General features: G+C 37.4%; 2 protein-coding genes and 1 pseudogene across 3 annotated transcripts; 1 reads left to right on the top strand and 2 right to left on the bottom strand.

The window, feature by feature from the left end:
• Positions 1 to 22276: 22276 nt before the first annotated feature.
• Positions 22277 to 41115, bottom strand: TERB2 (telomere repeat binding bouquet formation protein 2). The gene is made up of 7 exons (XM_037054428.1): positions 41052 to 41115; positions 40857 to 40938; positions 40007 to 40146; positions 37896 to 37957; positions 32553 to 32629; positions 25572 to 25660; positions 22277 to 22419 (listed from the first exon to the last, which is right to left on the bottom strand). Exons 1-7 carry the CDS (start codon positions 41113 to 41115, stop codon positions 22277 to 22279), a joined length of 657 nt encoding a protein of 218 aa, XP_036910323.1.
• Positions 41116 to 49910: 8795 nt separating this feature from the next.
• TRIM69 (tripartite motif containing 69) lies at positions 49911 to 64025 on the bottom strand. Of its 2 annotated transcripts, XM_037054444.1 has the most exons (5): positions 63971 to 64025; positions 63662 to 63939; positions 62883 to 62905; positions 62674 to 62798; positions 49911 to 50452 (listed from the first exon to the last, which is right to left on the bottom strand). In XM_037054444.1, the coding sequence occupies exons 1-5, from the start codon at positions 64023 to 64025 to the stop codon at positions 49911 to 49913; spliced, it is 1023 nt and encodes a 340-aa protein (XP_036910339.1). The 2 variants fall into 2 exon arrangements, with proteins under 2 accessions (XP_036910339.1, XP_036910340.1); XM_037054445.1 differs by having other exon boundaries at positions 63662 to 63980.
• A 6651-nt stretch (positions 64026 to 70676) lies between these two features.
• On the top strand, positions 70677 to 71452 carry LOC118992512 (DNA damage-regulated autophagy modulator protein 2-like; annotated as a pseudogene).
• Positions 71453 to 72089: the final 637 nt, after the last annotated feature.

Below are 72089 nucleotides of genomic sequence, written 5' to 3'. Positions count from 1 at the left end.
AAATAAAAGTCATCTAAAATAGTTTCCTGACCCAATTCCAACCAGTGGGTAAGAGGTGCTCCCCACAAACTAACAAACAATTCTCAAACACAGTAAGGTGTTCAAGTCAATTCTGACACTATCTACCCAGAGATAGCAGCAGATTACACAGATTAAGAGTTCATTCCTAGCCCTGGCTGGTGTAGCTCAGTGGATTGAGCGCGGGCCTTCGAACCACACGATCGCGGTTCGATTCCCATTCAGGGCACACAAGCCTGGGTTGCCGGCCGGTTCCTTGCAGGCTAACTACCAGCAGGGGATGCACAAAAGGCAACCATACATTGATGTTTCTCTCCCTCTCTCCTTCCCCTCTAAAGATAAATAAATAAATAAAATGTTAAAAAAAAAAAAAAAGAGTTCATTCCTATAGCCCTGGACGGTGACGGTGTAGCTCAGTTGATTGAGCGCAGGCCTGTGAAACCAGACCATTGTGGTTCGATTCCCAGTCAGGCACATGCCTGGATTGCAGGCCAGTTCCCAGCAGGGGATTCACAAGAGGCAACCATACATTGATATTTCTCTCCCTCTCTCCTTCCCTTCCCCTCTAAAGATAAATAAATAAAATCTTTAAAAAAAGTTCATTCCTATAAAACCGCACCCCCCCTTCCCACCAGGCACACTTCCTATAAAACCACACCCCCCCTTCCCACCACGCACACTTCCAGATGCTGGTCAGAAGCACAGGTAATAGCCTGGGCTTGTACCTGTGCTTCTGACCAACTGGCTATAGTTCGAAAGTTCCAACAACTCTCTACAACTCAGAATGCCAATCACAAATCATGGTTGTTACTTGTACTTTTGACCTTCAGGCTGTAAATCAGAGATTCCCACAACCCCTGTCTTGGGTTCAATTAATTTGCTAGAATGGCTCACAGAACTCAGAGAAACATGTTACTTACTGGATCACCAATTTATTGTAAAAGGATTAAACTGAGGAACACCCAGATGGAAGAAATGTACAGGGCAAGGCATGTGGAACTTCCATGCCCTGTCTGGGCACCCCACTTACCCAGCTCCTACATGTGTTCACCAATCCAAAAGCTCTTTGAACCATCATTCTGGGTTTTTAATGAAGGCTTCATTACATAGGCATGATCGATTAACTCACTGAGTATTGGCAATTTATTCACCCTCTGGGTACTCTACCCGTCCAGAGATCGTGGGTGAGGAAGTAGAGGAGTGGAACCAAAAAAATTCCAACCCTGTAATCACCTGGTTAGTTTTAGCAACCAACCCTCATCCGTAGGTGCTTTCTAAATGTCACCTTGTTAACCTAACAAAAGACATCTTTTCACGCTTGACATGACATTAGGAACTTCCAAGGGTTTTGTTGATGGAAAACCAAATATATACTTTTTATAAGTCACAGTACTGCAGCATCATAAAAAATCATCTAAGAGAACTAAGACCAAATATATGTCAATTAGATAAATGTAAATGGACAGAACTAATCTATTAAAAAATTCAAATTGAATTATAAAGTAAAATTCAACCAGATGCTGTATACAAGGGGCCCAAAGCAAAATAATTCAGAAATCTTCACAATTGCAAACAAGAAGAAATCAGGGGGTATAATTTTAATATTAGACAAAGTTAACACCAGGACAAGCAAGTGCTGACGGTGACAAAGAATACTCATTTGTAGTGACAAAGAATGCAGTTTACAACGAATTTACCAAGTTATGAATATCTATGCACCACACAGCATAATATCAACATGAATATTTATTAAAACATAAAACCACAGTATATACAAAAAAAAAGAAACACAGTACAGTAGTCCCTCCTAATGCATGGGGAATATGTTCCAATTACCCCTAGTGAATGCCTGAAACCACAGATAGTACCAAACCCCATATATACGTTTTTCCTACACATCTGAACTATTAACTTGGGGAAGAAGGTATCTTGTGTTTACTCTCCAGAAGGAACTTGGGAGCTGCCCGCGAAGAGGGTGAAGCCGTATCACGGCTATCTCGCCTTCGTCCCACCTCCGCTCCATTGGACTCTCCAGATCCAGAGTTCTCTAAGCTGTGTGTCACCCCCCTGGAGTGGGATTCTAGTCAACATTCCTGGGCAGGTATTCATCATCACCTGCAGGGCGTGTTCTCTACCAATCTCAGAGGACAGATTGATCGGCTCCAGCTGGAGCTCCACCAGCAGCTCAGTGACATCAAGTACCTCACTGAACAGAAATTGTTCCAGACACTCCACAATAATCTACAGTGCCTGAACTCTAAGAACTGGTCTGATGGACTGAATTTACGGGTTTGGGTCCTAGCAGCCTTTGGGTGCCTGCTGGTCTTTCTTCTTATTTGTGCTTTACAATGTATATGAAAATTGTTTTCTCAAGATCATATCTGGGAAAAGCAAATAGTAGTTTTCATAGGCTTAACAACTACAGTCATGTTAACAAACAAAAAAGGGGGAGATGTTGGAAACCGCCCTGCCTGGTTTCAGAAATCGTAACCCCCTGCAGCTAAGGCTGAGTAAAAAGACCTTGGGACCATAAGCTACTAAGGATACAAAGCTTATCTTCTGAGATGGGGTGCCACCTCTGCCCCCTTTTACTTCAGTCTGCTTGGCCCCAGACAGATGACTGGTTAGCCAATGATGGGTAAGATTCCTCAAAGGAAGGATGACCTAAGACAGGCAGTTATGAAGGAGCCCTCAGGGAAGAACTTGGGGGGCTATAGAAAAAGGCGGTGGTGGACCCTCACCCCTCGGCTTTGACACAGCCTGAGTCCTCATTCCATCTGCAAGAAGTCTCCTAATCTCTTGGCTGCCTTACTTCCCCTGCCTGAAGTAAGCCTGAAACAATGCTACAGGGAAGTGCAGCTCTGGGCAGGAATAGGTGATTCCCAGGGGCAATTAGACCTAAGAAAGAATGCATAAAATCCTATGAAACCTGCTTTGCTAAGAATGTCCTCAATTTTCTGATAAGCGTCCAAACATAAGATGAGTTTGTTTCCCAAAGTTTTATGGCCCTTTAGCTATCTGACCCTGACTCAGAATAAGCCCTCATAGTTCTTTGAATGTTATCTATTGTTTGATCATTACTGCCTGACAATGATGAATGAAGACCTTCCTTGAGGTAATGCTCCCAGAAAGCAATAAAAGCTTGTCCAGGCAAGGGTCGGGGTGCTCTCTCACTCAGTAGCCACACTGTCCCCTTTTCTCCACAGAACTTCTGCAGTCCATGTGAATTTGTTTGTCAAATCCACAATACCATGGACACTGCTGGTTGGAGTTGACATCACACACCTATGATAAAGTTTAATTTAGGTACACACCTGTAATAAAGTTTCATTTATAAATTAGGCTCAGTAAGAGATTAACAATAATAACTAATAATAAAATAGAACAATTATAACAATATACTGTAATGAAAGCTATAGGAATGTGGTTTCTCTCTCTCTCAAAGTATTGTACTCTACCGGTCCTTGTTCTTGTGCTGATATGAGATGATACAGTGCCTATGTGATGGAATGAAGTGAGGTGAATGACATTAGCATTGTGACATAGTGTTAGACTACCCTAAGGGTTAGTTTAACACAAGTACTGCATACTGGGACAGACAATGTGATAACTGACACAGCTACTACCTAATGGGCAGGTATCATATACAGCATGGATATGCTGTGCAAAATAATGCTGTCCTAGGTGGGACAGTGAGAGATTTTATCATGCTACTTAGAATGGTGAAAAATGTTAAACTTATGAATTGTTCATTTCTGGAGTTTTTATTTTAATATTTTTGGACCACGGTTGATTATGAGTAACTAAAACCTCAGAAGGTGAAACTGCAGATAAGGAGAGACTACTGTAGCAGGAGCCTTAACAACACAGAAGTTCTAAATTGCATAATTAACAACATAGATAAAACTTGGCATTCAAAAAAGAGAATAAAATTTAAGTATCCATGAATATTCACAAAAAATGACCATATATCAGGCCAAAAAGAAAACCTCTGTGGAGAACAAATGGCACAGATAGTACAGATATCTTCTAAGCACAAAACAATAAAAAAAGGGAACACTTGCTAACCTGTTTTATGAGGTCAGCATAACCATAATACCCAAAGCAGACAAGGATGTCACAAGAAAGGATAATCATGGAAAAAAGAAAATTTCAAGCTAATCTCTTTCATCAGTATAAATGCAAAAATCCTAAACAAAATGTTAGCAAATCTAATTGTAGTACTACATTAAAAGCATGTGTGTTCTTAAAAGGTCAACAATGTGATTTGTTATATAGTCAGGGTTGAGCCTCTGTTATACATGACATAAGATGTCGTTACCAGGAATCATAATAGTAATTTCCCAATTGAAATGTCAATTTGAAAGCTTCATTTTTCATAGTATCATGTAGGAAGAGGAGGAACTTAGAAATTACTAAATCACAATTCAATAATTTACCAGCTATATGACTGGGGAGAAGTCCAGACAAGCATTAGTGTCAACTTTTCAGCTTTACCATGAGAATACCACTAGCTACCCTTTCATGTTCATTTGTGGAATTAATGAGACAGTATTTATACAGGCAATATTTTAGGTTGACACCCCAAAGTATTCTCACAGTTAGAATAAAATCAGTAAGACCCCAATAAAAGGGATGATATGAGACACACCAGTAGAAATGACACGGCCAAAGGGATTATTGTCCACATGAAATAGATGCATCTCAGGAACATCCAGATCACATTAAAGTGGCATGGGTATATCTCAAGAAAATACAGACTGGACAGGACTAAATTAGATTAGGTTTAACCCAAATCAGTTGCATAATAGTGTAGAAATTAAAAATGTGCTAGCAGAAAGGGTATTTGGTCTCCAAAATCATCCTAGGAAGACAGTTCTTTGATCTAAGGACATGAAGAGCTAGTCCCCACAATGAGGACATCCCCATAACAAATGTGGAGGCACCAGGCCATCGAAGCAGGTTGTCATCAGCTGTTGTAACCATCCTGAACTCCCTTCCCCTACCCTCTGGTTTTCTGTTCACTGGGCAACCTTCTAGTAACATTTTGGCTTCCACGCAGATTTGCTCACAGAAAGGGGAGGCAAAGATGAACTAATAGTGGGTTCATTCCATTCCCTTAGTGCAGTATGGGTGAAAATCTAAAAGCCCTCAGCCCAGGACATTGGCCATCTCACTTCTCCTAGTGCTTTGGAGATGCTAGTGAGGATACTTGGTTACTTACTGTAGTTTCCATCTTTTCCTCCCATCCCAATGTAGTCAGGTTATGTGGCAATAAGGAGGGAAAGTGAAGCTTTGGTGATTCACAATTTTGGAGTAGATGCTACATAACTCAACAAAGACAAGGATGTGATGATGATTTATTTCTCAGACTTATCAAATACTAGCACTTACCCATTCTGAAGAAAATCAGGCTCATTAGGCGATGGGCTAATATTTATATGGCCACTTCTTGTTCTCTCTCAGATTTTAAAGAAAATTTTATATTAATCAAACTCCTCACCCTTGCCTGGTTTTAAGCTTTCTTTCTCTCTTTCTCTCTTTTTCTTTCTTTCTTCCTTTCCTTTCCTTTCCTTTCCTTTCTTTTCTTTTCTTTTCTTTTCTTTCTTCTCTTTTATCATGTTTCATTATTTCCCAGTAAGGCAGTACCAAGATTGCTCACTTTCATCACCTTTATTTTTCTTCACTCAATCCACCTCTCTCACTATGTCAGCCTTTAAGCATTGGCAAAATAAAGGAGTCAATTTTGTTCTGTTTTATCGATGTTGTCTGCACTTAATTATCTTTATGGTTTATAGCTTTGACAGTTAAATCAACAACAGTGATTTGTTGTCAGGGTGTACAGAGCACCAAATTCTAAGGGAAAAGGCATGACATACTCCCTGTCCTGAAAGAGACGACACTCTGTGGAGAAGGACCTCCTCTCCCCAAGAAAACATGCATCAACTCAAATGACTCAAACAGAAAAGTAAAATGGAGCTTCCTGTTACTGCAAGGAGAATAATGGGTGTGCTCCCCAAAGCCAGCCTGTGATAGAGGCTAAGAGCGTGGGCTCTGGAGTTAGTGTATCAGGATGGACTTCTATTTACCATCTGATTTTAGATAACTACTTAAGCTCTCAAACCTCTTCTCTGTAAGATAGGGACAAATTCACTTTCTACCTCATAGAGTTATAGTGAGATTACATGAGATAATACATATGAAGTGCTATGCATAGTAATAATAATAATTAATGTTTCTTAAGCATTTACTTTAGCCAATGTGGCAGCCTAAATAATGGCCCCAAAGGTATCCAGGTGCTAATCCCTGCAACCTATGGATTTTGCCAAAGGGACTTTGCACATGTAATTAAATTAAGGATGTTGAGATGGGGAAATTATTCTAGAATAATTTGGTGGATCCTAAATGTGATCATAAGTGTCCTTATAAGCAGGAGGCAGGTAGAAATGTTACTACAGAGCAAGGCAATGTGATGACTGAAGCAAGATGCTACACTGCTGGCTTTCAAGATAGAAAAAGGTGCCACTGAAGAATGCAGGTCCAGATGCTAAAAAATGCAAGGAAGCATATTCTTCTCTATATGCTTGGGAGGGAACATGGCCTTGCAGACACCTTAATTTTAGCCACTGCAACAGATTTCAGATATCTGACCTCCACAACCATAAGAGAATAAATGTGCATTGTTGTTTCTAGCTTCATTGAGATATAATTGACACATAACACTGTGTATGTTTAAGGTATACAATGTGATTATTTGATACATCTGTATAGTGTAAGATGTTTACCACAATAAGGTTAGTTAACACATCTCTCAGCTCACATAATTATCATTTTGTGTTTTTTATGGGAGAATATTAAAACTATACTCTCACTGCAATTTTCAAATATACAATACAGTACTATTATTTATAGTCAACATGTTGTACATTAGATTCCTCAGCACTTACTCATTTTATAACTGAAAGTTTGCACCCTTTGCTGTTATCTTCCCATTTCTCCCATCCCTCAGCTCCTGGCAACCACTCTGTTCTATGACCTCAGCGTTTTTAGATTTCACATATAAATGAAGTTATACAGTATTTGTCTTTTTCTGTTTTACTTATTTCACTCATAATAATGCCCTCAAGGTCCAAGTTGTTGTGAATGACAGGATTTTCTTTTTTCTTGTGGCCTAGTAACAAACATGTCTTCTATACCTGGTTTATTGAGTATTTTTATCATAAAAGAATGTTGAATTTTGTCAAATGCTTTTTCTTATCTATTAATGGGGTGTAACACATTTATTGACTTGCATATGTTGAACCATTCTTGCAGCCAGTGATAAATCCTCCTTGATCGTGGGATCATTAAAAGAAGAAAGGATCCATGGGGTGGTTTTGTTTCATTTTTAAATGAATCATGAAACAGTGGAGCATAAGGGATGCAGGAGAATACTCTTGGCAAAGGGAATATCAGGAGTCAAGGCCTGGAGGTGAATGTTAAAGGTGTTGATGAATGGGCAGATTCTGAGAGCATTAGACAGAGTGTTGTGAGAGATTATAGCCAAAGGGTATGGGCAGTGGGTAGAGTAGGGTAGTTAGGAACCCAACACCCAAAATGGACAGCTATACTGTGTTATCATGGGATGAAGCTTTGTTATTCTCACACCCTCCAGGTTTTATTTTATAAATACACATCATCTTTAACAGTTTTAAAGATCAGTCAAAAGTTGAATATAATAAGTCCTCCCCTCACCCCAAACAGTGTACAGATTAATGATCAAAAGCCTGGTTATTACTATGGAAGACTCAACCAGCCCCTCTTCACCGTTTAGCCAGATCAAAAAAGTGAAAAGAAACAAGTGAGATTAATTTTAATAAGACATTTTCTTCAACCCAATATATCCAAAATAATATTTTTAACCTCAAGTATCTATATAAAAACAATTTTGTGTACTGTCTTCAAGGTCCAGTACAAATTTTATCGTTATGTACATCTCAGTTCAGACTAGCCATATTTCAAGCACCCATAGCTAAATGTGACTGGTGGTTAGATTAGACAGCACAGGTCTGGAGCATCTTGACTTGCCTCCTCATTCTCACTCTACCTCCCACTTCTACCAGGTGCAGGGACTTGAGTGGTGGGCCAGAAAAGTTCAGGGCCTTGTTGTCACGCTGATGTATGAGTCCACTGGAAAAAAACAAAGTTTCTCTTCTTCTGAACCCTCCTCATCTATTCTAATATCCCTCTTCTTTCCCCTTCTGAGATTAAGGACTAGTGCTTTCAGAGAATTTGGTCTGTACTGAATTATAGCATCTACTTCTCTTTGCTATACAGTCAGTTGTTTGTGTTTCAAACTCCCAAACTAGATTACTAATGCCCTAATGGTTTTTGTCCACTCCCTGTCATCTCTCTTTGCAGTAGGTTTAGCACTTAGTCATCAAAAATGTTTGTTGACCTGGCTGGTGGATTGAGCCAGTGGATTATCTCAGTGGATTGAGCGCGGGCCTGCGAACCAGACGATCTCGGTTCGATTCCCAGTCAGGGCACATGCCTGGGTTGCAGGCTGGTTCCTTGCAGGCCAACTACCAGCAGGGGACGCACAAAAGGCAACCATACATTGATGTTTCTCTCCCTCTCTCCTTCACCTCTAAAGATAAATAAATAAATAAAATCTTAAAAAAAAGGTTGTTGAATGAATAAATGAATGAATGGAGACAACACTTACAGGATTGATGGACATGTATTATGGAAACCTTTGTTTCATCTGGCACCTCCAGGTCCATCATCTCATTTCCTGATAAACAGTGGAGCCAATCAGGACACCGTTGGTCCCTGCCTAGAAACTGAGGGAAATACTTGCTTTTATCCACTGGAATCTCATGCTCATGACTTCAATAGTTCTGAACAACTGCCATGTTTCAGGTGCTGTGCTAGGTGCTGTGGGAGCTGCAAAGATGAGTAAGAAATATCCTTGCCTTCAAGTCCCTACATATCTAGTAGGGGCCTTTGATAAGTATACACAAGTAATTATATTCTAAAAAAACCTTTAATCCTCATCTGAGGATATGTTTTTTATTGATTTTAGAGAGAATGGAAGGTGGGGGTAAGAGAGAGAGAGAGAGAAACATCAGTGTGAGAGAGAAACATCAATCAATCGCCTCCTGTATAAATCTGACTGGGGATCGAACCTACATCCCAGGTATGTGCCCTGAGGGGAATCAAACCCACCAGTTTTTGGTGTACAGGATGACACTCCAACTGAGCCATCTGGCCAGGGCACAAGTAAGTATAATTTTAAGTTGAGTGCTATTAATGGAATAAAGAGTCCTGTGGGAAGAGGAGTATGAAGGGGGGCTTGCAAAAGAAGCTTCATTCCGACTTATTCTTTGATATAATGCTTGAAGGTGGTACAGGTGGGAATGGAGGGAGGGAAAGAAATAGTCTTAAAAATATGACAAATGAGGAAGAAACACAATACAGGTTGGTACAAGAGACCAACTAGGGCAAGAAAATGAAACTGACTCCAAAGATAAGAGCAGGATGGAAGAAATCACAAGGTAGAAGAGAAGCAAAACCCATTAAAGGGGTGAGGGCTCCACAGCTGGCAGGTACACTTGTTTAAGAAGGCAATGCCACAAAGAAGAGCTCGCCAGAGCAAAGTTGGGAATCCCAGGACAGGGTGAGGTAGGTCTGTGTCATATTCACAGCAGCAGAGTCAGGGACTAGAGGAATGAAAAACCCTTGGGTGGAGGAAGAAGAAATCTCCTAAAGAATGTTATGCAACCAAATTTGAGCAAAGCCCCAGAGTGAGAGAGAAAGGACAATAAGAGATTAGGTAAGCCAGAAAGAACACTACATTTCACAGGAGGGGTGGGTGATACTGTGCCAGGCCTGTACTGCATGCCCCAGAGATCACAGGAGCAGTTACAACAGGGAATCAGACACCAGTCTGGGAAATTAACCCTGGGTGGGGAGGTGGAAGGAGAATGGAAACAGTAATTGACTGGGTTGGAGTCTACCTTACAAGTCCTGATAGTCTTTTCCAAGCCACTAAAATCAGGATTCATGCCTGGAGGTGGGTAGGTAGTTTTGTACACATACAATGGTTGTACCCATAGCAGTGGGGAAAATTCCAAAATGCACCGGGGCAGGTATACAAAAGGAAAGCATAGAGAATCTGATTTAAAGACAAGAGTAATTTACTTTCCAATTTATTTTTAAATTTTAGAGTACTTTTACTTTAGAAAAAAGACAGACCAGGCCCTTTTGTAACTGGGCAGCCTGGGGTATGACTGCATTCTACCACATAAAAGAATAACACAAAGATTTGTGGTGAAGAGGAGAGGTTTTTATTAACAGGGTACACAATTTGAGGAGGGGGGTGGAAGCATCCCTGTTACAAGTTAACCTCTGCTGCAAAGCACAGAAATTCTCTTGTTTCCAGAATGACTGAAGTCTAAATCCATGCCCAGAAGTTCCCCATTATTGCTTATCTATAACCCAAGATTGTTACCTGAATGGATCTCTATCTCTCCCAATCCAGGCTCTCTCCCTCTCACCTGGCACAGCTGTCTCTCTCTCCTGGGATCTAGGGTGTGCTGCTAGATCACTTCAGAAGGTCATGGAGGGAAAGCTCCATCCATAAAGCCAGGAAGCCCAAAGCTACCCATTCCCTTGGAGCCAAGGAACTTTCCCAGCTCAGCCTCTGTGTGCTGCTCCCAGCCTCCATGCACTGCTCTCAGTCCAGGACCTGTATGGAGTGTTGCACAGTGTCCCAAGGGCTGGCACCTGTCGAGGCACATCCCAGCATGAGACTCTTCTGCGGGGATCTGGCTCCTGACAGTGTGAGGCCTAAGCCCCAAGCGCTCCCCAACCTGGGACGCAAGGCAAGAGAGAGGCTTCTGCCCATGTTATGTTTTAAATCCCCTCCCAGAATCCCATGTACTGTGAGAGTGTCCAGTTTTTCAATCAATGTGCGCTAATGTTGGCCATGTCTGTCTTTGCCCCTCTTCCAGCTGCTACATTGCACAGGGGGCAGAGTTCCTAGCCATGCACAAGGGCGCACAAACGTTTCGGCCTGGGACGGGACACCTGAACTCTGCTGAGGCTTGCTGACCTCCGCCATACACGTTTTGAGCTTTTCAGTACCACACAGTCGCAATGCAAGTTCCCTCCCACTGGGTTACAAGCTGCGGTAATTGTTCGCTTTCCCTTTTAAAGCGAATATGAAAGCGTGCCCCAGCTCCGTTTTTGATCCCAGGCTGCCTTCCACGCTTCCCCACCCCTCTGGAGAATGCGGCTCTGCTTCTCTGCCCCTCCTCCTGCTGGCTGTGCTCTCAGTTGCAGGAGCAATGCATGCTGTCTTGTTTACAGTTGCCTCTGTTCACAGTGATCTCAGGCTTCTTCCTTCGGAGAAGGCAGGCTCCCGCTGCTCCTTTTCAATCTGTCGCCTTAGCGTTTCTCCCTGCCCTTCTGTGGTGAGGTGCTGGTTCCGTGTTGCTTCTGGAATCACCCCTCTGTTCCCCAGCAATTTGGCCTGACCACCCTGTTACACTTTACCTTTCAGAGCGTGCATACAAGAACACCCGAAGAACACGTGATTTTGCACTCAATGACACACACCCAAGTCTGTAAAGGAGACGTTTATGGCCAGACACTTAGCATGTGACAACTGCTAGGCCCTGTGCAAAGTGCTTTTACAGACATTAACTTAAGCCTCACAGTGTTATGTATGACACTACCTTTCATACTATCTTTATCGTTTAGATGGGGAACAGGTTACAAGATATATCATAATGATATTGAAAGTTTTTTATATCATAAATTCATTATTTTTATCATAAAATTATTTGGATTTCTTCTTATTTGTATCAGTTTCGGTAAAATATATTTCCTAGAAATTTAGATAGTTCACTTGGATCTTCAAAATTATTAGCATCAATTTGGTCAAATTTTCTCTTATAATTTTATTAATTAATGTCTATAGGATCTGAGACGTATTCCTCTTTTCATTTCTGATAATGGTTATATATACTTTTCTATTTTTCTTGATGGTCTGGCCAAAGATGTATCAACTTTATTAGTCTTTTCAAAGAAACAATTTCTTGATTTGTTGTTCCTACCTGAGTTTGTTTCCTGTTTCATTAATTTCTCCTTGAATGTATATTATTTCCTCCCTTCTATTCTCTATGGGAGTATTTTTGGTGTTTTTTTCTAATTTCTTGAGATGGATGTTTAGCTTTTTCTTGTCTAAAGCAAGTGTGTAAGACTACACAGTTTCCTAAAGCATGGCATTAGCTGCATCCCACAATGTTTGTGTTTTATTACCATTTAGTTTAAAATATTTTGTAAAATCCATTGTGATTTATTTTTATACATGGGTTATTTGTAAGTATACATTTTCAATACGCAGATATAAGAATTGTTCTAGTTATTATTTTCTACTGATTTCTTGCTTAATTGCACTTTGGTAAGAGAACATGTTTTAAATATTTCAACTCTTTGAATTGTTGAGACTTGCTTTATGGTGCAATGTATGGTTTACAGCAGATTATGTTACATTTTCCAAAATGGCCACAACAATATTTACAATGCCACATGATCTTTTCCTAGGTGATCTTGCCACTTGCCCATCAAGGAAGAGAGGTGGGGAAAGTCTATGTTTCCATCCCCTTGAATGTAGGCAGCCCTGTAACTAACCAAGAGAAAATAGCTGGCCCGATAGCTTTTCCTTCTAGCTTCTTAGGAGATGGCTACCATGTAAGAAGTGTGATTGCTCTGAGACCACCATGCCGTGAAAGATGTAAGCCACGTGGAAAGACTCAGAGGATGAAATATCTTGAGAAAAGGGGCCAAGAAGCACCAAGGAGCCAGGACATGTGACTAATGTTGCCATCTTGTATATCTAGTCTAGTGGAGACTGCAGTCACATAGGAGAGCTCTGGTGAAAAGTGCCCATCTGAGCTACCAACCACAGAACCCTCAGAGATAATAAACTGCGACTTTGAGTTCTATATCTAAGGTTAATTTGTAATGTAGCAATAATAATCTAGAACACTGGTTTTTTAAAAATGTTCTATTAACAACTGTAATTGTCGGGTGGGATGTTCCATATATGTCAACTATGTCAAGTTCATTAGTTTGTATCAATATGTCCAAATCCATATCAATGATTTGTTTTGTTTTCTATAAATTACTGAGATAGGTATATTGGCAATTTCTTGGTATGATTTTATAATTGCCTAGTTCTCCTTTTAATTCTGTAAATTTTCAATTTACCTATTTTGAGGCTAATTTATTCAGTGAGTGTAAATTTAGAGTTGTATTATGTATCTTCCTGGGGGAGACAACCTTTTATCATTGCCAAGTATTCCTCCTTACTTCTAGTAACGCTTCTGCTTTAAAGTTTACTTTGTCTTATATTATAAAATTATATAATATTATATCATTACACCAGATTGCTTTTGGTTAGTGTTTGCATGTCATAGACTTTTCCATTCTTTTACTTTCAACATTTCAAGATCCTCATATTCTATACTATATACATATGTGTATATATGTATACAAAATGTACATATATTGACATTTCAACACTCTTACATTTAAATATCTTTTATAAGCAGCACATAATTATTTTTAAGACCAGAACTGCCAATAGTAGTCTTTTAATTGAAGCACTTAGTCTCCTTACCTTTAAGGCACATATTGATATACAAGGCCTGACACAAATAACACCCTTTTTATTACAAAATCTTTTATTACCAAATCATGACCATGTAATTCTGTAACATAACAATATCATACTCAAGCACACCATATAACATTCTAGGTGAAACGTTCGAATTGCTCTACATCTTGTATGAGACATTCACATAACCTACCAACTACACTCAAGCAGGCATTAGTTACTTCTGCTGGACCCTCTATTTAAGTAAATAATGAACATTCCTACTTTATATCTTTCTCTAAAAAGAGAAAATTTTTTCTCAGAAAAAAATGAAGGTTATTACATTGATGCTGTTCACTTAAAAACTACTCCAGCCCCAATTAGTGTGGCTCAGTTGGTTGGGCATTAATTCTCAAGACGAAAAGTCACCGGTTTGATTCCTGGTCAGAGCACATGCATGAGTTGTGGGTTTGGTCCCTGAGTGGACTGCACATGAAAGACAACAGACTGATGTTTCTTTCTCACATAGATATTTCTCTCCCTCTCTTTCACCCTCCCTTTCCCCTCTCTAAAGATAGATAAATTTTTTTAAAAAACCTACTCCAAATACATCATCTCTGTCAATTAAGATTTTTTTACAAGCTTTTGTTCCAGGTCTAAACTATGTAAATGTCCTGGATAAATATATTTTTTACCTTCAGTTATGCTTGTGTCTTCCAATCCTTTAGAAAAAAAATGGAGCTACGATGAACTCTTGGTGTCTTACAGGAGACCTAATGCTTCCATACACAATAATCCAAAATTGAGTTCAGAAAGTATTAATCTGATTATCATGCAGCATGTATTTTGTGACAGAAACCACAATATGCTAGTAATAATAATAATGACACTATGCAGCTTTATTATTAAGCACTTACTAAGCACTAGGTGTTGTCCTAAGCACCTTACATGTATTACTTCCTTAATCTGCACAATTTGCTTGTAATTTTGGCATTAAGATCCCCATTTACCACAGACAGGTTAAGTAACTATTCCAACATCATACCACTATAGTTGAAATTTAAAACAAGACAGTCTGATTCTGTGCTCTTAGCCATTCCTTTATATCACTACTGACATGTTCTGCCCTTTTCCGTGCAGAGGGTATGAGTCCAAGTAGCATTTATGATAACATTTGCTTTGTAATAATGTAGAATGCAAAGTAAGCAGAAAAAACAAATAGGTACTCCAGGAACAGTCAGTATATCTAATAAAATATAAAAAGCTTCAGTGGGTTCTCCTGGTATGCAGTAGTAACAGGATGACAGATATATCACTGGCCACTAGGCCTTTCATTTGAGTACTTCAGGGAATCACTCATGTTAAATAGAAATTTATGCTAAACAGTATTTCTGGGAGTAATTTGTACCTAGTAAAAATTTATATACTCATAGGTCTGGAAGGTCCCTTAGAAAACAATGATTCCAGACCACTCGATTATAGTATTAGTAGTTATTGTCTCTCAGAGGCGGCATTTTATATTATTCATTTATATGCTGTTTAAGTTTTTATAAAAACACATCACACATAATCACAGAAATAAGGTGGTTATTTCTGCTGAGATGATTTAGTGGAAGAAAGAATAGTCTTTTCAACAAATGGTGCTGGAACAACTGGATAGCCACACGCAAAAGAATGAATTTGTACTCCTGCATCACATCTTATACAAAAATTAACTCAAAATAAATCACAGACCTAAATGTAAAAATTAAAACCACAAAGATCTTAAAGAAAACAGCATTAAATCTTTATGATCTTGGTTTAGTTAAAGACTTCTTAGATACAAAACCAAAAGCACAACCAACAAATGAAAAATAGGAAACTGGAACTTCATCAAAATTAAAAATTTCTGTGCTATAAACAATGCCATCAAGAAAGTGAAAGACAACTCAGAGACTGGGAGGAAACATCAAATTTACAAATCAAGTATATGACTGGTATATGTACCCAGAATATATAAGAACTCTTAAAACTCATTAATAAGATGACAACCCAAATTTAACATGGGCAAATGACTTGAAAACATGTTGGTTTGCAAACTCAGGAACTTCCCAGTGAGATCTGTAACTGGTCTCCATACGTGAAGGGCACAGAGAGACTGAAGAAAGAGGGAGACCATTCCAAATTGGTAGGTGGCAGGCTTAATAAGCAAGGAAACTAACTACATTATGAGCCTTGTCTTGGGCAGCCACAAGACAAGTAGATCTTCACAGCTGTCTACCAGAATCTTAATAGTTTATATAGAGGCCTTAACTTGGTTCAGTCCCATATACCATCCATATATCACCCATAGTCTCAAAAACACATTGTCCTCAAGCTGCATCCTTGAAAGTGGCTCCTACCCTGGGAACCATGAACACAATGTACATTCCATGGATGGGAAGGGGTAAACAACCTTGGACTGCCCAGGTCCAGCTCATGGGTCAACCAGTGTCACATCTTCTTGATGAACTCCTCCAACAATAGATATTTCTCCAAAGAAGATATAAAAAAATGGCCAATAAGCATGTGAAAAATGTTCAATATCATTCTCCATATGGGAAATACAAACCAAAACCTCAGTGAGGTACCACTTTGCACCCACTAGGCTGGCTATATTAAAAAAGACAGATAATAACAAGTATTGATGAGGATGTAGAAAAATCGAAACTCTTATACATGGCTGATAGATTTGCAAAATGATGCAGTTACTTTTGAAAACAACTTGGCAGTTCCTCAAAATATTAAAACATAGTTACCATGTGATTCAGCAATTCCACTCTTAGATATAGATCCAAGACAAATCAAAATATTCATCTACACAAATTGTACACATAATGATCACAGCAGCATCAGTATTCATAATGGCCAAAAAGTGAAAACAACCCAAGTGTCCATCAGTTGATGAAGAAATAAAATGTGTATATAGATGATGTAATATAGAGTTATACACTTAAACTTATATAATCTTACTAAATTATGCTACTCCAATAAATTTAATTTAAAAAATGTTTGAATGTGACTTATCATACAGTGGAATACCATTGTACTTAGTGATAAAAGGAAATGAAATACTAAAACAATCTATAACATGTATAAACTCTGAATATATTATGGTAAGTAAAATAGACTGTCACAAAGAGCACATTTTATATTATTCCATTCATATAAAATGTCCAGAATGGGCCAACCTATAGACACAGAAAAGAGATCAGAAGCTGCCTAGGGCTGGGGGAGTGGACGTGGGAGAGGGACATGGGCAATGACCGCTAATGTACAAAGGATATGTTTTTAGGGTAATGAAAATATTCTAAATCAGATTATGATGATAGTTGCACAACCCTGTCATTACACTAAAAATCACTGGACCACACCCATTAAATGAGTAAATTGTATGGTATGGTTATATCTTAATAACGCTGTCAAGAAGAAAAAATGGCAATTTCATGATTGATGCAATATGATTTAAGATGCCATTCATTATTATTAAAGGTTATTTTCAGTCAATACTTTACAGACAAAAAGACAAATACTTTATAGATATAAAGAACTAGTACCTTCCATGCAATTCTCTCTCACAGAGTGAAGGCAGCATCAAGGCCTCACTTATGATTAGTTTGGATGTAAGAGACACAAAATATAGTGCCTTAAACAAAAAAGTCTATTTCTGTCACATAAAAGTCTAGGGGTAGGTGATCCAGGACTGAGATGGCAACTATTTCCACAATGCCCTCAGGACCCAAGGATTTTTTTGGTTTCCTGCTTTGCCAACCCTAGGGTATGCTCTGATGGTTCAAATAATAGCTATCAAATTCTCATTCCAAACCACAAGATGAAAGAAGAAGCCGAAAAAATGGGAGTGAAAGGAAAGGGAGACAAAGGGTACCTGTCAGATGTCTTTAAGAAAGGTTCCCAGATGCCATTTCTGCTGTGCATAATTGACCAAAACATTGTGAGATAGTCATACTTAATTTTAAGTGAGACTGAGAATATGGTCTTTATTCCAGGTACGCGTGCCCAGATAGAAATTAGGAGTTCTATCAGCATGGCAGAAAGGGAAATAGACATTCAGAAATAATTAGCAGACTGCCAATAACCCATAGCTTATCTAATGACACAAAGCCCTACCAAAAGCTAGAAAGAAAAATAATCTGGTCACAAAGGATGAAAGAAATAAGATGAGATACCACTTTACACCAGTTAGAATAGCCATCATAAACAAAGCAACAAACAACAAGTGCTGGAGAAGTTGTGGGGAAAAGGGGACCCTAGTTCACTGTTGGTGGGATTGCAGACTGGTACAACCACTATGGAAAACAGTATGGAATTTTCTAAGAAAACTAAAAATGAACATGCCTTTTGACCCAGCAATTCCACTGTTAGGAGTATATCCTAAGAACCCTGAAACACCAATCCAGAAGAACCTATGCACCCCAATGTTCATAGCAGCACAATTTACAATGGCCAAGAGTTGGAAGCAACCTAGATGCCCATCAGTAAATGAATGGATCAAAAAACTATGGTACATTTACACAATGGAATTCTATGCAGCAGAAAGAAAGAAGGAGCTCCTACCCTTTGCAACATCATGGATGGAACTGGAAAGCATAATGCTGAGTGAAATAAGCCAGGCAGTGAAAGACAAATACCATATGATCTCACCTTTAACAGGAATCTAAACAATAAAACAAACAAGCAAGCAAAATATGACCAAAGACACTGAAATATGGAACAGGCTGACAGGGACCAGAGGGGAGAGTGGAGAGAATCACTGGGAAAAGGGGAAGGACTCACATGAACAAGTATAAAGGACACATGGACAATAACTAACGGGGGGGGTGGAAATGGGAGGGAGGTGGGGAGCACTGTAGGGAGGCAGGGCTGGGAATATAAGATAGAAAACTGTACTTGAACAAGAATTCAATAAAAATAAATAAATAAATAAATAATAAGATGATAAAATTGTACACTTGAAACTTATATAATCTTATTAATCAATGTCACACCAATCAATTTATTTTTTAAAAAAGATAAAATGAACTACTAACTAAGAACTACACACTAAATTAAACAATAGTGAAAAACATCAGAGGAGACATGTTCATAAAAGGGTACAGAAATACCAAAATTGGAGGGAGCATTTTTATTTTTAATTTTTTATTCCCACCTGAGGACATTTTTTTCATTGCTTTTAGAGAGAGAGGAAGGGGGGGAAGAGGAGGAGGAAGTGGAAAAGAGAGAGATGTGACAGAAACATTGATTGGTTGCCTCTCATACTTACCCTAAGACTCAACCCACAACCTAGGTATGTGCCCTGACCAGAGATCGAACCAGCAACCTGTTGGGTTATGAGACGATGCTCCAATCAACTGAGCCATGCCAGACAGGGCAAGGGGGGGAGCATTTTTAAAAGATGGGAGCAAGGGGCAATATCCATCAGATATGCTGTGGCAAATAAACAGTTTAAGTCAGCAGTAGGTAATATCATACTGCCTTTTACTTCCCGTTAAGACAGTAAAATTTTAACAAAACAGTTTATCTTTAACTATTTTATTCACATGCTTTGAATTCCTGAAAGGCTTATCAATTGATTTTTATTGCTTCTGGTAGTATTTCAAGGATATATATATATATATATATATATATATATATATATATATACAGCTTCTGACCTTTTCTATATACACCTAGTGATACAATCATTTTGGGAATCACTTTTGTTTTGCTGTAGTTTTTAAAAAGATTTTGTTCATTTATTTTTGACAGAGGGGAAGGGAGGGAGAGAAGAGAGGGAGAGAAACATCAATGTGTGGTTGCCTCTCGTGCACCCCCAAATGGGGACCTGGCGTGCAACCCAGGCATGTGCTCTGAATGGGAATTGAACCAGCGACCCTTTGGTTTGCAGGCCAGTGCACAATCCACTGAGCCACACCAGCCAGGAAATATTTTGCTATAGTTTTTATTTACTATTTAAATACATGAATACTACAGAGGTCAAAAATACTTGAACACTCCCAATGTACACAGCTTGTTGTAAATTTATTTAATCCTTTTAATAATTAAAGCTCCACATACATGCTTGGTTTCTATATAAGAAGCATAATCAACTGGATGTGACTAAGAAAAAGTGTTCAAGAAAGACAATATGTATTATGTTTCAGGAAAAGATCATTATTTAGGGTTCTTTAAAGTTTTTAAATTCAGAAGAGTTAAATCAAAATCATGAATATAAACAAGGAAAAGTTACTCTACAGGAAAAATACAACTTTCAAAGGCTGATAGCAAGACTATTGTTAAACTTTTGTATTATAAAATCTGATTCATGAGAAAAAAGGCCAGAGCTTACAACATTCATATAACCCAAATACTAAAAAAGGGACATTTTCTTTAGAAAATGCTATGGCTGGTATGTACTTCCTAGGAGAGAGTATAGTTTTAAGAATAGCATCACAAATAATGTCATTTATAAATCTCCAAAATGTAATAAATCCACCAGATTCTATAAAACATGACCATATGAATAAAGAAGTTGCCTTCCCTAAATCACTACATCTCAGGGCACAGTATGTCTGACACAGGCTACAGCAAATACCATGTGGGAGAGTAAGAAAGCACTGGCCTGGAAAATCAAGAGCATTGTGTTCCAGTCTCGTTCAGCCCCCAATTAGTCATGTAGGCAAGACACCCATTCAAGGCGCTCACTTCCTCATTAAAAATAATAAATGGGCCCTGGCTGTGGGGCTCAGTTGGTTGGAGCATTGTCCCATACACCAAAAGGTTGCAGGTTCAATTCCTAGTTGGGGCAAATACAGGAGGCAACCCATCCATATTTCTCTCTCTATCTCTATGTCTCTCTTTCTCTCTCCCATCCCTCTCACTCCCTCTCATCAATAAAAACAATTCCTGCCCTGGCTGACGTGGCTCAGTGGATTGAGTGCGGGCCTGTGAACCACACGATCACGGTTCGATTCCCAGTCAGGGCACATGCCTGGGTTGCAGGCCAGTTCCCAGCAGGGGACGCACAAGTGGCAACCATACATTGATGTTTCTCTCCTTCTCTCCTTCCCTTCTCCTCTAAATATAAATAAATAAAAATCTTTAAAAAAACTATTAAAAAAAAGAACAATTCCTAAGGTGAGGATTAAAAATAAATAAATGCGTTAGACTTCACATTCTCTGACTCTATTTTCTCTCAGATCCTTTCTAGTACTATGATTCTAAGACACAATGAGGGTTCATTTCAGATGACATAACACCTTTTGTATTAAATCACTGTTGGGGGGGCTCCATCCTCCACAGATGAGAATAAGTCTACCTAGACAAGATCTGCTTGGGGAGGAAAGGTGGCCAATCTCTCAAAGGAGAAGGGACTTGAGCCTGTTCCTCAATGGGTTTTTATTGGGTTTAATTTGCATAGGAATACAGGTAAAGTTCATCAATCATTGTCAGACAGTAATGATCAAACAATAGATAACATTCAAAGAACTATGGGGGCTTATTCTGAGTCAGATAGCTAAATGGCCAGGAAACTTTGGGGAAATGAACTCATTCTATGCTTGGACCATTGTCAGTTAAATTGAGAGTATTCTTAGCAAAGCATGTTTCACAGGATTTTATGAATTCTTTCTTAGGCCTAATCACCCCAGGGTACCCGCCCTTTCCAGCAAAGGCCCACCTCCAACATTGTTTTGGGCTTAAGTCAGGCAGGGGAATTAAGGTAGCCAAGAGATTAGGAGACTTCTCGTAGACAGAATGAGCACTTAGGCTATGTTAAAGTTGAGGGGTGAGGATCCAATACCCTCTTTTTCTATAGCCCCCCAAGTCCTTTGCTGAGGGCCCCTTCACAACCATTCCTGCCTTAGGTTGTCCCTCCCTTGAGGAATCTTACCCATCATTGGATAACCAGTCATCCATCTGGGACCAAACAGGGTGAAGTCAAAGGGGGCAGAGGCAGGCCCCTGCCAGGGAGATAAGCTTTGTATCCTTAGTGGCTTATGGTCCCAAGGTCTTTTACTCAGCCTTAGCCATGGGGGATAACAGCTTCTGAAACCAGGCAGGGTGGTTCCCAACAAATCACTTCTGCTACATCATCATAAATCGTCCACACATGAAGTCTGAGTTATTAAAATGTTTTACTTCATATTTTCAAATCAGAAACAGTAATTCAGAATTCAACTATAGCATTCTAAGTTTTAATCAAAATAAGATAACCAGAATCATACATTATCATACATTTTACATTCACATCATTGAACCTAGAAAAAATATATATAATAGAATATTAAAGCCAAAAGTGCGTGAGAGAAAGAGAGAGACAGAGAGAGTTTGAGACTTCATGCTTCAATGACAATTACTCTGTAACAATTGTACACTCAGAATTTGTGGACATGTGTTACAAGCTGGGGAAAAAGTCCAGCCCAAATGTCAAAATACAGAGACAAAATGATTCTGAATTTCCTAAAGACATATTTTTGAGGAAGAACAAGAAATCATCCCCACTTTCCCACAACTGTGACCCAGTGGGAGAATTAAAAATTATGTACATCTTTGATAATATTTTATAAAAAATAAATGCCCAAACATAAGGATAATTTAATATTTCCTCTTCAACTTATTTTTTATAGAAGATAAATTAATTTCATTTTGAACATGGTATGCCAAATATCCTGAACTTCCAGGAATAAAGTCATGTAGCTCCCCAAGGAATTTCTTCATGGCATCAATAGATATATAGTCTATAAAAAAAAAGTATGTACTTGAAATTACATCATACTATCTGATTTTCAGTGTATTTGGTTCTTTAGAGCTAAGATTTCTTAAGTTTTTTATAAAAGAAGAAATAATACCAGTGAGAAGATTCTTCATGACACTTGATAATTGTCAAGGAACACCCTTCTTAACCCCTTACCTGCTTCCCCCAACCTTCTAACACCTTTTAAAATATAGGTACTTAATTACCATTTTGATTTTTAAGACTGTAATGATGTCAAGGTTAGGATGGAACATTAAAGTAGCTAGACAAAAAAAAAAAAGGAAAGTGTGCATCTGGCTTATAGTATAATCACCTAAAACTATACAACTAACTACTAATGGCACAAACACTTCATCTTTCCTAGTAGAGCAAGAAACATTTTCCCACACTGCTGATAGGGCACTTAAGAGTTGGAAAGTTTTAGTTTAAGGTAAATAGTTATAAGCTTAGCAAGTAATGTAAATGTTAAAGCTTTTGTTTCAGAAACTACAGATAAGGCCCATCCTGGCTCCTGGAAAAACAGCAGACCTCCTGGGGCACTGCTAGAGATTACCACCTGGGGAAAAGTGGAGGCATGCAGGCCATTGTGTTTCAGGGAGGGGCAAACAACCACCTGCCCCTGGGAACTGCTAATGCCCCAGGACAAGAACATTGCAGTTTCTTCTACCTGACCCTCCTTCTTTATTCCCTACTATAAAAACCTTGGCCTGGAAAGAAAAAGGAAGATGGTCTGTTAGGGTATGAACCCATCTTCTCAGATTGTCAGCCATCTGAATAAAGCACCCTTATTCAATCACTGTCATTGCTTATTGGGTTTGGTAGTGACAGGCAGCCCAAATGGCCAGTGTCTTTTCCAGTTTCACGAACATCGAGATAATATATATATATTTTTTTAAATTTTGAGAGTACATTTATTAAAGGTGGGGAAAGGCTTAGGAAAGGCTTAGAAAAGAAAAAGCAACAGGAGAACATGGGCTGGGCTGCTTTGGCTCCCTAGAAAGTCAGAGAAAACAAGATCTCAGAGACAGGTTCAGGACAAGCTGCCACTGCCCATCACTCTCCTTGTTGCAAGTCTCAGGGGCACCCTAGAGTTTAGGAGATGCATGCCTGTGGAGGAAGAAGAGGGGGCAGGGAAAGGCACTGGTGTGCTCCTAAGAGGGAGAGTGGCTGAGATAATATTCTTTTAATAAAAAAATTAATGGGAAAGTTGATATTATTGCTTAGTCAACAAAGGTTATTGGTATGAGTAATTTGATGTCATAAATAATCTGAAATAGATATGAGTAGCAGAAAGAACACCTAGAATAGGGAGAACTTACTTAAGGACTCAATCATTTTAAGCAATATTACTTCATAGCAATTTTTTATCTGAATGATAATATTTATTGTTTTTAAAGATTTTATTTTATTTTTAGAGAGAGAAGAAGGGAAGGGAGAAAGAGAAAGACACATCAATGTATGTTGTTTCTCATGAGCCCCCTACAGGGGACCTGGCCCACAACCCAGATATGTGCCTGGACTGGTAATGCAACCAGCAACCTTTTGGTTTGTAGGCTGGCACTCAATCCACTGAGCCACACTAACCAGAGCTCAATGATTACATTTAATATGCAACATAAGTATTTGTTGTTTATATTTAAAGTGAAACTTAATTTAAAAGGAAATCCTGTATGAAAAGAACAATTAAATTTAGTATTTTCCATTTATTTATTTATTTATTTATTTATTTATAGAGAGAGGTGGGAGGGAGAAAGAAAAGGAGAGAAACACTGTGCACGTCAATAAGTTGCCTCTTGCATGCCCCCAACTGGTGACCTTGCTTGCGATCCAAGCATATGCTCTGACTGGGTATCAAACTGGTAACCTTTTGGTATGCAAGTCAGCACTCCATCCACTGAGCCACACCACCCAGGGTGAACTATTGAATTTAGGACACCACCACCATCAACAGGTTAGCTATGAATATAGTTTGGTTGTTTCTAATAATAGGTAATAAATTCACAGTGAATTCAATCATATAAAATTGGTTAGTACTATTTTTAAAGATATTTTCATCATAGTCATTTACCTTAGAAAATGACTGGAAGTACTATTACTACATTAGTGATATCACCTATTACCTTATGGTTCATGATATTTGCCTAATGGCTATTTCCTGTGTAAAATAAAATAGTGCAGAAAATATTAATGTCTAGTTAATTGCATATATATACTGTATGAAGTTTCTAAAGATGTGAGGATAGAAATATTAAAAATAATGGCTATAGTAATAACAACTATGGTAATAAAAATATTCCTGTAAGTATAAGAAGGCTAGAACATTTGTGGATGAGAAATGGTTTACTGGAGCAGTTTTAAAGAATATTGTGGAGATAGTTTTGACACTGCTAAATAAAGGGAAAAATAAATATATAAATGTTTTAAGTAAAATTTCAAAAACCCATACTTTAAAAATTGCTGTTTTGAAAACACTTTTTTAAAACCTCTATTTTTAAAATTACCAATGGCCCACTGAATACTACTCAGATCAAGTATACAAATATCCACCTCATTTGGCACTATTCAAATCCCAGTGGCCATTATTCAGCTGCTTCTCTGGTTCCATTTTCTCGATGTCAGCTTCAGTTAGCTGTCTTTTCTGTCTGGCACTAGGAAACCAAAATATGGAGTCTGTGGACACCTGAGTGATCCATGAATGATCATCTAGGTGAATATGAGCCTCTTTAAATTATACGTAAAGTTGGTAAGTGTGTGTGTGTATACAAGGGAAAGGGACCTATGTTTCACCAGATTCTCAGAGGAAACTGTGATGAGGGCTGTCCATACAATTTTTTTCTAAACTGGGACACTTGAGAGTAAACACTAATACTAGGACAATAGGCATAAACAGGTATGTCTGTGTAAACTGAGACATGTCTTCACCTTACCTATAGACTAGCACTTTAACACAGAAAATATGGGGCTTTCTTTTGGTCAGTTCTGCAAATTAATGTATTTAATGTGCAAATCTCCTCTATTAGCATGTATAATAGAGGAGGTTCTACTGCTAGGCTGGTACAATAACAGCTTTATTGTATAAAATATTCCCTTGTTTCTTCCCTACCTGAGTTTACTCTAAATTTTATTTTAAATTACCTGTTACCATGTTGTTCACTGGGTAATTCTGAAGAGGGAAGTACATCTGCTTTTCTACAATTGGAGTCCTTATAAAATCCTTTTTTGTGCTGTAAATTGAAACATACAGAAAATCACATCTATATTTATTTCTGGACTTGTTTTACAAATGAGAAATTGTTCCAGGCAATATACACAGAAATCTAATTGCTCTTTGATCAGATTTGAGCCTTAATTGAGTAAAAATGTTAAGTGTTAACAACTTCTTTTGTGTGTCTAGGTAATACAAGAGCCCATGTAGATAGTTTTTATTCTCTTAGCCACTTCACAAAACAAATATTTATTGAGTTATATAGATGTTTGCTTACTATATTTAGATTACATGTAAAAATAAACAATTGTATGAGAATTAAAAAATTTCACAATAAAAACTGGATCATCCTTAAATTTATTATTTTCCTAAAAAACTAAAATTATACTGAGTGATAATACCAGCTTTACTTTAAATTTGTTTAAAATAAGATTTCCTTTAACCTCTTCTAAAAGAAACTAACTATAGCTCAGTTAAAATGAGATCCTACAAATAAAGCAAAATAATGGCTCCCCAGAACATTGGGGATTAAACAAGGATAACATTATGATTTTTATTATTTATCATGGCTCTAAAATTTCTGCCCAACCAAAAAAGGTGGGAAAAGGGAGAAAAAGAAACAGAAGAGCTATTTAGTGAGAAGGAAGAAACAATACTTTCATTGTTAACAAATGATGTGATTGGTGACCCTAAAAAACTAAGAGAATCAGTTTATTGCCATGTATAATTTAATTTTCCTGCATAATAGCAATAACTAATACAAAATAAAGTGGAAGAAATCTACAATAGCAATGAAATATATTAAAATTCAGGAACAACCATAATAAGAAATTTATGATCTCATATGTAGAAAAATAAAAAACTTTACTGAGATATAGAAGACAGAATAAAGGAAAACCAAAAGCATTATCCTAGATAAGATTATTAAAAATTATAAAGACAGCAATTCTTCTGAAATTGAAGTCTAACACAATTCTCAATAGTCTCAAAGGGATTTTAGAGCTTAAGATAAAAAATAATTCTAAAATTCACCTGAACAACATGTTAGAAGATCTAATAGGAGGCAAGACTAAATTCGCAATAGAATGAAAAACATACCTAGGAATAATCTTAAAAGAAGTACAAGACTTATTTATATACAGAACATATGACAATGTTCCTTAGGAGACACAAAAGAAAATATGAATAAATGGAAGAAAAGAGCACGACTTTTCTCAGATAGAAAGATTTGGCCTCAAAGATATTGTCCCTAAATTAATCTATAAAATTTTGTTAATGTCGATTAAACAACTGGCCAAGATGGAGGCATAGGTGGAAACACTGTACCTCCTTGCACAACCAAATTTAAGGACAGCAAAGATTTAGAAACAAAAACACAACCAAAACAGATAGAAAATTGAACTGTACCAAAGTCCGACAACAACGAACCATTCATCCAGACGGGTAAGAGGGGCAGAGTCAGTGGCCGGCAGAGGGGGATCTTGGCAAGAAAAAAGGGTGATTGACGGAACTGGGAGCAGGAAGGAAACGAGCAAACCCAGTGAGGTGCGCAAGGCAGTTAGCTGACTGTGGACACACATTCATGCACAGATAAACCATGCAAAAAAAAGGGTGCAGTGAAACAGACCTCCCAATCCAGGGCCCCAGCGACAGGAAATAAAGCTTAAAAGCACCCATTGAAAACACTTTGGGGGGTTGAGGTGCCGGGAGAGGCTCCCAGCCTCACAGGAGAGTTCGTTGGAGAGACCCACAGGGTCCTAGAATGTACACAAGCCCACAGCACCAAAAGGGCCCAATTGCTTGTGGGAAGCAGCAGAGGGGACCAAAGTCTGAAAGAGATCGAAACAAGTGCCATTGCTCCCTCCCTGACCCCGCCCTCACATACAGTATCACATCTCAGTGATGTGGGTTGACTTCCCCTGGTGAACACGTGAGGTTCCATCCCTCATACGTAACAGGCACAAACAGACCAAAACATTTTGGCTCAAACAGAAGAACAGCTCAAAGCCCCAGAGCCAACACTTCTAAGTGACCGAGAGATAGCCAATCTGTCAGATGCACAGTTCAAAATACTGGTGATCAGGATGCTCACAGCATTGGTTGACTTTGGTCACAAATTAGATGAAAAAATGAAGACTACATTAAGTGAAATGAAGGAAAATGAACAGGGAACCAATAGTGATAGAAAGAAAACTGGAACTCAAATCAATGGAGTGGACCAGAAGGAAGAAACAAACAAACAAACAGAAAAGAATGAAGAAACAAGAATTCAAAAAAGTGGGGAGAGGCTTAGGAACCTCCAGGACATCTTTAAACATTCCAACATCCGAATTATAGGAGTACCAGACGGGGAAGAGGAAGAGCAACAAGTGGAAAACGTATTTGAACAAATAATAAACGAGAACTTCCCCAGTCTGGCAAAGGAAATAGACTTCCAGGAAGTCCAGGAAGCTCAGAGAGTCCCAAAGAAGTTGAATTCAAGGAGGAACACATTAAGGCATATCGTAATTACATTATCCAAGATTAAAATGAAGGAGAGAATTCTAGAAGCAGCAAGAGATAAGGGGACAGTCACCTACAAAGGACTTCCCATCAGACTCTCAGCTGATTTCTCAAAAGAGACCTTACAGGCAAGAAGGAACTGGAAAGAAGTATTCCAGGTCATGAAAGGCAAGGACCTACATCCAAGATTGCTCTATCCAGCAAAGCTTTCATTTAGAATGGAAGGGCAGATAAAGTGCTTCTCAGATAAGGTCAAGTTCAAAGAGTTCATCATCACCAAGCCCTTATCATATGAAATGTTAACGAAACTTATCTTAAAAAAAGGAGTTAAAAAATATGAACAGTGAAAGAACAGCAAACTCACAGTTATTAACAACCACACCTAAAACAAAAACAATCTAAGAGGACAGCTAAATCAGGAGCAGAGCCACAGAAATGGAGATCACATGGAGGGTTAGCAACAGGTGAGTGGGAGGAAGAGAAAGAGGGAGAAGGTACAGAGAATAAGTAGCATAGATGGTAGGCAGAAAATAGACAGGGGGAGGGCAAGAATAGTGTGGGAAATGTAAAAGCTAAAGAACCGATGACACATGGACATGAACTAAAGGGGGGGAATGTGGGAGGGGGGATGTGCAGGGTGGAGGGGAATGAAGTGGGGGAAATGGGACAACTGTAATGGCATAATCAATAAAATATATTAAAAAAGAATCATTAAAAATTTTTTGTTAATGTCACTAAAAATTAACAACAGGTATTTTTTACTTTTTTAAAGGTTTTATTTATTTATTTTTAGAGAGAGGGGAAGGGAGGGAGGAAGAGAGGGAGGGAAACAATGTGTGGTTGCCTCTCACATGGCCTGCTCTGGGGACCTGGCCTGCAACCCAGGCATGTGCCCTGACTGGCAATTGAACCAGCGACCCTTTGGTTAGCATTCTGCGCTCAATCCACTCAGCTACACCAGCCAGGGCACAACAGGTATTTTTTAAAAATATGGACAAAGTGGTTGTAAAAATCAGATGGACAAATTCAGAAAAAATAGTTAAGAAAACTTGAAAAAGTGTAAGGAGGAGGAACTAGTTCTAGATATTAAATCATATAAGCAATTAAAACACAGTGGCACTGTTGCATCACAACTGAATGAAATATAGTGTATTACTTTTGTGCAAAGAAGGAGAAATTAAAGAATATTTATACAAATTTGCTAGTATATGCATATAAGAAACTAATAATATAGATTGCCTCCGGGAGGAAACTGGCTTGCTAGAGGCCAGTATACTTTCGTAGTATCCTCCATCATATACCTTGAATTTTGAACCACATGCATGTTACCTAATAAAAGTAATTAAAATTTGAAAATAGAAAAATATCAAGTAGGTATGAAGAGCTAAGGAAGGGGAGCTTGGGACTTATCTTTAATGTATTAAAATACTGAAATTTATCTAACTTAAAAGAATATTGTATTGATATAAAAATAGATTCACAGATTAGTGGAATGAAACTGTCTTTTAGGTATATAGATCTCCATACACATAAAAACAACATATGAGAAAGGGAAATCACACATCAGTTGAAATAGATTTATTTTTCAAAAAACTGGTGGAAATTTCTTATTTGCAAAACAAAAATAAATTTCGATCTTCACCTATTATCTTATACAAAAATAAATATCTACATAGTTAAAAACCTATTTGATCTCTGAATGGGAAAGGACTTTTCTTAAGGTAAAGGCAATAACAGGAATTATAAAGGAGAAGTGATTAATATAATGATGTAAAAATTTAAAACTTGTATTTCTGAAGAAGTACAAACCAGACAACAAACTGAGGATATAATGTGACAAACTGACAAAAGTATAATATAGTTATTATACAAAGATGTCAGATAAGTTGATAAGAAAAAACAGTTAAGAGCCCCCAATAGAAAATGGAGAAAGAACAGGAATCAAAATTGCCACAAAAAAAGACATATAAAATTCTAATAAATTCAAAAAAGTTCAAACCTATTAGTAATCAAAGTAAAATGCAAATTAAAACAAGATGTTATTTCATCTATTAAATTAGCACAAGGTTTATTAAGACAATACAATGATGAGGATGTAGTGAGATCAACACCGGTAGTAATTTAAATTTGTACTTTTGTAGAAAGCAACTAACAGGCATCATGGCCTTTAAAAATATTCATACCTTATTATACTGTGAATTATATTATAAAAATTATCTTTAAAAGTAGAGATTTGTTTTTTAAAATATTTTGATGGCCCTGGCTAGTGTAGCTCAGTGGATTGAGTGTGGGCCTGCATTCCCAGTCAGGGCATATGCCTGGGTTGCAGGCCAGTTCCCGGCAGGGGACACACCAGAGGCAACCATACATTGATATTTCTCTCCCTCTCTCCTTCCCTTCCCCTCTAAAGATAAATAAATAAAATCTTTTTAAAAATGTAAAAAAAATGAGTAGTATATTAAAAAATATTTTGATGAAGGTGCCATAAGAGCAAAAACTTGTAAATAATTTAAAACTTTTTTTAATTATTGACACTATTACAGATGTCTCCCATATCCACTCACCCTTTGCCCACCTCGACCCAGACCCCACCCACCCAAGCCTTCACCACACTATTGTCTGTACCTTCATATACATTCCTTGGCTAATCTCTTCTCCTTCTATCCAGCCCCACCGCCCACTTCCCTCCCCTCTGAGGTCTGTCAATCTGTCCATGTATCCATGCCTCTGGTTCTATTTTGTCATCAGGTTATTTTGCTCATTAGAATCCATGTATAAGTAAGATCACATAGTATTTGTCTTTCTCTGACTGGTTTATTTCTTTTAGCATAATAATCTCTAAAATACCATATACAACCATTACAAATCATGATACCAATAAGGCTTTTCAAAATGAGGAACTGCCCATAAAACACTAAATGGAAAATCAAGAGACAGACTATATATGCAGTCAATATCAACTCTATTTAATACGTGTATTTGTATAAAACTAGCAAGAAATATACTCATGTTGATGGTAATTATCTCTGAATGGTGGGGTTGTTTACAGTAATTTAAATTTTCTTTATCCCTTTTTGCATTTTCTATTTTGACAAATTGTATACATTATATTTATAGTAATAAAATTACTGTAATTAAAAACAAGAAAAATAAACAAAAATCCATACAACTTTCTGTAGATTTTGGGAACATATTGGGAAGGGAAACAGCATAGTGATTAAGAGTTTGAACTCTGAATCAGCTAGCTAGCCTTGGTTTTAAGTTCATCTTCACTACTTAAAAAACACTGGGTGAATTATTTAGTTCTCTAACTTGTTTCCTCAATTGGAAAATGGGGCTAACAGTATTTATCTATCTTATAAAGTAGATAACATTTATCCATCTTATAAGGTTGTGAGAATTAAATGAATTATTGTGAACTGCTGAGCTCCCAAGCCTTCTATTTAACAAGTACTCAATAACTAGTTCACCACCTAGTGTTCAATACCAGTAGTAGGCCAACAAAATTAAATGCCTCAAAAGTTCAAAGCGCATTTTATCTGTGTTTGTACTTCACCCTCTGGTGGTTTCACAAAGAAAAGGCTCTAGGCAGACACCTACTGAAGGTATCTATTAATATCCTTTGTCTATTTGTTATTATTGGATTGGACAGATTTCCCTAGATTTGTAAACCCTCTTTGTATATTAAAGAAAGTAGCCTTTTTCAAATGTTTTTCCCAGTGTATATTTTTCTTTTGACTTGGTTTATAGTACTTTTATTGCCATGTACAACTTTAAAATACTTTTTGTAGTCATATTTACCAATCTTTTCTTTTATGGCTTCTGTGCTTTGCAGGACAACCGTTTCTTAAAGAAAGAATATATCTTATATCTTTCCTAGTCAAGTGAGTCACTGGGAGTCATTTTTTTATTTCTATTTCCTACCTGTCTCTTACAAGGTCACTTAGGATAACTGTTCTCTCTTCTATCCATCCCTTAAGAATATCTTCATGGTCTCATCTTTTATATTCTCATTTTTCTTCCTCTCCTTACCAGTTCCTTATCTCAAAATGCATAACAAGTAAATTAATAAGAATGTTACACATAGAGACTCAAAAGATCTAAAATATGGAATCTCAAACTTAAGTGGTAGAATATCTAGAAGTCACAGCACCGTGAATTAGTGGTTTACTAAACTTAATATAATTGAATACAGAACTTCAGAGTTCTGAAGACTCTTGAGATTAAGAATTTTTCTATGAGATTAAGAGATCTATGTAATCCTAGATCTCTTCTTCTGTAAAATGGCAATGTGATCATGATAATACAGTCTCATAAAAAGACTGAAAATTAAATGAGATAAGTACATAATCAGTGCTCAGAGGTGTCTACATTGAATTGAATATCACTGAAGTATATAAATTCAATACCTTTTGGATAATTCCCTTCTGTGATCTGTGGCTAGTTCACTGCTTTCCTTAATTTCATTTGGTGTTACTTCATCATGCTGTGGATAGCAAGAGAAATCACATTTTAAAAAATCAGCACAATGCCAGCTGGTGTGGCTAAGTGGCTTGAGCACCCACCTTCGAACTGAAAGGCTGTGAGTTCAGTTCCCGGTGAGGGCACATGCTTGGGTTGCCCCAGTTGGGGGTGTGTGAGAGGGAACTGATCGATGTTTCTCTCCCTCTCTTTATCTCTGCCTCCCCCTCTCTCTGAAAATAAATAAAACATTTCTTTAAAAAAAAAGCACACCAATGATCCAATCAATAATGTCCTAATAAAAGAATATGTTGGCAATATATACTAACAGTCATAAACATATTTATATACTTATATATATATTCAATCTAGTTTGGTAGAAAAAACTTAACATTTTGTACATACACACATAATTAAATTCTATTTTTAGAAATGCATAAATAAAAAAGAATTTTTAAAATATCAGCTGTGGTTGTAATAAATAGTAAAACTTTTGACCAATTTTATTCTTTTTCAAATTTTTAAATTTTCTATAATGTCATCATATGACTTTTTAGTTCTTTAAAAATAAGAAAACTAAAAAGTTATTAGTCTCTTAAAAATTTGAATTGAAGATTCCTAGGCTGCCTGTGAGCTACAAATCAAAAATATGAAGTAAGCTGAACAAATTTCCCCTTTCAAAATCAAAGTGAAGTATTTAGCTATGAAGTTACAAAAGGACTAAATGTATATGAAGTTTTTCCAAAAGATTATGTGAAAGTAACTCACATAGTGGTAGCTATCAGATACTACATTTATTTAGTATGCCATTAGGAAATTTCTGTATTTAGGTCACAACTCCACTCTGAATAATAATAATGTTCCTCCAAATTACTTTCCAGATTTACCCTTGTTGCCATTCAGTGAAGTACCTTCTAGTTATATATACTATAATTACATTATAATTGGCTGATATTCAATATCAATCAATATTTTGAGAGAACTAACAAAATCCTTTATTATATAATCAGATAATTTCTAGTGCCAATATTCTTCAGTCAATAGCACAGCAGGCATGTTCTACTAAATTTTAGCAGAAAAAACACTGAACTGGGTTGGAGATGAGAAAATTTTGTTTCATTATGCTAATAATATCTGACTATGTGAAACTAGAGAAATTTTTACTTCTCTTTACCTCAATTTTCTCATTTCTAAAACAGAATGATTAAATTAACAATCTTTAAGGAATTTTTAGCTCTAGAGTTCTGATATACTCAATAATTACTGCCAAATAATAACCATTCTATCACCCTTCATGTCCCTGGAAGCACTGTGACAAGTCAAGGATTAAATATTTTGGTCCTTTGTACAACATAGACAAAAAAACACAAGAACTAGTATTTTCAGATGGTGACATTTTGAAAAGAAAATATAAATAAAAGGAGTACAAAATTGGATTTATATACATTATATTATAAAGATTTTCTCTCTTTTTATTTTGAAAATATTTAAATTTACCAAAAGTTAAAAACAATACTATAAGTACTATATATATTTCACTTAGATTAATAAAATGTTAACATTTTTATCCTGCATTCCTTCTATCAATTTTTATTGATATCCTGCATTCCTTCTATCAATTTTTATTTTTGCTAGACCATTTGAAAATATTTGCAATAAAAAATAAATAAGTAAAAATTTCCTATTTTACTAAACAGTCAAATTAATTGTATTAAAAAAAGAAAGTATTTTAAGATATTATGACAGTTTACTCCTTAATCTTTAGCATGCATGTTCTTAAAATATTTTTAAAATATATTTTATTGATTATACTATTATAGTTGTCCCATTTTCTTCCCTTCACTCACTTCAGCCCTGCACACCCCGACCCACCCACATTCCCCCACTTTAGTTCATGTCCGTGGGTCATACATATAAGTTCTTTGGCTTCTACATTTCCTATACTATTCTTACCCTCCCCCTGTCTATTTTCTACCTACCATCTATGCTACTTATTCTCTGTACCTTCTCTCCCCTCCCCTCTGTTGATAACCCTCCATGTGATCTCCATTTCTGTGATTCTATTCCTGTTATAGTTGTTCCCTTAGTTTGCTTTTGTTTTTGTTTTAGGCATGATTGTTAATAATTGTGAGTTTGCTGTCATTTTACTGTACGTGTTTTTTATCTTCTTTTTCTTAGATAAATCCCTTTAATATTTCATAAAATAAGGGCTTGGTGATGATGAACTCCTTGAATTTGACCTTGAATTTGAGAAGCACTTTATCTGCCCTTCCATTCTAAATGAAAGCTTTGCTGGGTAGAGCAATTTTGGATGTAGGTCCTTGCCTTTCATGACTTGGAATACTTCTTTCCAGCTCCTTCTTGCCTGTAAGGTATTTTGAGAAATCAGCTGACGGTTTGGTGGGAACTCATTTGTAGGTAACTGTCTCATTTTCTCTTGCTGCTTCTAGGATTCTCTCCTTCATTTTCATCTTGGCTAATGTAATGATGATATGCTTTGGTGTATTTCTCTTTGGGCCCAACTTCTTTGGGACCCTCTGAGTTTCCTGGACTTCCTGGAAGTCTATTTCCTTTGCCAGAATGGGGAAGTACTCCTTTATTGTTTGTTCAAATACGTTTTCCACTTGTTGCTCTTCCTCTTCTCCTCCTGGTACTCCTATAATTTGGATTTTGGAACGTTTAAAGATGTCCTGGAGGTTCCTAAGCCTCTCCTCATTTTTTAAAATTCTTGTTTCTTCATTTTTTTCTGGTTGGATGTTTCTTCCTTCTGGTCCACACTGTTGATTTGAGTCCTAGTTTCCTTCTAATAACTATTGGTTCCCTGTACATTTGCCTTTATTTCACATAGCATAGCCTTCATTTTTTTTCATCCGATTTGCGACCAAATTCAACCAATTCTGTGAGCATCCTGATTACCAATGTTTTGAACTGTGCATCTGATAAGTTGACTACCTTTTCATCACTTAGTTGTATTTTTTCTGGAGCTTTGATCTGTTCTTTCATTTGGGCCATTTTTTTTTGTCTTGATGCTCCTGTTACATAGTGAGGGGCAGAGCCTTAGGTGTTCACCAGGGTGGGGTAACCCACGTTGCTGTGTTGTGATGCTGTATGTGGGGCAGGGGTCCGAGAGGGAACTATGGCTCTTGCTCCACTCTCTGCTGGATTTCAGTCACTTCCCCCACTTCCCATCAGCAAATTAGGCCCTTCTGGTGCTGATTCCTGTGTAGGTGAGTTTGTGTACATTCTAGGACCCTGTGGGTCTCTCCAATGAACTCTCCTATGAGGCTGAGAGTTTCTCCAGCTGCCTCAACCTGGTTTGAGGCTTTGTTTCCCCACACTGGGGCCTTGGGCTGCATGATCTGTCTCGCTCCCCAATTGTCCCTTCCAGTTCATATATGCACAGGTGTGGGACAGTCCAGTCTGCAATTCACTACCTTGCCAGTCTGTACGCTGCTGCCTTGCTGGCTGGCTGCAGCCTTGTGCCCCACACTCCATAATCTGCCGCCTCACTGGGTCTGCCAGCTACCACCTTGCCGGGAGTCCTCAGAGTCCTCACTGCCCATCTATGCCCCTCCTACCAGTTTGCATGAATGTATCTTCTTTAACTCCTCAGTTGTCAGACTTCCATACAGTTCAATTTTCTGTCAGTTCTGGTTGTTTCTTTTTGTTTTTAAATTGCTGTTGTCTTTCTTTTGGTTATGTGAGGAGGCACAGTGTGTCTACCTACACCTCCATCTTGGCCGGAAGTTCTGTTCTTAAAAATATTTTCATCTTTATAATACTACTGTCACAATTAAGAAAATTAACATTAACTCAATATCACCTAGTATACAGTCCATATTTAAAATTTCCCAATTGTTCTCAAAATATCTTTTTTTTTATCCTCACCCAAGGACATTTTTTCACTCCTTCTCAAGAGAGGGGAAGGGAAATATCCATGTGAGAGAGAAGTGTCGATTGCTTGCTTCCCACATGGTCTGGACCTGGTATCATAAATTCCCAGGCCAGGTATCAAACCAGCAACCTAGGTATGTGCCCTGACCAGGAATCAAACCCTCAACTTTTTGATTATGGGATGACGCTCAAACCAACTGAGCCACACCAGCCAGGGCTTTTTAATCCTTTAAAGAAAAATCCAGAATCCAATCAAAGTTTATACACCACATTTAGTTATGCCTCTTAATCTAAGAGTCTTCCTGCCTTTAAAAAAATGACATTATTTTAAAGAGCCTAAGCCAGCTAGTTGTTTTGTGATATTTCCAATATTCTAGAAGCACCTGAGTGTTTATTCATAATTAGATACAGGTTAAGTGTTTTAAACAAGAACATTACATACATAATATTCTGAACTTTTCATTATATTACAACAAGCTGAACATAATGAGAGGTTGTTTCAATATTGGTGATACTAAATTTGATTAGTTGGTTAAGGAAGTGTCTGATAGACCCCACCAGTTTAAAGATATATTGCTTATCTTTATAATAAGATATCTATGGTGTGATCAAGTGAGATCATAGTTTTAAGATCCATTAATGACACTTGCCTAAATCAATTATTTTATCAGGAGTGGTAAAATGAAGATTTTTCTATTCTATTATTCTTTGTGTATTTACTAGCTGCTATTCTGTAAGGAAAATTTCTCTTACCCCACCTCTTCCTTCCTTCCATTACTCCTTCCTGTCTTCCTTCCTCTCTTCCTTTCCTCTGTTCTTCCTTTTTTTTTTTCTTTAGGCTTTAAAGTATCACTATAGAATCATGGATGTTTTATAATCCATTACTGTCATTGTTATTTTTGATGTTCAAAGTATCCCAAATTTGGCTACTGCATAAAGACTATGAAGTCAAAAAGCACAGGCAAATTTGAGGTAGGATGGAGAAATCCAAAAAGTCAATTTTTAGTATTATACACATTTTATTAAGGGGTGTTACTCAAAACATTTAACAAATGGCTCAACACAGTAATTAATCATTCAGAATCTATGCTGGCAGTAAAGAACTAATATATACTGTACAACTATTACTCCCTTAGTATTACTGAGAGAAGCAAATTTTCAAGTTATGTGAATAATTTTATTCATACAAAGTATTTTAATATTACTAATGTACTAGCATAAAAACAATGTTAAATCAGATATTGTACAATAAAAGCAGGCCTTTAAATTCCTTAACCTGGATCATTAAGATCCAGGTTAACATGCTAATGTGTCACAGGTAAACATTCTTAAATTACATTGCTTTCAAAAATTTTTGAAAATGTAGATTCTTATTAAGTATCTTATTTTACTCTTACCTTTTCTGTCAGAAAATATTGGTCTTGTTCCCAAATAAAGCTTCCAATTTTTCTTCTTATTTCTATGGTAGGGAAAACAAATCCAATATTATTTTTAGAAAAGTAAATGTAAAATTTTCTAAATTTTACTAGGAGTTTGAAATTTCTAAGCCAGCATTATTCCACTTGTATCAAAAGCACCAAAGATACTTGTTTAAAACGTAGATTCCTATTGAATGAGCCTGGGAATTTGCTCATTTCTAACAAAATTTCTAACAAATTTTTCAGATGATTCCAACGCACTGTGAGAATCATTGTCATAAACTTTTCCTGCTGGAATATACATCCTCATTACATATCAGTGTCTTTAGGCCAAGCATTAATAAAGAAGGCAATTGTCCAATCAAAATAAGAGCTATAAAATTCCTGAATTTGTAGAATATAGGTCCTCAAGAATTCAGTAATTTACTCTGCTAAAAAGAGAGTAGAAAGAAACACGTCTACTGGGCATGGTAGTGCAGAGATTCTACAGTGCTCAGTATGTCAAAGGACTATGTAATCATCTTAACTCAAAGATCTCAAAAGTTTTCACAGTCGCCCATTCAAGCAAAAAAAGATAACATTCCTTCAGGGGTGTCCAACTTGTGGCCTGTACATCACATGCAGCCCAGAATGGCTATGAATGTGGCCCAACACAAAATTGTAAACTCACTTAAAACCTTTGTTTTGCTCACCAGTTTTCATTAGTGTTTATGTATTTAATGTGTGGCCCAAGACAACTCTTCTTCCAGCGTGGCCCAGGGATGCCAAAAGGTTGGATGCCCCAGTTAGTAGTAGCCACTAGACTAGCTACATGTGGGTACCTATTGACATGTGCCACTAGTTCAAATTAAGATGTGCCATAAGCATAAAATAAATACTGAATTTCAAAGAATTAGTATATAATAAAACAATGTAAATATCAATAATTTTATATGTATTTCATATCAAAATGATACTTTAGATGTGTTAGGTTAAATAAAATATATTCTTAAAATTAATTTTACTTTGTATTCTTTTTAATATGGCTACCAGAAAATTTAAAATTAATATGTAGCTACATTTGCATCTTCATACTTCTACTAGACAATACTGGTCTAGATGGATAACAATGTATAGTTTTCACTTTTTAAAAGGAGCATGTTTTCATTTCTGACAATTTTTAAAAATTTAAATACATTTTAATATAAGATGCTAAACCCAAAGACAGGAGTCATTAATTTATTTACTTATATAACCACTTAGAGCAATTTATTGTTATAACTAGGTCCTGTCAGGACATTAACTATGAAAGGAACCCAATCTTTGGGGTTTCTGAAACTCTTCTATAAAAATCTTTTTTAAACACTTTGCTCACAGAGAATTTGTACTAGCTTCCATCTGTCTTGCTATGGATGGACACATACATACACATCAAGAATTGGGTAATAATGCATGACCTACAAAAATGGGATATTTAGAGTTAGCCCACATAAGGTAGGTAGGATTTGAACAGAACAGGATAAGAAAGTATGTTCCAATCAGGGAAAACTAAAACTATAAATTTCAAAAGCAGTTTATCTTCTTGCCCTTTAGTTCACAGCATTGCTGAAATAATTAATGTGAAAGTACTTTCAAAAATATAAAGAACAATAGTAATATGTGGATTTATTATCATCATAAATCTTTAAATATCTGAGAATAGAAAAAAATGTTCTGAAATATAATGAAAAGATTCAAATCTAGCAAAGAACATCTTATTGAAGGCTCACATATCAGACTGCTTAGATTATCTCATTTTACCCTCAAAACAACTAGAAAAAAGTTGCTAAAGGTCACAGAAATAGGAAGTGTTGGCTCCCAGCCAGGGAACACTATGAGGACAAGATCTACATGTGTGTTATTCACCATGGAATCCCCAGGAGCTAGGTTGAAACCTGGCACACAGTAGGATTTCAGTGAGTGAATGCGTGAATGAAGGATAAATAAAACTAGAATATAGACCCTAGACAAGCTGATGCAAAGACCATGCTTTTCCACTTAAATCAGTACAGTTAGGTGACTTAGCTGGATTTGGCTGTCTAACAGGGACTGGGTGAACAATCTTTGCTAACCTTCTTGCAGGCATGCAGGAGGAAGAAGAAAATGACCTAAAACCACCGAATTTTTAACTTCAGCATTAGCTACTGCAGAGAGATAGTAGGCATGAAAAACTGTAGCATTATCGTCTGTGTAATCAAGGCTCTGATATATCCTAGGAGAAAGAAAGGAAATATTTTAGATTATGAAATAAACACTAATATGTTCAATCTTTCAAAAATAAATGAATGGAAGTAGGGAGAATTATCTGTAGGTAACCAGGAGACTGGGGACACGGGGTGGAGAAGCAGGACAACCAGGACAGTGATTAGCCTTCTGCTTCGCAAACATAATCAGACAGCAATATGAAGGAGGATCCCAGATGGACAGATCGAAGGCTGAGCTCCCTCTCAGAAAAATACCGTAATAATCTGGGCAAGAGGTGATTAGGCTGAGTACTAGGGTAATGACAGTGAGTGCTAAGAACATTTACAGGGGTACAATCCATGGCGTTCGGTCACTGACTGATTAATGGAGGTAGGGGTTGTCATTCAAAAGAAACTACGAAGGTTTTAAACTTGAGACAGGACCTGGTGCCGGTCTGAGAGGCGACCAGGAGTTCGGTTTAAACGTATTGAATAGGAGGGGTCTTCGAGACAGCTGAAAACATTGGAACTGGAGACCTGACTCGGGGACCAGGTAGGAGGCCTCGCTAGTGTGGCAGAAAGGAGAGAAGAAAGGTTATCTGTTTCCATCCCCACATCTAACACTGAAAACTTGCTCGTTTCCAGTCTACTCTGATCATCCCTATTTATGACTGGACTTCAGTTTCCAGCTCCTGGCTCTTCGTGACGCGAGCGGCACTGCCAGGTGGCCTTCAGGTACCTCAGCGTGTCTGGGTGGGAAGCATCAGAGCTGAACAGGAAGTCAGCGGCCCTCACGTCACTGATCGTCCCCCCTTCGGCCACTGTGGAGGCAAGAGCGGAGAGTAAGCTAGCAAGAACCTTCGGGCCAAAGCACAAGAGCGGGGAGGGATGCTACCCTCACCACCTCACCCACCCCTTCCACCCAGCTTCCTACCCCAGAATTGCCGCAGGTCCCGGCTGACGCTGCGGCAGAACCAACCCCGCTGTCCTTGAAACATGGCGCCGCTGCCTGGCAGACTCAGACTGCGCGAAGGGGCTAGAGCAGAGATTGCTGATTGGTCTCAGGTCTGAAGCCAAGTTCGATGATTGGCTGTCAGGGTAATGGGCGGGAAAAACCTGAGGCGAGAGGAAGAAGGGTCCAAGCACTACCGGACTGAGTTGACCAACTGGTAAAATTGTGGAGAGGACTCTCGGCTTCCTGCCCAATGGTGAGGAGGGGTCAGTAGCCATGCTTGTGAGTTTTAAACCCTACATAATTAACAAGGTTATTTTGCTATGTTGTACAGGCATGGGCACAGGTTCTATAACATCAAATATTTTTAAATGAAGTAAAATTGACTTATGATATTATATTAGTTTCATATAATGATTTGATATTTATGTACATTACAGTGTGACTACCCCGCAGGTCTAGTTATCTTCTGTCGCCATATGAAGTTATTATAGAACTATTGACTATTCTTGTTGAGGGCAAAGGGGAACTAGCCAGAACATAGCTGTAAGGAAGCAAAAGGTGTTTTACTAACTAACGCAAAGAGGCTCCGGGACACGCCCGAAGAGCAGGGTGTGTTCCAGGATGTGGTTTAAGAGCAAAGGTTAGTCAGGCAGATAGCCATCTGGACAGTCACTAGGGAGGGAAATTTTGCCCCTGTGCACGAGCTCGACTGACCAATCAGGTAAAGGAGCACGAGCCAGTGCACGAGTTAACTCACCAATGATCAGTAACCCTATTGTGCCCCTGAGCCAACCGCTAACCGCCACATCTGCTTCTGTATCCAGCTTGCTTGCGCGCCTCCTTAAAACCCTAAGCCTGTAAGCCTTTGGCGCGACTCTCATTTGCAGACTTTGCGGGCACCGTGTCTCCGGACACTTTGGAGAGTTTGCCCCTGCGCAGGTTAAACTTGGCCAATAAAGTAACATCTTTGGAACCCCGAAAGTCTCCGACATTTGTTCTCACGGTTGGTGAATGCAACAATTCTCTATGCTGTTTGTAATCTCTGTGTTTTATTTATTTTTTAACTGGAAATTGGTACTTCTTAATTTTCTTTGCTTGTGCTCCCCCCACCCCAATCCTCTGCCTCTCCATCCTCTGTCTTCCTCTGGCAACCACCAGTTTGCTCTCTGTATCTATAAGCCTATTTGTTTTATTCTATTTGTTCATTTGTTTTGTAGATTCCAGGTATAAGTAAAGTCATACAATATTTGTCTTCTCTGTCCGATTTACATAGCATAATGCCCTCCAGGACCATGCATGTTGTTTTAAATGACAAGATTTCAGTATTTTTTATGACTAATAAAATTCTGTCTCATGTATACCCCCATCTTTATCCATTCATAATTTCCACAAACACTTATCTTGGCCACTGGAGATAATGCTGCAATGAGCATAGAGATGCATATGTCTTTTTGAGTTGCTTAAATACCCTGAAGTGGAACTGTAGCATCAAGTACTATTTTGAAGCAAAACTCATTTTATCATTTCGCCTATAAATGTTTTAATCAGACTTTTTCAAATTGATTTTAGAAAGAGAAGAAAGGACAGAAGCATTGATTTGTTGTTCCTCTTATATGTTCATTGGTTGATTCACTTCTTTAAAATATTTTATTTATTTATTTTTAGAGACAGGAGAAGGGAGGAGGGAAGGAAGGGAGAAAAAACATCAATATGTAGTTGCCTCTCATATACCCTCTGCTGGGGACCTTGCATGAAACCCAGGCATGTGCCCTGACTGGGGACCTAACCAATGACCCTTTGGTTTTCAGGCTGGCAGTCAATCTACTGAGCCACACCAGCCAGGGCATTGGCTAATTCTTGTATGTGCCCTGACCAGGAATCAAACCTGCAATCTTGACATAAGCAGACAATGTTGTACCAGGCCAGAGCTTAATTGGCCTTTTTAAAAAATTTAAATTATTTTATTGTTGTTCAATTACAGTTGTATGTATTTTCTCCCTACCCCTCTCTCCCACCCCCTCCAAACCCACCTCCCTCCCTTGCTTACACCCTCCTCATTGGTTTTGTCCATGTGCCCCTAATTAATTGGACTTTTTAAAAAACATAACTACAATACCATCATCACACTTAAAAATAAAATTTTAATACAATCAAATATTACATGTTCAAATTTTCATTTGTCTCAAAATTATGTTTTTCTTTTACGATACCTAGCCTCCTCCTTAGATCAGTTTTGATAAGTTATATTTCCTGGAGTTGGTCCCATTTAATCTAAAAATTCAAACATACCGATATAAAATTGTTCATAACAACTTTTTTAATGTTTGCAAGGCTCTGTAGTAATGGTACCTTTTTCATTTTTGATATTAGTTATTTTTTCCTTCTTTTTATTTCTTAGTTTTGCTAAAGGTCTGCCAACTTTATTAGTCTTTTCAAAGAAGAAACTTCTGGCTTTATACTCCTATATTTCTTTTGTATATAATTAATTTCTACTCTTATCATTTCCTTGGTTTTAAATTGCTGTTAATTTTCTAATATCTTGAAAGAGATGACTGATTTACATCCTTTGTTTTTCTAAAATGTGCATATAAGTCTATAAATTTCTATTAAATTGTGTGCCACAGGTTTTGAGATGTAATTTTTTGTTTAATCCTCACCCAAAGACCTGATTATTGATTTTAGAGAGAAAGGAAAGAAGATCGGTCATTGATCAGTTGCTTCCTTTTTGCACCCTAACTAGGAATCAAACCCACAACCTAGATATGTGCTCTGACCAGGAATTGAACCCTCATCATTTAGGTGTGTGGGATGACACTCCAAACAACTGAGTCACCTGGCCAGGGCAAGATGTCATTTTTTATTATTCAATTTAAAATATTTTTGGATTTCCAATGTAAGTTATTTGATCCATGGGTTAAAATATTTTAAAATTTGTAAGTACATGGTATTATTTAGTTACCTTAGTTGATTTCTGGATTTTAAATGGATTAAGGTCAAAGAATATGACCTGTATGACAATAATCCTTTAAAATTGGTTGAAATTCTCCTTATAACTGAAGTATATGGTCAGTGTTGTGTGTTTCAAGAATGTTCCACTGTTGTATGTTCTGAGGTGTTGGGTGCAGTGTTTGACATTTGTTATTAGGTCAAGTTTTTTCATCATATTGTCTGATTCTTCTATCAACTACTGAGTGAGGCATGCTAAAACTACTTGAGGTGTTATCAATTTCTTTTTGTTAATTTTTTCTTTATACATATTGAAATTATGATGTTAGGTACATGCAAATGTACTTGCTACTTTCTGGTTGATTAAACCAGTAAGCATTTAAATATGTAATGCAAAGCTTTAAAACATGAATGAAATACAGGAGACTATCTCTTTGGCCTCTGAGTAGAGAAGGATCTTTTAAATGAGACACAAGTATTAATCAGTAGGAGAAGATGTGTGCAGAGCAAATAACCAATAAAATATTGGTATCCAGAACTTATAAATGACCATATGGATCAGAACAAGACAAACAACCTAATAGAAAAATGGTCAAACACCCGAAGAGGCATTTCATAGAAGAGGAAACTTAAATGGCCAATAAATTTTATAAAAACATGCTCAACCACAGTGATAATTAGGGAAATGCAAAAGAAAACCCCCAAACCCCAGAACCCTACAATAAGATAGTATTATGTACACTCTTTAATAGTAAAAATTTAATTGGCAAAGACAGATTAATGGGAACTCCCATTGCTTGTGAGGATGTAAATTGGCATAATCACTTTGACCAACAATTCAGCATTACTTACTTGCAGGACTGCATACTGTGGTGTCCCAGCATTTATTAGATATATACCCAGAAAAACTCTTGCTCCTATTTACCAATACATATATGTAATGTTTATGGCAACCTTGTCATTAAAGCAATAGCAACAACCAAAAAAAAACAAAGGTAAAAAAATAGTTTGGATATTTAAATTGTTTTATTTTCATAGAATGGAACACAACATAATTTTAAATTTTAAATTTTTAAATTTTAAATAACTGAGGAAAATGAACAACATGATTCCACTCACTTAAAGTTCAGAAAACAGGTAGTGAAACTATACTTACATATGTCGTATAGAAAAAAACTAAACAGTACATTTTTCGAAAAAGCAGACCTATGAATTATTTTCAAAAAGGAAAAAGCCAGATACAAAATGTAGATTTGTGATTACCTCAGGGCTAAGAGAGGTACACAGGGGCCTTCAGTGGTTTTGCTGCTGTTCTAGCTTGTTTTTGTAGTATAATCTAAACTGTGCATATACATTCCATACACTCTTCTGTATGTATTTTACAATTTAATTTTTTTTAAATAATCAAGAAAGTAACCGTGGCTGGTGTAGCTCAGTGGATTGAGTCCCAGCCTATGAATCAAAGGGTCACCAGTTGATTCCCAGTCTAGGGCACATGCCTGGGTTGTGGGCCAGGTCCCTGGTAGGGGGCACGTGAGAGACCATCACACATTGATATTTTTCTCCCTCCCTTCTCTCTCCCTTCCCTCTCTAAAAATGAATAATTAAAATCTTTTAAAAATAAAAATATTATAAAATAATCAAGAAAGTATGTCAACTGAAGAGGACTTTTTCTAAGGTGATTAATCAAATATTTGCCCTTAAATAAGCCATGTTTACTCATCTGAAAAATTAATTCATTAAAAGCATCTATTTCCCTGAAAATACCTAGTGATTCAGCTTTACTATTTTTTACTCTTCCTGTATTTCAGCTATATTATACAACTGTTACTCTAAAAGTCCAGTTAGTTAGCAAAGAGTGCAAGGCATTCTTCGAGTTATCTATCACCTCAGTGAATTCTAACACACTGGGGCTTCTTTTATTTTCTACTTCATACAAGGAGGTTTTGTTACTGTCAGCTCATCTCCCATAGCCTGAGATAAAAACAATGTGTGATAGCCCCAGTCATCCTTCTTAGTGAATACCATTCAGAATCTATATCTACCAGGAAGGTCCCATATTGGTGTTTTATGATTCATATTCATTAGAAGGATTCCTGCCTTTGATTATAATCTAAGCTCTAAGTAAAGGGATTTTTAAAAATTCTTCAGTATAGAATAACTAGTTACTTGGGAAAATAAATTTGTGACACTTAAATGTTAAGGCAAGTGCTGGAGAGCAGAGGTAGTAAGTACATGAGAGAAAGTATTAAGGTAGACACCTATAGAACTTGTAGTCTGTCCTTTTTCTCCTAGTGATCTGAATAAAACCCTAATTTTTTTCTTTTCCTTTTTTAAAAAACAGCTTTATTGTGGTATAATTCACAACCTGTAAAATCTGCCTATTACAAGTGTACAGTTCACTAATTTCTAGTATATTTACATAGCTATACAAACATCACCACAAAAATTCACTTTTAAGAAACATATTCTCTAAATTCAGATTAGAATTTTTATTCATTTTTACTCATTTTGTACTATCCAATTTAGTCCCAACTTTTATCATTTTCTTCTTTTATTCTGGTGAATATTGACCTCTTCTTTCTTTGATCTCTAACACTTGTCTGTCCCCAAGGACAGATTTTAGATATCAATTAGCTAGAACTATGCATATCACTGAAGAAGCAACTAAGCCCTCTTCTATCCTCCAAACTCTTTGTCATGCTACTTGAAATTTTTTACCACAGTTCCTAAAACTCCATCATTAGAAATATTTGCTTATTGAATATGGACTGAATATTAGTAAGTAGTATTGTCAACATTAAAATTTGTGGATTTGAGAGTGATTATATAGAGAATATCTTGGTTCTTAGGAGATACTTGTGAAGTATTTGGGGATAAGAATTATAATGCTTGCAATTTAATCTAAGGTGGTTCAGCAAAATAACATTAGTAATAATTATATACATACACAAAATCATATGGGGTAGGTATGAGGGAAACTAAGAAAATGTGGGGAAACATTAATAACTGGTAAATCTAAGTGAAGAATACATGGAAGTTTATTATAAAAATGTGTGATTTTTCTGTATGTTTACATTTTTAAAAAATTTTTAAAGAAAATAGTTTCCTTTAGTTCAGTGGTTCTCTGACCTCGTAGTAGCAGGTTAGAATCACATGAGAGCTTTTAGAGACTACAAATGCTTTGTCCTACCTGCTAGAAATTTTGCTTTAATTGAACTTTAGTGAGGTCCAAGCATCTGAATTTCCTTTAAATCCTTCCAGAGGAATCTTTTTTTAAATGCTTCTTTTGCATCCTTTAAAACATCTTGCAAAATTCCAGGTATAAAACAAGTCCTCATTACATTTTGATTGAAGTGAATTCATTAAAAAAAAGTAACTTCTTACATGTAGCCCTAATCATGTCATGGCCATTTACCCAAATCAGCAGCTATAAATGTATGTATATTACCTATGCCAATGAAGCATGATTATTACCTGTAATATGTGTGTATCCTTCCCACTATGACAGATAGGGGCTTTTACTCTTGCCAAAGAGCTGTGATAATTGTAATTTTAGATGGCCAGTGCTGCAGGTCCTGAATACCCATTCATCCCCCACCCCCATTCTCCCCACAAAAAAAACTGTCAGATGTAGAGCATGAAGCCCAGTTTTATAGGACTTTCAAGTAAAGAAAATAGGGATGGTTTATCAAGGGTACTGCTGAGATCAATGATGTTAAGTACTGTACTTTAGAGTTAGAAAGAAGGAACAAGCTGGAGAGTGAGTATATTGGAGAGGACAGATGAAAAATACTGAAAATGACTTCTGGTCTAGATGACAGCATAAGCAGACATGGCTCGTCTCTTGTCACAACCACATCAAAATTACAACTAAAATATAGAACAACCATCACTCAAAACCACCAGAAATTGAGTTAAATGGAAGTCTGACAACCACAGAATTAAAGAAACCACATCTGTCCAGACAGGTAGGAGGGATATAGACTTGGAATGGGCCAGTCTCTCACTCACATGGGTGGATAAAAATTCAGGAGGGGTATCTCAGAAACTAGGAGTCCCAATCCCAAACTAGACCCCCCTGCCCAGGGTTCCAGTGTCAGGAAGATAAGTCCCCACAACTTTTGGCTACAAAAAACAGCAGGAAATGAGTCAGTGGAAGAAAATGCAGGAGCCCCAAGCAGTTCCTCTTAAAGAACCCACACATGGACTCACCTACTCAGACTCACTTCCTCTGAGCTCCAGCACCAGGGTAATGGCTTAAAAGGCACCAGTGGAATAGGGGAGAAACTGAAATGACTGTCATCAAGGCAAGCAGAGGCTATTGTCTCTTTTCTAAACTCTCCCCCCTCAGAGCCACAGAGCCAACAAGCTGGTACCATATGAGATTCCATCAACCCAGCTAACACTGTTTGGCCCACCTTGGAGATCCCCAGAGACTGCCCCACCCAACCTACAGGCCCACCCAAGCTGCTTTTCCATATGAATGGCTGGTCTTGACTCATGCTACACAACTTCCTAAATCCTCTCAAATAAACAACTGGCTTCAGTAAGCCCCAGGCCCAGCACTAGCAGCAGCCTGCTTGGAGTCAAGGCTTGGCTTTGCTTAGGAATCTCCAGTCCCAGCCCAAGTATCAGCCATCTCAGATTGCTTTATAGCTCTGGCAGGGTGGCCCCAGGCAAAACACAGGTGGGGGCTGACCTTGACCTGCACCACGTGGGGAACCTCAGGGCCAGTGCACCCAGTGGACAGCTACAGACCATGTTGGAGCACCATTATTCTACCCCTGTATAGCTTATACTAACAGAAACCACAGCTCAACAAGAGGAGGGTGTACTCAGTGGAAACGAAGGGTGCACCTCAAAAACCCAGCTTGGGTGACATGGGAAGCTGTGCCACTGGACTCTATAGGACACCTACTACATTAGGCCACACTACCAAGACATGGAGTCAAAGCAGCTCTACCTAACACGCAGGAACAAACATAGGGAGGCTGCCAGAATGAGGAGACAAAGAAACATGGCCCAAATGAGAGAACAGATCAAAGCTCCAGAAAAAGAGCTAAACAAAATGGAGATAAGCGATCCATCAGATGCAGAGTTCAAAACACTGTTTATCAGGATGTTCAAGGAAATTAGTGAGGACCTCAGAACAATAAAAAAGATCCAGTCAGAAATGAAGGACACACTGATTGAAATAAAGAACAATTTACAGGGAAACAACAATAGACTGGATGAAGCCAAGAATCACATCAATGATTTGGAACATAAGGAAGCAAAAAACAACCAATCAGAACAAGAAGAAAGAAGAATTTAAAACAATAACAAAAAACAAGAATAGTGAGTGTGAGTGGGCTCTGGGACAACTTCATGGTGGAAAAGGTACAGGAATTAAGCGTAATTGGTAGGTAAGACATTAAGAATAGTAGAGGAAATGGAGAAGCCACAGAACTTATATGTGCAACATATAGACATGAACTAAGCAGGGAGGTGGTTGCTAGAGGGAATGGGTGTACCAAGCAGAGGGGTGCAGAGGGGGAAAACTGAAAGCCATAATAGCATAATCATTAAAATACACTAAAAAAAAACAAGAAATAAATAAATAAAAACTAATTTTTCTTCTATAAGGGGGAGGAGAGGGAGAGAGAGAGAAGAAGAAGGAAGGAAGGAAAGAAGGAAGGAAGGAAAGAAGGAAGGAAGGGGAAAGAAAAGAGAAAAGAAAAGAAAGACTCTGGTAAAATCCACTTAGGAAACTGAGAATGCAATTCAATTTGTGAATCCTCCTTTCATTATTCCAGTTCCCCATATACTGGGATGAGAAACCAGTGAGATTGAGAAACTATTTCGATACCTCTTTAATAATGCTGTGAATTTACACAATAGTATGACTAATTATTGTGGATGTAAGATTTGCAATGGTTGTTTATTCTGCCCACCATCATTAAGGCAAGGGCAAAAGTAGGGATAAAGTTTCTCCATGAAAGTGCTACTGAAGGTGTAAATGTGTGTCATGGTTTTAGCATTGTAGAAGGACACCTGTCCTCCTTCATAATCTAGATATATGCCCACCTTGTTAAGGTTGTTAGTCAGTTTCATACTGCAAGAAGGCAAATCCAGAGCCTTTAGATCATTTTGGTTCCTTAGTCTTAAAAGCCAGAATCCTTGTTCAGGAGATAGAGGACAGCTACCTTTTCTAATGATGGATTCTCTAACAACTCCAACTGTCCACTTTGTCTTCTTTGCTACTTCTACCTCCCAGTACCATTTTCCAGATGTGAAGCCTTTTGAGCCCAGCACAGCCACACTTGAGTCAAATCTTTCTGGATCATCAGGCATTACCTGCTTAAGGTCATCATGCCACACACTGGTTCGGTCTTTGGAGAGCAACAAATTTGGGTGCGCTGTTTTAGGGTCCAGAGTTAATGGAGATAAGCCTAGTAAGAAAATAAGAGAAAGCAGGGCATGGGAGAAAAAGTGTGAATGCAATTTTCTGTAGTAAAAGGCAGTATTTACATAAACACCAGTAATTTATCTCCCTATCCACATATACTCTTAGCCACATAATTACTTATACATAGTCTTTATTACTTTGGTATCTTTGTGGCTGTATTCTAGACATTCTTGTATTTGTAGTAAAAATCAGACTATACTCTGCAGCAATTCTCTAATAAAGAAAGCAATACAAATAATATACAAATGCTAAAGAGTTAATGATTAAATAAGTTTGTCCTAGAAAAGCTTTTAAGACAATAACTATTTCAGTTGTGATATAAAATCTTTGAGATGTATTTAGGATGCTTTAGGGAAACAGAAGCAAAAAAGGAATGGGTTAAAAAGCCAGTTTCTCTGGCTGGTGTGACTCAGTGGATTGAGTGCCAGCCTGGGAACCAAAGGGTTGCTAGTTCAATTCCCAGTCAGGGCATATGCCTGGGTGGGCCAGGTCCCAGTAGGGGGCACATGAGAGGCAACCACACATTGATGTTTCTCTCCCTCTCTTTCGCCCTCCCTTCTCCTCTCTCTAAAAATAAGTAAGTAAAATCATAAAAAAATTATACAAAGTTCAGAGAACAATGGTGAGGAGTTTATATTTGGTTTACTAAATAATGACACTTTTGAGATCTAGAATGATTAATGCCACTGCTACTTAAAATGTGCTCCACTAACTATCTGGTTACCAGTCTGGAGTGAGATGGTACTGAAATCAAGAGTTAGCTCTTAGAAACATTCTTAGCAATCTGACAGAGTAATTATATGTCACTGAATCTAATAATTCAAAAAACTGGGCTTGCACTTTGTAACCCTTGTTTTTTAATTCCACTTCTTCAAGTAATTTACATTTTATTCTACAAACATATCAGTCACACCACATTGAGATTTTAAAAATGACTCCTTCACTACACTAGTTTTATTGATTTATAATCGAAAATAATGTCTCTATGGCCAATTAATATTCAACAAAGGGGGCAGCAACATAAAATGGACTAATAATAGCCTCTTCAACAAATGGTGTTGGGAGAACTGGACAGCTACATGCAAAAAAATGAAACTCGAGCACCAACTTACACCATACACCAAAATAAATTCAAGGTGGATAAAGACTTAAATATAAGCCATAACACCAATAAAGTCCTAGAGGAGAACATTGGCAAGAAAATCTCAGATATTTCACGCAGCAACTTTTTTACTGATATGCCCCCTAGAGCAAGGGACATAAAGGAAGGAATAAACAAATGGGATCTCATCAAAATTAAAAGGTTTTTCATGGCTAAAGAAAACAGTATTAAAATAAAAAGAGAACCAACTATATGGGAAAACATATTTGCCAATGATACCTCAGACAAGGGTTTAATCTCCAAAATATACAAAGAACTTACCCAACTTCATTCTAAGAAGACAAGCAACCCAATTACAAAGTGGGCAAAGGACTTGAACAGACATTTCCCCAAGGAGGACATACAGAAGATCCAGAGACACATGAAAAGATGCTCAATATCTCTAGCTATCAGAGAGATGCAAATTAAAACCACAATGAGATACCACTTTACACCAGCCAGAATGGCCATCATAAACAAAGCAACAAACAAGTGTTGGAGAGGTTGTGGAGAAGAGGGGACCCTAATCCATTGTTGGTGGGATTGCAGACTGGTACAACCACTATGGAAAACAGTATGGAATTTTCTCAGAAAACTAAAATTGGACCTGCCTTTTGACCCAGCAATTCCACTGTTAGGAGTATATCCTAAGAACCCTGAAACACCAATCCAAAAGAACCTATGCACCCCTATGTTCATAGCAGCACCATTTACAATAGCCAAGAGCTGGAAGCAACCTAGGTGCCCGTCAGTAAATGAATGGATCAAAAAATAATGGTACATATACACAATGGAATTCTATGCAGCAGAAAGAAAGAAGGAGCTTCTACCCTTTGCAACAGCATGGATGGAACTGGAAAACATTATGCTGAGTGAAATAAGCCAGGTGTTGAAAGACAAATACCATATGATCTCACCTTTAATAGGAAGCCAAACAACAAAACAAACAAGCAAGCAAAATATAACCAAAAACACTGAAATAGAGAACAGGGGGACAGTGACCAGAGGGGAAAAGGGAGGGAATTTCAGGGGAAAAAGGGGGAGGATTTACAGGAACTAGTATAAAGGACACATGGACAACAACTAAGGGGGGTGGAAATGGGAGGGAGGTGGGGAGCACTGTGGGGGGGCTGGGACGGGAGTAAAAGAAAACTGTACTTGAACAATAGTTAAATTATAAATAAATAAATAAATAGAAACTTAAAAACAAAAAATGTGTAAGTTTAATCACAGGTAATTTAATAAGCATTGCTTTAGACAAATAAATGGGCAGCAGTATAAAAAATAATTTCTGAATAAAGAGGTTTTCTGAATATCAGCAAAAAGTTGACACAAACTCTATGTGTGAGATAATGGAACACTGGCACGAAATTTGATAAAAGGACCAAAACTATGTACATGCACATCATGGACAAAGATGCACATGTATATACATTTGTTGTGAATAGATTTATTTATCCTTGTTAGATCAGTTCAGTCCAGCCCTCTGTTCCCAGAAAAGCCTGAGTCTTTACCATTATCCCAAGAATTTCTTTTTCTAACAAGAGACTTTGAAGAACCCTGAATTTCTCCATACAGGCTGAATATTCTCTCCTTCACATATCCCCATCCACCTTGGATTGTTATTCTTTCCAATGTGAGGACTAGGTCTTCATAAAGACTTCTTACCAATCTAGTGAAAGCCCCAGCCTGCTCTTATCACCAGACTTCTACCACCACCACCTAGGTCAGTCTGCAATGGCTCTGAATATTTCCTAAGAGTCAGCATTGTGTCCTCTCTTTTCTTCTCATGCAATATTCAACCCAACAGTAAGTCCTGTCAGCTACATCTTTAAATATATTCTGAGCCTACTAAGAATATATAGAAAGATAACTTCAAAAATACCACTGGCCTGGAACTACTGTAATATTTCTATTTCCACTCTTGCCTATCTGCAAAATATTCTGCCTGTAACATGAATGAGCTTATCCAATTCTACTCAACACTTTCTTATGCTTTTCATCAACTGTGATAAAATGCAAACTCCTTACAGAGCAAACAAGACCTACATGGTTTACCTGTCTCTCTGACCTCATCTGATACTACATTGCCCTCATTTACTTTGATCCAACCACTTTGCTTTTTGCCTGTTTCTTTTTTAAAAATTATATTTTATTGATTATTCTATTACAGTTGTCCCAATTTCCCCACCTTTGCCCCCTCCACCCAGCACTCCCCACACCCTCAGGCAATCCCCTGGCCATTGTTCTTGTCCATGGGTCATGCTTATAAATTCTTTGGCTACTCCATTTCCTATACTGTTCTTTACATCCCTGTGGCTACTTGTAACCACCTATTTGTACTTCTTAATCCCCTTATCTCTTCACTAATTCTCCCCCAGCCACCTCCCATCTGGCAACCATCAAAATGTTCTCCATATCCACGATTCTATCTCTGTTCTTGTTTGCTTAGTTTGTTTTTTAGATTCAATTGTTGAAAGACATATATTTTTTGCCCTTTTACTGTTCATAGTTTTGATCTTCTTAAATAAGTCCCTTTAACATTTCATATAATAATGGTTTGGTGATGATGAACTCCTTTAGTTCATCATCATTTCTTGTCTGGGAAGCTCTTTCTTTGCCCTTTGATTGTAAATGGTAGCTTTGCTGGGTAGGGCTAAATGTAGGTCTTTGCTTTTCATGAATTTGGATATTGCCAATCTCTTGCCTACAAGGTTTCTTTTGAGAAGTCAACTGACAGTCTTATGGGAATTCCCCTGTAGATAACTAACTTCTATCCTCTTGCTGCTTTTAAAATTCTCTTTTTATCTTTAACCGTTGGCATTTTAATTATGTTGTGTCTTGGAGTGGGCACCTTTCCAATCATCTTGTTTAGGATTCTCTGTGCTTCGTGAACTTGTACATCTATTTCCTTTACCAAATTAAGAAAGTTTTCTTTCACTATTTTTTCAAATAGATTTCTAGTTTCTTGTCCTTTCTCTTCTTCTGGAACCCCTATATGCGAACGTTGGATAGCTTAAAGTTGGGTGGGTGAGCAAGGACTTCATGTGTTTTGTTTGTTCATATAGCTTCAAAATTTGAAACTGTTCTTAGCTGTTCAAGTAACAATTTGTTAAATAAATAAGTGAACTTCAGTTAAAGTTTTGATTAAAACTGCGGCACCAACTAACTCCACCATGCCTCATATTCCTAGTATCTTTAGCCCAAACCCAGACTATAGACTCCTCCAATGATTTATTCTCTAACATGCTCTGGTCCCCATTATTGTGTTCTTTATTTCCTCTGCCTTCGTGCCTTCTGTTCTCCCCAAACCCTTTTCACTCTGACCTTTGGAACTAACTACCCTCCTAATTAACTCTCCTGCATCTTCAGTTTACATAATCCTCTTGTTACTTCCTTACTCTAACAAAAACCTGACTGGTTCTTCCTCCAAAAACACAGCTTTTGAAAGTTCAAAAGACTATTTTCTAAATTCAAATGCTAGAGATTCCATGGCCACCACTGCCACTTCCAGACCCCTATGCTACTCCTCATCCTCATGTGAAAAAATCACTTTTCATTTAAGATATTTGACATTCAATTTCATATTACCCTCTGTCTCTTTTTGAGGCTGTAATGTACAAACCCCCTGTTATACTCCCTGCATTTGGGTTAGCTTTACTTCTCTACCCCAATTGCAGCTCACCATCTCAAATAATTTCACTACCTTCGGATATATAGCTACTTTTCTATTCTTTTGGGTCCTTGACTTCACTGTTAATGACTTTTGACTCCTTTTCAGGTGTCCCCATCAATGACCATATTCTGGACCTCATAGTCATCAGGAACTATTCATTCTCTAAAATCTTAAACTCAGATATCCCATTGTCTTATTTTTTTTTAACTTTCTCCCTCTCATTTCCCCCTAAACCATTGCTTGACTTCATTGATCTGGTTCCTGATTTCTCTTTATTATCCTAAGCTGTCTACTTTATGGCTTAAAATCCTTTCCCAAATAGCTTAGCATTGGCAGTTTTGTTGTCAGTAACTTCAACACTTTTATTATTTTATTTTCTGCAGCACCTGTCATGCAACTCTCCAACTCTGGATTTATCCAGTTATTCAAATTCACATCCCAATTTGTTACCACTGCAGGAAGAAAAATCACAATATTATATATATAGATGCCACAACCGACTATTTTCACTTTATATTTGACAATCAGCACTGCCCAGAATTCCTATATTTACCAAATCAAATCATCGCCAGTTCCTTACAACAGCAATTTCAAACCTTCAACTCCCTCTGAAACCTCTATTCCACCACTTTCCCCTTGCTCTCTCTTTATTTTTAGAATCCTGATGTCATTTATTAAGTTGCACAATAATGAGATTAGCAAAATTATAAAACAGTGCCACTCATTTTTTTGTTTTGAAGAATATAGATCTCTTTTCATAGTTTTACATTATGTTCACATACAGTAGGTTCATTATTATTTTTGAATGAATAAATATTTTTAAAATTTTCTAGCTATAGTTCTGGCTAGTGTGGCTCAGTGGATTGAACGTTGGCCTGCAAACCAAAGGGTCACGGGTTCAATTCCCAGTCAGGGTATATGCCTGGGTTGCAGACCAGGTCCCCGATAAAGTGTGCATGAGAGGCAACTACATACACATTGATGTTTCTCTCCCTCTCTTTCTCCTTCCCTTCCCCTCTCTAAAAATAAATAAAATCTTTAAAATTTTTTCTAGTTTTAATTTCTATTACAATAAATATTGACAGCGATAACTAACAAATCAAAAGCCCTTTGGAGTCCTAAATAAGTTTTAGAGTGTTACGGGGTCCTGAGGTCAACATTTGAGAAGCACTGTTCCACTCTGTGAGGGCGCAGGTTGCATTTGTCTTGATCACTACTCTGTCCCACCTGGGAGATACTTGAAAAGTGGTTGGTAATACTTGTTGAAAAAGTTATTGACTGAATGACTGTATGACTGAATGAATGATACTTGAAATGGACCTTGTCGGGCATTCCAGACAGAGGGAACAACCTGATAAAAAACTTCCAGAAACAAGAAAGTAAAGATTTTAGAAAAAGAGTGTTCACCCTTTCCTTAGATCTCACTCATTTTTCCCTATTTCCACCAACTTTACCCTTTCTTACAGCATTGATTTCTGCTTTTCTACAAGCTGCTTCCCTTCAGTATGTTTTTAAAAGTCCTCTTTTTTAAAGTTTTTAAGTCCTCTTTTTACTCTACTCCCACATTCACACCTCCCCTACTTAGTGAAACTTCTCAAATGAGTGACCTGTCCACTTCACTACTGCCTCATTCCAAATCACTCCTGAACCCTTCACAATATGACTTCTACCCATTCCACTCTTTTGAAATGGCCCTTACCAAAGTTACCGATTATTGTTAAACATAGCTGTTCCAGTAGTTTTCTAAATTGATGTTCACATTTGATATGAATGACCACTCCCTTCTCTGGCAGTCTATTTTCTTAGATTCCATGCCAACTTCAGTTCTGGGAATTCTCTTGCCAGAATTCATAATCTCTTTTGGGTGCTTGATTATCCTTTATTTGTTGGTATTGTCTATTAGGTGCTCCCTCCTTGACACCATGTTCTCACTTTCCTTTGGAAATCTCATTTACATCAATAGCTTCAGCTACCTAACTCTATACTTACTCCAGCCCTGGCCTCTCTCTTAAGCTTAAACTGGAATAGTGCCTATTAGAATATATTTGCTTAGTTATCCTGTAGGTTCTTCCACACAACATGGCCACAATTGAACTCAACAATCCCCTCCAAAATCTGCACGGCCTACATTTTTTATCCTTCCCATCAACTTCCTCATCCCTTACCACTAATTACTGTCCAGTACATTTCAGGTCCTAGAATTCTTTTCTGGAATCTATTCTTCATTTTTCAATACCTCCCATGCCTTTGGCTTAGATCTTAATAATTTTTCACCTAGATAGCTACAGCAGACTCTAAGTTTGTCTTCTACTCTTTTGGGAGCAGAAACTGTGTCTTACATTTTTCTGTGCTTAGAACCCAACTTAGTGCTTAGCATATAGTAGGTCCTCTTTAAGAGTGTATTGAATGAATGAGTAAACATTGGTGATATTTTACTGATAAACACAAAACTAAAGGAAGTATATTAAAATATTTTATATTAGAATTGGTAAAACTACAAGCAGGAGGCCAGGCTGCCAGTTTTGTAAGTAAAGTTTTATTGGAACACATCAATGGCCATTCATTTACATTTTGTCTATGGTTGCTTTTTCACTACAATGGCAGAGTGAAGTAGTTTTGACAAAGACCATACAGCCCACATAGCCCAAAATATCTACTCTCTGACCATTTACAAAAAGAAAATATCAGCTCCTTTCCTAAAGCAACAGTATCTATTATAAGGCAGGGAAGGGGAGAATATGAACATGCAGAATAAGCAAAAGCCTAGAAATAAGAAGTATGAAGTGTATTTTACCAGGGTTTGACCACAGTTACATTGTTAGTAAAATAGCCACATATTAAATAAATCCCACTTGATTTTCTTAGATGTGAAATTATACAAAAAATAAAGAAAATCAAGTTGTGGTTTAAATGATTTCTAGAAGTAAAGTTTGATTCTACAGGGCAAAGAGTACAGGAAGAAAAACAGTATTATTCCAAGATGGCTAGAGTAGAATAACACAAAGAAGGGAGCTGCACACAGAGTTTTGAACATCTACAAAGCAATTCCCTCAAGACTATGGCTGAGTATTGATCTTCAGTGAAATTCATTAGGACCAGAGAAAGAATATCTAGAAAGCAGTAGGCTGAACAATTTCTAGAGCTCACATAAGACTGATAATAATTTTCGATCTTGCTAGCCAGAATGGAAAAATGTCATAATATATGGAACATCAGGCAGAGTAATCAGAAAGGTGTTACCTTAGGAAGTGGGCTAAATTAGCCCTAGTTTAAAGGCTGTTATTGAACTATTTTAATAAAGCTTGAAAGCCTCAATAAAGCTTAAAGGAAGTGTCAAAATGGAACAAAGTTATTTTAAATAACTTAATTACATGCCAAAGTTGAATCCAATAAGGCTTAAAATTGAACAAAATCCAGCAAACATCAATGCAAAATTGATCATGTTTGACATCCAATAAAAAATTACCAGCCAGAAGAAACAACTGTCCCATGCAGAAGTATTTCAAATAATTTATGCAGATATTCCACTTTCAAGGAGGAGGAGCATAACTCCACTTTTTAACTGTGGGCTCTGCATAGTAATTTCCTTCAAAAGAGAGCAATATGGAAAATGGAGGGAAAGAGTAACATTACAGTGGAGAAACCTGGCACACACTACCTCAGCTAGGTGATTAAAGCCAACATCAATGGTCATAAATCATATTGACAGTATATATGCTTGATATGATATGTTGAAAATGGCACTTTCAACTATGTGGCCTTTCTTTTAATAACTTATAACCTTGATCTTATGAGAAAATGTCAGGCAAATTGCAATAATGTGGCATTCTACAAAGTTTGTGACCAGCGCTCCTTAAAAATATCAAAGTTAAAAAAAAATGTCAAAGTCATCAAAAACAAGAAACGTCTAAAAACTGTCACAACCAAGAAGAACTTAAAGAAATATGACAACTAAATGTGATGTGGCATCTTAGATAGAATCCTGGAACAGAAAAATGACATTAGATAAAAATAAAGGGAGCTAAAGAAACTATGATGTTATTTAATAATAATATATTAACAATAATAATACATTAATATTAGTTCATTAATTGTAAAAATAAATCACACTAAATGTAAAATGACATTAATAATAGGAGAAACTGGGAATGAGGTCTATAAGAACTTTATGACTATCTTCTCAATTTCTCTGTAAATCTAAAAATGTTCTAAGAAATAAGTTTGTTAAAAAGAAAAAAAAATTATGCCCTGGCTGGTGTGGCTCAGTGGATTGAGCACTGGCCTGCAAACCAAAGGGTTGCCAGTTTGATTCCCAGTCTAGGGCACATTCCTGTGTTACAGGCCAGGTAAGATCCCCAGTAGGGGGCGCAAGAGAGGCAACCACACATTGACGGTTTTCTCCCTCTCTTCTCTGTCTAAAATAAATAAATAAAATCTTTTATTTTTAAAAAGAAAAGAAAAAAATTATTAGCCATGCAAAGCAGCAGGAAAATATGACCCACGGTCAGGAGAAAAATCAAGCAATAAAAACATGTGCAGAAATAACAAGGTGGAATTAGTAAAGGCATTAAGACACCTATCATAAATATCTTCCACTTGCTTGAGAATGTAAAGGAAATCATGAACATGGTGAGGAGAGAAATGGGAGATATATAAAGACCCAAATGAAACTTTTAGAAGTGAAATGTATCTGAAATGAAAAACAGCTTGAAAAGAAATAACAAAAGATTAAGCGGTGCGGAAGAAAAGATGAGAGAACTTGAATAGCAATGTAATTTATTCAAAATGAAATACAGAGGGTAAAAAAAGCCAAAAATTACGAGCATCAATGACAGGTGAACCAATATCAGGCAGTCTTACATATAAAAATTAGAGTCCAAGAAGGAGAGAAGAAAGGGGGATAGGTGGAAAATACTTGAAGAACTAATAGCTAACATTATTTTAAATGTGATGACAACTATAAACCCATATATTCAAGAAGCTCGCCCTGGTTTGTGTGGCTTAGTGGGTTGAGTGCCGGCCTGCAAACCAAAGGGTTGCCAGTTCAATTCTCAATCAGGGCACATGCCTGGGTTGCAGGCCAGGTCTCCAGCTGGGGACATGTGAGAGGCAACCACACATTGATGTTTCTCTCCCTCTTTTTCTCCCTCACTTTCTCTAAAAATAAAATAAATAAAATCTTAAATTAAAAAAAAGAAATTCAATGAACCACAAGCAGAATGAACATAAAGAAAATAGCACCAAGACCCAGTATAATTAAATTAGTAGAAAGAAATAACAAAAAGTAAATCCTAAAAGTAGTCTAAGAAAAAAATAATGCATACAGAAAAATAAAGATAAAAATGACAATAGACATCTCATTGGAAACTAAGCAAGTCATAAAACAATGGAGTAATATTTAAAGTACTGAAAAAGAAATCCATCAACCCAGAGTTCTATTCAGGGAAATAAATCTTTCAAAAAATAAGGTAAAATAAATATTTTTTTCAGACAAACAAAGGTTGAGGTAATTCCTCATAAGCATGCTTGAACCATAAAAAATTTAATGGAAACTCTTCAAGCAGACAGAAAAATGATATCAGATGGACATCTGTATCTACGTAAAAAATAAAGAGTGCCAGAAATTGTAAATATGTGAATATAAAAGATATTTCTTCATTTAAAAAATTTATTTAAATGATAATTGTTCAAAATATATGGAGTTTGTAATTTGTAGAAATAAAGTATATGACAAAGGATGAAGAATAGAAAAGTGTACTGGTGTAAATTTCTTACACTACATACAAAGGGCTGCTACTTGCAGGTAGATAGTATGAGAAAGTAAAATATATATTGTAAAATCCTGTAGAAACCAAACATGTAAACAAAATATTTTTAAATAAAATAAAGAAGTAGAGATAATAGGCCACTAGTGAAGATGAAAGGGAAAAGTAAAAGACATTAGCAAAGACATTAAAACACCTATCACACCTATCTGATTTGCCTCTTGCTTGCCCCCAACTGGGAACTTGGCCCACAACCCAGGCATGTGCCCCTACTGGGAATTGAACTAGCAGCCTTTTGGTTTGCAGGTCAGTACTTAGTCCACTGAGCCACACCAGCCAGGCCAATGAGGTTTCTTTTTTTCACTCAATCCCTTCACCTTTTTCATCCAGTTCCCCTACATCCCTCCTCTCTGACAGCTGTCAGTCTGTTCTCTGTATCTATGAGTCTGCTTCTATTTTGTTAGTTTATTTTGTTCATTAGATTCTACATATAAGGAATCACATAGTATTTGTTTTTCTCTGACTGGCTATTTCACTTAGCATAATAGCCTCCATGCTCTTGCAAAGGTGAGATTTCCTTCTTTTTTATGGCCAAGTAGTATTTCATTGTGTAAATGTACCACGGTGTTTTTATCCACTCATCTACTGATAGGCACAGACAACAATATGATGATTACAAGAGGGAAAGGAGAGTGAGGGGAGATAGAAGAGGATAAAGGTAGGAATAAATAGTGATGGAAGGAGACTTGACTTTGGGTAGTGAACACACAATACAATATACAGATGATGTATTATAGAATTATACACTTGAAACCATATAATTTTATTACCCAATGCCACCACAATAAATTCAATAAATTTATTTTAAAAGTAAGTTTCTTCTATGTTAATTACACCAGAGTAAAGCTGATTTTCAAATGTCAATTATCTGGAAAAATTGTTAACAGGGATAGATTTGTAATTTTCATTACGTCAGTAACTACTACTAATAATGAGTCTATATGAATTCTATAAAAACTATATTTAGAACTTTTTAATAGAGATTTGTATTTAGAACTTTATTTTCTTGAAATGCCATTTGTATTCATTTGCCCTGCTCAGTTCTTTGGTATCTGCAGGATGAAAATAATTTAGTGTTCATATTAGGCACCCCTATTGAAATTACTGGTTTTCTTTTGAAGTGCTGTAAATCTCTAAATAATCTTCTAAGCTATTATACTCTATATTATGAACATCAAACATAAGACTTATAAACACCCTATTACATTCAAAGAGTATGTACAATTAATTTCTCCTCCAGGGCAGAAAAGCTCCAGGGATTTATGTAACTCATTTAGCAAAGCAGGATAAAATATTCATTGTCACAGTGTATAGAACAATTAAAACAAAATCATAGGCTGAGAGGTAATTCTGGTATCAGACTCTATATACCAGTAAAAAGCCATTAATTCTTAGGTCATAGTACCAGAAAAAATTTAATCACACCAACTAGCCTTATTTTGCTAAACTCGATCCTTCCCCCATACCAGTCTCTGAAGTACTAATTAAGGCCACAGAAGTGGTCCCACAGATGAAACACACATTAGGAGCTTCAGGAGCCGATAGCAACTATCCACCAATACCTGGAGAGAGAGCAGACTCCATTTCCCTCCATATCATGTACTGGATGGGACCTTTGTACAGGCCTGGGTTCAGCTTTTTGGAGATAAGCTCTCTGGGTGTCAGCATCCTTATCCCTTGCTCCAAGCTGCAAGGGACATAAATCATTTATTTTAGACACCTTCCAGGGACTGAAGGTAGGGTACTAATATCATATGGAAACACCACCTACCTATCAAAGAAAGCTGTGATGTCCTAGAAGAGGAAAGGAGAAATAGAAAAGTTAGATGCCTGTTCATCAACTGCAGAAATTTCTTGGGTGATACTGGCTCCCACTAGAATCTAATTGTCAATACTGGAATCCTGTGCAGATGTTCCCCATTCCACTGCCACCTCTCACCCTTCATGTGTCTTTCTGATCTGCATCCTTCATCTAATCCAAGATAAACTGGCTTTATCTTGCTCTGATTTTCTAGTTCTCTTTTACATGAAAGAAGAAAGAAGTCAAGATTAAGCTGTATTTACCTATACTGCCACATAGCCTCAGGAGAAAAATGTGGTAGGTATTCTCACCTCAAGACCACTGTTTCTTAGTCTGGCTGATTAAGCTGCCGAGTGTTGAGGTGGCAACCAAAACCACTTTAGAAGTGAACATTCAGTTAGCAAAGATTGGCAAACAGCTTTTCAAACAGGTCTCTTTATAAAGCTGGGAGCCAGATACAGCTTAGGTCACAGCATTCTTTTTGAGAAATAAAGCCTCAAAGTTCTTTATGGAAAAATATTAAAATATTAATACAAATGTCATTAATGGCATTTTATTATCTTCTTTAATTGCAGGATGAGAATAAAACTTTATATTGAGTGTAAGACGAAAGTAGCCTCCTACTTTTCTCCCAGAGAATCTTCAAAGCACTACAACAGTAGTGCTGTGGGGAAAAGCTGCTTCTACTTCCTTTCTAACCCTCTTTCCCCTGGTAGTGTACCCATAGTCATGTTGATGTGGAGTCTTACTTTGAGAAAGTTGAAGGGGTTCTGCTGTTCCATTCGTGCCTGGATGCTCAGCAACATGTCCTTGACTAGAACATACTGTTCTTGAAGCTGGTTGACATTCAGTTCCATCTCCTCATTCAAGGCTTTCCCCTCTTCCTGGAGCTCATTTAAAATATCCTTTTCTTTGCATTGCAGAAACTGATGCAGCTTAAAAAACTCCAAGGAGATGTGTTGTTGCAGATGTAGCTTGTTTTCCTGGAAATCTCCATGGTCATCACCACGGTAGTTACTGAGACTAGCTCTCCACACCACCATGGTAATTACTGAGACAACCACACCACTGATACTCACACATCTTGGGAAATACCGTAACAGGAAGATGCATTAAAATAGCTGCTCAGTATCCACATTCAACCATACTAAAAGAAGCCCTTTTGTGGTGGAAGGGGAGACTTAACTCCATCCTTCTCAACTAGTTTAGTAGTTCAGGATGAAGTAGTCAACAGTGACCTCCAGGTTCTCATTATAGTACTGAGATGGTAAACAATGCCATCTTAAATAGGACTTTAGGGTCAATTAAACATTCTAGAATGAATGATAATACCTTCCAATCCAAAAGTGAAAACCAATATCCATTAAGTGATGCTGTTAGACTAGGGCCATAAGGAGGTGGAAAGAAATGTCCTTGTTGAGAAATTGGATCATTAGAACTAGGGGGATGCCACACCTGCTGCCAGAACAATATAAAAGAAGAGATGGGAAATGTTCAAAGTACTGAAATTGATAACTGATACACTTGCAGCTCTTAGGTGATCTCAACATCCTCATGGGTGACCCATCTGATATTCTGGCTTCTTGGTTCCTTATTCTCATTTTTAGCGATTTCCACCTTTATTTACTCATTCTCTTACTTACACTGAGGATTTTATCATCCCCAGCAATTTCACCATGACCAAAATTAACTGTTTATACTCATTTACTCAGGTACCCCTATTGTAATTATTGGGTCTCCCTGAAACCTGTATATTCACCCCTTCATTTCTATTCCCTCAGCTTCTCTCTTTGTGTCCCCTCTTACCCAGTTTTGATTCCATGGTCTGTCATTGTCATTGCTTTTAAAATAGGTTTAACTCTCTTCCCTCTAGCTCACACTTTTCCAGTTTTCCTTTTACCTGTTTCACCACTGTTTCTCAGTCTTATTTGTTGGTTCTAGAGTTACTTATATTCTGTCTTGGGCTCTTTTCCATTCTCATTCTACACTCTTCTCCCAGTAATATCCTCTTTTCCCATAGCCTAAATACCATCTATATGCTGACTTCTTATTTCTAGTCTAGTCCAACTTCTAAGCTCAAGATTCCTATATCCAACTGTCTATTTGACATCTACACTCACCCCTAAAATCTAATGAATCACCCCACCCAGGTTATTTTTATCTCCAAAGCATATACTGAAGCTGTTTATTTCTTTCCATCTTCACTATCTCTCTAGACCAAGCCACCATCATCATTCTCTGCAATCATAGCAGTGGCCTTCCGACCATTATCCTTGTCATTGTCTCTCTCAATTCATTCTCTGCACAGCTACCAGACTGAAATTTTAAAAATGAGATTAAATCATATCTTATTTAAACCTTTTAATGGCTTCTCATTATTCTCTGCATGAAGTTCAAAATTTCTAACATTATCTATAAGGCCCTACACCTTTGGGCTCACATCTGCCTCTTCAGTCTCATCAGGATCCAGTTTTATTGGCTTTCTCCCTATTTAACATAACAACTGACTTTCTTGCTCAGGACTTTTCTGTATGCTCTTTATTCTTTATAGAACATTCTTCAGAACACTTCCTTCATCTTCTCCTCACTGGTTCACTTAGCTAAGTTACTTACCCTTCATTTCTCAATTATTATAGGTGACTTCAGGAAACAGCCCTGCCTCAGTCTAGATTAGGTTCTCCATTTATATGCTCTCATAGCACCCTATATTTTAAATTAAAAGTAATTATCACAGTTGTTATTTTATTGCTATTGGTGGGATCATTTAATATTCATCTCCCAACTGAGTGGAATATAGTGTCTAGCCTAATGCCTGACCCACTCAATAAATACTTTTTAAGTGAATGAATTTTAACTGTAATAGCTGAACTAGGAACTCTTGCAACAGGAACAAGATTCTTTAGAGGCATCATTATTTCCGTCTATTCTTTCTCTCACTGTGTATACTACTTCTTTCAGATGCCAAACACCAGAGAATACTCTTCTCCATAGAATAATTAATAAAAAAATAGAACTCCCAATTTAGCCCCTCAGTCTAGGGACCTACTTGTCAAGTCACTAACCACTAAAGTCCTGGAGCTCCTGTGAAAGTATAGGCAATGGTGTTACTTTGTTAAAGGGAAGCTAGGCAAGATCAAATCAGATGGTAGAAACCAGCAGTCTGAGAAACCTTGTTTCAGAGGTAGATGGGTTGTAAACCCAAAGAAAAGAAAGGTGTTTCTTTGGACATAGCTATCTTCAGTTGATTTGCTATAGGTAAATTTCTTATTTTGCCAATAACCAAGAAGAAGGACCAGACAAATCATAACCCCACAACAATCACCCAGCAACTGAACCATCAAAAGGATCAGCATATTAGGGGAAAGGCCAGTTGAGCTCTGTTGCTCAACTATTGGGAACCTACTCCACTGCTATGCTTTTTTCTATTCTATTGTATCAATTTTTTTAATTCTACAGCCCAGGTCTCTATAGCCCAGTGTATTGATAATATATGTATAGGCACATTTCTACCCAAATAACTGAAGTTATAAGGAGGGTATATTCTATTCTAGTTCTATCTCATTACCCCCTACCCTCCTCCTCACCTTGTAATCAGCAATAGCATCTTTCTGCATGTTCCTCAGGGCCTGAAGTTCCTTCAGGGTTTCCTCCAGTTGACCTTTATAGATGATAATCTCCTCCTGAGAATACCGCATAGAGTTAACCCACACTGACCTGAGAGATGAAGGGCCATAGGGGGCATCTCCCTCGAAGCCCTAGTATGTCAGGAAAAAAAATCCAGCTCTTGCTGCAAAAGTCTTTCCTTTCCCCTCTGTCATAGTTTCTGTCCCTTCCAAGAATTTTGAAGGAAAGTATAAGCAGCAGAAAAACTTAGGTTTTTTTTTTAACCTTCTTAGTAACTACAGAGGTTTGAGAAACATAACTACTACGTTTTCTACTCTAGTTATGCTGCTCTCACTATACCTTTATTTACATTGTTCTCACTTCAAACACTCATTTCTCCCTTCTGCCTATCCAAATCCAAATGATTTCCCGCATTTATGATATTACTAAAGCATTTATGAATTACTAAAGTGACAAAGTTTAGCTGTCAGTGGCATACTATATTATATTACCTCTGTTGTTTTATTGGTTTGGACTGAATTTCAAAACTCTCATAACAAGAGCAATGTCTTTTACATTTATATTTTACATGAGGTCTAGTACAGCACTGTCATGTCAGGGTTTAAGTAAATATTTGATTGATTGAAAGAGTGGGCCACGGCTCCTCCGCTACTTTCCTTTATCAGCACCTCTAGAGAAAGAACACTGCAAAACATATTGTATTTTCTGAGCATTCTGAGCTTTCTAATATTTATCTGAATAAAGATGAATCATCTGGAAGAGATCAGAAGCCCTACAAAAGATTTTTCCCACAGCTTTCCTAAGGTATTGTTCAAGGCCCAGGGTTCACCCACCATGAAGAAACGGACGGCGTCAGAGATCTGCAGGTACTCTTTAGACTGCCCCACAGACAACTGAGCATCTTTGCATTGAAAGCAGATCAGCTTCCCTTCTGGCTTACTGAACAGTTTCAGGTTCTCTCCATGTTCTGGGCACTGTGGATAGCCCTTGAGTAGATGTAGTTCCTTAATCTTATCTATCAGCTTATCCAGTACAAGGTTGAATGTACAATTGTTATATTGACATATCATCTTACACTCAGGGCAGAATGTTTCTTTTGCTTTCTGCTTCCAAAAGTTTTGAATACAGGCCTGGCAGAAGTTGTGGCCACAGGTTAGCATCAATGGATCCCGGAACCAATCATTACACAGTAGGCAGTGTAGCTCCTTAGTAATATCTTGTATCTGCACTTTAGAGGGTATCCTTGTGACCAAATCATTCACTTCAGTATAGTTGTCTGGTTCAATGTTGGAGGAGGGTTTGGAAGATACCTTTAGGGACAAAACAGCCAAAATGAGTTCTCTTTTGTCCTGGGGAGCTGTCCACCCCAGGATAGTGGGCTCCATTCCTAAAGAAGAAATTGGTGCAGGAATTGGTGCAGCCAAAGTAAAAGCACCCTAATCTTTTCTATGAAAGTGACCCAATAAATTTAGCATTTTGTAACATCATCATTTATTACTACTTATGACCATATTTAAACTTTAATGGAGAGGCAAAACAAAAGAATAAAGAGTACTCAACCAAAGAAATGTATTTGTTGTGCATCCCTCCATTCGCCTCCTTTCCCCATGTGTCAGTTGAAAGTTAGGGACTCAACAAATGAATTAGGAGAATGGATGTTTGCCCTCACAGTGAGTGAAGTTACTTCTTTGCTGAAGGTAATTTGTCTGAAGCTCTACTCTTATAGTAGATCCTCTACCCTACCACTTGATAGAAACTGCTTAAACCTTGCTGTGGAGTTTGCAAACACTCATGTAATGACTTACTCTCAATCTTCATTCTCTTTGACTTAATGAGTCAGTCCCTTGGCTGTTGTGGTGCAATACTGCCACAGTTCTTCTACCTCTAACCACTCCTCTGCCTTGGCTGGTTTCTCTTCCTCTTCTTACTTTCTTAAGTATAAACAATCACTGTGATCTGTCTTCACCTCTCTTCTAGCTCTATTCTCTCTTCTTACCAAGTGAGCTATTCATTCCCAGTGCTTCATGTACAACCTCTATAGAGGTGGCTCCCAAATCTGTATCTCTGAGCCCACATCTCTGAGTCCACAACTGGGTCCTTCAAGCTGGAACAATACTGGAATAGAATTCATATTTCCCCCTAAACCAGTTCCTCCTCCCAACTTCCTTATTATCACACCACCAATATCCCATTTGTGAAATCTGAATTATTTTTGTTGGTTCTCTTCTTCTTTCCCCATCATCTAATCAGTTGTAAAGTCCAGTTAATAATGATTGCTAACCCTCCTCTGCCTCCGAAAATCTTCTGTTGCTTTGAGTAGTCTACCAAATTTTTTGTGGGTTTATTTTAAAGGGCCATAGAATTCAGAATTCTCTACATGTTGCAAACTCATATTTATAGTCTTATTTCCCATGATTTTTTGTACAGTGAAAATGTTTAATTTACCATCATTTTATACATTAACAATTCATTCAAGTTCTATTTAATCAAAAGGTAACAAAAGATTTTTAAAAGATTTATTCCATTTTTTGTGCAGGTTGAGTGGACAATTCTATGGAAGTGAAGAGAGAAATAAGCCTGTTTACTCTCTATCCTCTCAATATGTGCTTAGAAGATCAAACTCAGAAAAATATGCCCATCGGAGAATGTCCAAGTACAAAATATACTGCATTTTAAGCCTAATGGGCTGTCTTAAAAACTTTAAAATTAGATGTATTCTGTATAAGGTAAAACTTGTAGGAGAACCTGACCAATTGAGGGTGACTTAAGAGAAGAGTTGCTTAGCAGAACCAGTTTTTAATCCTAGTGAATGCAGTACATTTTGGAAACGGAAACAATTTAGGAACTTTATTGAATTTGTTTTTTTAATACATTTAAAGTAGATTAGTGATTGTCAGGGCTGGGGAAAGAGGCAAATGAGGAGTGATTACTGATGAGTATAGAATTTTTTGAGGGGGGGATGTGCAATGAAAAAAGAAACTTTATTCAGTACAAACAGCTCCATTGTGATACAGCACAGCTGTGGAATAGCTAGATCGTGTTACAGCTCAATTATGAAGCATGGCTGTGAGGAGGCCCTGGGGCCAGGCCCCTCTTTGGCTAGACAGCTCTGCTCTGCTCTCTTCTGTTCTGCTCCACGTGCTCTGGTCTTGGTCTGGTCACTGTGCTCCACTCTGCCCTGCTGGAATTTCTTTTGAAGGCTATGGAAATGATCTAGAATTAGATTGTGATGATGGTTGTACAACTTTGTGGCTATGCTAAAAGTCACTGAATTGTACACTTTAGAAGGGTAAATTTTATGATATGAAAATATATACTTAATGTTGATTGCTATTTGATCAATTCATCTTGCTGCTTGAGGTTTTGCCAACTGCCCTGACTTTCAAGAATATGTCTTCTGCTATAAAACAAGAGATTAGGCCTGGCTGGGGTGGCTTAGTGGATTGAATGCTGGCCTGTGAACCAAAAGGTTGCTGGTTCTATTCCCAGTCAGGACACATGCCCAGGTTGTGGGCCAGGTCCCTGGTTGGGGATGTGTGAGAGGAAGCCAACTGACGTTTCTCTCTCCCATCGATGTTTCTCTTCCTTTCTCCCTCCCTTCCCCTCTGTCTGAAAATAAGTAAAATCTTTAGGAAAAAAACCCCAAGAGATTATTTAAATCATATTAGCTAAGATTTACTCAGCATTCACTGTACAAAAAAATGGTTTATGTGCGCTATTTTGTCATCATAACAGTCCAGCCTGCAGGCTCCAGACCCAGCAGCCAGCTCTGGTGGCTCATCCTAGCAAGCAGTCACCACTTAGAGAAGATAGCATAAGGAGTTCATCTGATTGCCAGCGACATTTAAATATTTGTGAAATTTAAAAATTGTAATTGCAGTTCTGGTTCATGATCATCAAAGAAAGAAGAGAACATAGGGTTTACAAAAGGTGCACATTTGGGCGGATCAGAAGACTAATACTTTGTAAACTTTAAAATAGGAGCTGGAAATAACGAACTATAGAAATGATCCCTGAAAGTATAGTCTTAGGAGCTGGAAATATAATGGTGAACAAAACAGTTGTTTCCTGCTCTCACAAAACTTGAAGTTTACTGAGGAAGGTAAAATCAAACTAACGAGTAACAAAGACCCATTTGAGATGTAGTGGTTTCAGCAAGACCTCAGTTTCCTTTCTTCTGCCCTTGTAGTTTAGACAGCTGCCCCTTTCAGGTTTTCATACATTACTGTCATAACTCTCCACCATGTTGACCCTGCTTTGCCTTATATCAGTGTTACCTCCAGAAAAATACTTATTTGGGGCAATGTTAAATTTTGCTGCAGTTTTATGCTACCATTTATGTTATTATAAGCAAGTTCATCCTCTGAATCCTGAACGGAGTTTTGTCATCAGATTAAACAAAGCTGGCCTCGTACTTGGATTGCTGAGTTGTTTAGGATTTTTCTAGGTGGCAAACTTCCAGAAAACAACCTTTGTTATTGTATATAGTGGGGGGAAAGTAGCTTTACAATGCGTCATATGGAAATAATGTAGTAATTAATGAATAATAATACAAGAATAAACTCTGTGTTTTGCATAATCACAACTACAAACCTACTTTTGCCCCACCCTGTACACATATGTGGAGCTGTGCTTACCGTTGGTATCGGATTATTATATATGTTTGTTCAGACCATTCTTTCCTACAGAATGAAGCCCAAAATTCATGGCAAACAAGTCTTCTGAATCAGACTACTGTTGGTTATTTGGTGTGGAGTAAGGGCATTTGGCATGCTGACTTGCTTGTCACTTTTGTACATTGGCAGTTTTGTCATACATGTAGCAAGAAACTCCACCAGAACTGCAAGGACAAAAGTTATGTGTTTCACATAATCACTATTACAGCAGAATGGCCTGTGTCATTTTCTTTTTTTTAATTCACTAAGCTCCTAACTTTATTCAGATTTCCTTAGTTTTTCCACAATATCCTTTTCTTGTTTCAGAATCCCATCCAAGCTCTCATATTACATTTTGTAATTGTCTTGTCTGCTTAAGCTCCTTGGAGCTAACAGTTTCTCAGACATTCTTTGCTTCTGATGATCTTGACAGTTTCGAAGAGTACTAATCAGATATTTGTAGAATGTCTCTCAGTCTGGGTTCGTCTGATGTTTACCTCATGGTTATCCTGGTGTTATGGGTTTTTGCAAAAGAAACCACAGAAATAAAGTACCATTCTCAACTAGTTCTATTTCAGCGATGAGTAGTCATATTTCTTATTAGTAGTAATATAAGTTGTTACTCATATTTCTTATGAGTAGTACCATTAACTTACACAAATTGGCTAATGGCTTCATGAAAATTATCTTTGCTTCTTCATGGTCAAAGGACATTTGACTCATAGTTAATCAAAGAACAACTTTTTTCCTCTGTAATTAAAATGTACTGTAAAAAACTACAAATTTGCATTGTGGTAGTCAGTAGTTTAACTTCATATTTCTATGTTTATCCTTTCTCACCCCTGTTCTTTGAGGCTAAGAATTTATCTAAAATGCTGCATGTTCTCTTAATTTTTTC

This window comes from Sturnira hondurensis, unplaced genomic scaffold (genome assembly GCF_014824575.4).
Source record: "Sturnira hondurensis isolate 20B ecotype Veracruz unplaced genomic scaffold, ASM1482457v3 Scaffold0008196, whole genome shotgun sequence".
In the NCBI taxonomy this organism is placed as follows: Eukaryota; Metazoa; Chordata; class Mammalia; order Chiroptera; family Phyllostomidae; genus Sturnira; species Sturnira hondurensis.
The sequence above is the reverse complement of the archived record's forward strand: the minus strand, read 5'-3'. Positions and strand labels throughout refer to the sequence as shown.

Excerpts from the sequence above, each read along its gene's own strand:
- TERB2 (XM_037054428.1), bottom strand. The coding sequence starts at position 41,115 with ATGTTTCAAGGACAGCGGGGTTGGTTCTGCCGCAGCGTCAGCCGGGAC. Across the intron at positions 32,630-37,895 it reads AATATTTTCTGACAGAAAAG|CATGATGAAGTAACACCAAA; the intron begins GTAAGAGTAAAA and ends TGCTATCCACAG. Across the intron at positions 22,420-25,571 it reads AGTGAACAACATGGTAACAG|ACTATATATCTATTGATGCC; the intron begins GTAATTTAAAAT and ends TTTTTTTTATAG.
- TRIM69 (XM_037054444.1), bottom strand. The coding sequence starts at position 64,025 with ATGCATCTTCCTGTTACGGTATTTCCCAAGATGTGTGAGTATCAGTGG. Across the intron at positions 62,906-63,661 it reads ACCCCTTCAACTTTCTCAAA|GACATCACAGCTTTCTTTGA; the intron begins GTAAGACTCCAC and ends TTCCTCTTCTAG. Across the intron at positions 50,453-62,673 it reads GGAGTCTGCTCTCTCTCCAG|GCTTATCTCCATTAACTCTG; the intron begins GTATTGGTGGAT and ends TTTTCTTACTAG.